This window comes from Neovison vison, chromosome 7 (genome assembly GCF_020171115.1).
Source record: "Neovison vison isolate M4711 chromosome 7, ASM_NN_V1, whole genome shotgun sequence".
Classification (NCBI taxonomy): Eukaryota; Metazoa; Chordata; class Mammalia; order Carnivora; family Mustelidae; genus Neogale; species Neogale vison.
This window is the reverse complement of record NC_058097.1, coordinates 58,966,331-59,038,419: the sequence shown is the minus strand read 5'-3', so window position 1 is coordinate 59,038,419 and position 72,089 is coordinate 58,966,331. Positions and strand designations below refer to the sequence as shown.

The 72,089-nt window shown below is 46.3% G+C and overlaps 1 protein-coding gene and 1 pseudogene across 1 annotated transcript; both read left to right on the top strand.

The window, feature by feature from the left end:
• Positions 1-3,605: 3,605 nt before the first annotated feature.
• Positions 3,606-4,592, top strand: LOC122913400 (olfactory receptor 10A7-like). The gene has a single exon (XM_044260143.1). It carries the CDS (start codon positions 3,606-3,608, stop codon positions 4,590-4,592), a length of 987 nt encoding a protein of 328 aa, XP_044116078.1.
• Positions 4,593-41,100: 36,508 nt separating this feature from the next.
• On the top strand, positions 41,101-65,108 carry LOC122913399 (annotated as a pseudogene).
• The last annotated feature ends 6,981 nt before the right edge of the window (positions 65,109-72,089 follow it).

Genomic DNA, 72,089 nt, shown 5'->3' with positions numbered 1-72,089 from the left:
TGTTCCCCCGTGAGTTGTGGGGGTGCGGGCTGGTACTTCATGGTTACTCGGGGACCTAGTTTGTCACTATTGTGTGGGGTCCATGCACGAGTAATGTGCTTGAAACTTTGCCTGGTACAAAGTCCTGTGGAAGTGGTTGGCGCGCACAAGATCAGTCCCTCTTTCCCTCGCTGGGCATAGCTGCGGACCTAAAGCTTTACCTGTATCCTTCCTGGGCAGACAGAGACAATGACAGGAATTTCACAGGCGGGGAGTGGACATTGCTGAGCGGGGACATGGTGGGTGTTGAGCAGAGAGGGGGATGGGGAAGGGCAGGCTAGCGGGGAGGCCGTCGCAGGTCCAGGAGGTGTAGTGGTTGCATGAGGAAGAGAATTTCCCCCAAACCGTGTAAAAATGAGGCCCTTTGCTTCCCGCAAAAGCTTTCCACAGTCCAGGAAAGGGACACCCAGGCAGGAATCCGGCAAACTGCTGAGTCTTTTATACAAACCCGTCCAGTCTTGAGTGGTCAGAGGTTTTGTGCACCTGCCAGAGTTTTGTTCCTTTTTGCTGTATTCCTTTTTTTTAAGATTAAAAAAATTTAAAAAAAAATTTATTTGATAGACAGAGACCACAAGTAGGCAGAGAGAGAGGGAGGAAGGGAAGCAGGCTCCCTGCTGAGCAGAGAGCCCGATGTGGGGCTCGATCCCAGGACCCTGGGATCATGACCTGAGCCAAAGGCAGAGGCTTTAACCCACTGAGCCACCAGGTGCCCCTTTTTAAAGATTTTTTTTTAAAAAATCTTTTTTTTTAATTTATTTTTATTTATTTGACAGAGAGCACAGGTAGGCAGAGAGGCAGGCAGAGAGAGAGAGGAAGGGACCTTTTTGCCATGTTCTAAAGCAATGTTTCCCAGCCTTGCACATAGCTCAAACAAAAGGAGGTCCTAGTGTGACTTTCTTCTTAAATAAGAATCCATTGGTTTTTAAAGATTTTATTTATTTGACAGAGTGAGACACAGCGAGAGAGGGAACAGAAGCAGGGGGAGTGGGAGAGGGAGAAGCAGGCTCCCCACCCAGCAGGGAGCTCGACGTGGGACTTGATGCCAGCACCCTGGGATCATGACCTGAGCCAAAGGCAGATACTTAACCCACTGAGTCCCCCAGGTGCCCCAATGAGAAGCGTTTTTTATTTTATTTATTTTAAAAGATTTTATTTCTTTATTTGACAGAGATCACAAGTAGGCAGAGAGGTAGGCAGAGAGAGAGGGAGAAGCGGACTCCCCTCCAAGCAGAGAGCCCAATGTGGGGCTCGATCCCAGGACCCTGAGATCATGACCTGAGCCAAAGGCAGTGGCTTAACCCACTGAGCCACCCAGATGCCCATATACCCTAATTTCTTTTTTTTTAAAAATTTTTTATTTATTTTCGGCATAACAGTATTCATTGTTTTTGCACCACACCCAGTGCTCCATGCAATCAGTGCCCTCTCTGATACCCACCACCTGGTTCCCCCAACCTCCCATCCCCCGCCTCTTCAAAACCCTCAGATTGTTTTTCAGAGTCCATAGTCTCATGGTTCACCTCCCCTTCCAATTTCCCTCAACTCCCTTCTCCTCTCCATCTCCCCTTGTCCTCCATGCTATTTGTTATGCTCCACAAATAAGTGAAACCATATGATACTTGACTCTCTCTGCTTGACTTATTTCACTCAGCATAATCTCCTCCAGTCCTGTCCATGTTGCTACAGAAGTTGGGTATTCATCCTTTCTGATGGAGGCGTAATACTCCATAGTGTATATGGACCACATCTTCCTTATTCATTCGTTCGTTGAAGGGCATCTTGGTTCTTTCCACAGTTTGGTGACCATGACCATTGCTGCTGTGAACATTGGGGTACAGATGGCCCTTCTTTTCACTACATCTGTATCTTTGGGGTAAATACCCAGTAGTGCAATTGCAGGGTCATAGGGAAGCTCTATTTTTAATTTCTTGAGGAATCTCCACACTGTTCTCCAAAGTGGCTGCACCAACTTGCATTCCCACCAACAGTATAAGAGGGATCCCCTTTCTCTACATCCTCTCCAAAACATGTTGTTTCCTGTCTTTCTAATTTTGGCCATTCTAACTGGTGTAAGGTGATATCTCAATGTGGTTTTAATCTGACTCTCCCTGATGGCTAGTGATGATGAACATTTTTTCATGTGCCTGATAGCCATTTGTATGTCTTCACTGGAGAAATGTCTGTTCATATCTTCTGCCCATTTTTTTATATGTACCATGTACCCTAATTTCTTATCAATACGTCCCACAGCTCCTATGAGCCTGCAGGTCATGACCTATTAGTGGATCCTTAAATCAATTTATATCAGAGTTTCTCAGCCTTGGTCCTACTGACATTGGAGTTAGACTCCTTCAGTTTTGGTGGCACATGGGGGGGTCTAATTCTGGGCATTGTAGGACATTGAACAGCGTCCTTATCTTTGACCAACTGGACACCAGTAGGACCTCAATTATAACAACTCAAAATGTCACCATTACACAGCCCCCCAGTGGGCGAGGGGGGACTGAATCATTCTCAGTTGAGAACCACTGATTTGGATGGTCAAAACCAACATTTAAAAAAGAGAGAGAGAGAGAGAAAAAAAAAGAGAGAGAAAACAGACTTGAGCCAAACAGAAGAGAAATTATTTTGTGGGGAGAAAGTACCCACTTTTGTCTGTTGACAGAGGAGACTCAAACCTGTAACAGACCCAACTTTCTGGAGTCCTACTATGTGCCACCCACTCCTTCCCATGCTGCAGACACAGCCCCCAAAGCAGGCAGAAATATGCCATGGATGTGGCCCTCTGAGTGCAGCAGTTAGACCATAGACAAGTAAGAAAGTAAACCAGGCTACTTTAGGTGTGCTTTAGGGAAGACAGGATGTCTTAGAGAGTGGCTGGGGCACGTGCGTGTTGTGGAGAAGACACCTGAAACCAGCTCATTGAGGGAGGGCTGTCTGATGGTAAGGGGCATCTGAGTTCACATTTTTTAATTTTTATTTTATTTTATTTTTTAAAAGATTTTATTTATTTTTTTGGAAAGACAGAGATCACAAGTAGGCAGAGAGGCAGGCGGGGGGGCGGTGGTGGAGAAGCAGGCTCTCTGCTGAGAAGAGAGCCTGATGCGGGGCTTGATCCCAGGACCCTGAGACCATGACCTGAGCCGAAGGCAGAGGCTTTAACCCACTGAGCCACCCAGGTGCCCTGAGTTCATATTTTTAGCAAGAGAAGGAAACAGTTGCATAAACATAAAAATTATCTCAAGCAGTGGGAAAACAAGTGCAAAGGCCCTGAGACAGGACCAGGCATTGTGGATGTAGCTCCATGGAGAAGAGGTCAGAAGGTGGGTGGGCCAGGCCAGTCAGGGCCTCGTGGGCCTCCTGAGGCCCTGGGAACTCCTCCCAGGCTCATGGAGGGCATTCAAGGAGGACCCGTGTGTGGCCAGCGCTGATTTGCCTTCGGATAAGATGCCTCCCCTGCTCTGTGCAGCGCACTTTGGGGAGACAGAGCCTGTGTAGGCCCAGTTCTGTCCTTCATGGTCTCTCCTTACCTCTTCCTCCCAGAGCTCCTGTGCCCACCCAGGTCCATGCCAACCGCCGGGGCTCCCCCGGGCGCCCCTGAAGCCCCACCCTGTGCCAACTGGAGCTGCGCACCCCACGACCTGGTCCTGCTGGGCTTCGCGCACGTGCCCGCGCTGCGGCCGCTGCTCGCGGCGCTCTTCCTGGCCATGTTCCTGGTCACGCTGCTGGGCAACGCGCTCATCGTGCTGCTGAGCGCCCTGGACCCGGCCCTGCGTGCACCCATGTACTTCTTCCTGCGCCACTTGGCCCTGCTGGAGATCTGCTTCTCGCTGGACATCGTGCCCCGGCTGCTGGTGACCCTGCTGTGGCCGGGGCGGGGCGTGTCCCCCGCGGGCTGCGCCCTGCAGCTGCTCCTGGTGCTGTCTTGCGTCACGTCCGAGTGCTTCCTCCTGACTGCCATGGCCTGGGACCGCCACGTGGCCATCTGCAGGCCCCTGCGCTATGGCGCCCTGGTGAGCCCCCGGCTCTGCCACCTGTTGGCTGCCACGTGCTGGCTGGCCGGAGTCCCCGTGTCACTGGTCTTCACCGTCTGGCTGTTCAGCTTCCCCTTCTGTGGGCCCCGTGGCATCCGCCACTTCTTCTGTGACATCGCTCCCCTGCTCAGCCTGGTGTGTGCGGACACCAGCGTCTTCGAGGCCAGTGTGTTGGCAGCCACAGTGCTGGTCATGATTGTTCCTTTCTGTCTGATAGCCACGTCCTACGGCAAGATCCTGGCCACTGTGCTCCGCATGCCGTCCGCCACTGGGCGCCGCAAGGCCCTGTCCACGTGCGCCTCCCACCTCATGGTGGTGGTTCTGTTCTACGGCACTACGGGGGTCATCCACCTGCGTCCCAAGGCCAGCTACTCCCCTGAGAGCAAGCAGGTGGTGTCCCTGTCCTACACCCTGGTGACCCCCATGCTCAACCCCCTCATCTACAGCTTGCGGAACAAGGAGGTGAAGGCCGCCCTGGGGCGCGTGTGTGTTCAGAGAAGGGGAACGCGCACCCCATGACCTCTCGGGGATTCCGGCCCCCTTCATTCAGCCCTCTGCTGGACAGCCCTATCAGAGTCGTGATTAGGCACCTCAGGTGCCTGGAACTGAATTTCTCCTGTGTCCCTTCTATGGTTCCCTGTTTGAGCAATGGCACCCATGTCTCTGTGATAGCTGTCTTGTGTCCCACTGCCACTCAGTAACACTGTCTTGAGTGCAGTGGGTTCTGTTCCTCCTAGTGGAGTGTGAACCATATGTTTGTTTATGGTCAAAGTTTGGTTCCCATGGAAGTGGTGTCCCTGCTTTCGCAAATAAGAAATCAGGCCACCCAGTTAAATTTGAATTTCAAATAAACACCAAACAATTTTTGAGTATAAGTATTTTTTGCAATTTTTTTAGTGTAAGTATGTTTTCCTTCTTCATGACTGAATAATACTCTGTGGTACACAATCACATCTTTCTCCATTCAGCTGTTGGTGGGCACTCAGCTTCTTGCCCTATTTTGGCGATTGTGATCAGCTTCAATAAACACAGGCGTGTGCACAACCCTTGGTTATCCTTTTCTCATTGCCATGGGGTGGAAATCAAGCCGTGAAGTTGCTGGGCCATATTTTTAACTTCCTGCAGAACCTCCGCACCGCTTTCCCCAGTGGCTACAGCAGCTCACATCCCGCAAACGGAGCATAAGGGCTCTGTTTCCACCACGTCCTCGCCGATGCTTGCCTCTTGTGTGTTTGACTGTGGCCATTCCAACAGGGGTGAGGCCACTCTTTACTGTGTTTTTTTTCAAAGTTTTTGTTTGAATTCAGGTTTGCTAAGGTACAGGGTTCTGTTAGTTTTGGGTGTGCCGTGGAGCGACTCAGCACTTCCGTGCTCTGACCGTGGTTTCCACTTGCATGACCGGGGATGCCCGCGCCTTTTTGTGCACCCCTTTTCCAGCTGGGTCTGCACTGGGAAAATGTTCAGTTGCACTTTTAACTGTGTGTGGCCGATGACTTGGTTAATGTCTGTGGCTCCCCACTAAAGTATAAGCTGGCCCCATCTGATTGTTCTCTTATTTTTCGCTCAGCACCTGGCACTGTGGGGCACTCACGGCAGTCGCCCCGTGAACGTTCGCTGAAAGAATGAGGAATATCCAGGTGTGCATCTTGGGACTTACCCCGAGAGGCCTGGGGTCTCTCTCCTTCCAGAGATGGCTGGGGTCTGAGGCATCTGTAGTGACATAAGCCCCTTGCCCACTTGCCTCCTGCCACCCAAGAGCCAGTACTGCCCGCTCTGTGCTGGTCAGCTGGCATTGATCTCTCCCTGGAGCCACCACTGTATTTTGTTAAAGACCTTATTAATTTGAGAGGTAGAGAGAAAGAAAGAGACAGAATGAGCAGGGGGGAGGGGCAGAGGAAGAGGAGAAACAGATTCCCCGCTCAGTGGGGAGCCCAATGCGGAACTCAATCCCAGGACTCTGAGATCATGACTTGAGCCAAAGGCAGACGCCGAACCGACTGAGCCCCCCAGGCATCCCACCACTACTGTATTTTATCTCTGAGAGCAACTTCCGTTCCTTGGATTAGCGTAGGACTCACATCCGCTCACTCAGAGTCCGTGTCCTTTGAGCTCGTCCCATGGGGGCGAGACCAGCTGTCTCTCCGCTGTCCTTGAACCTGGTGGGAGGTGGACCGGGAGCTGCCCAGAGGCCCTGGATGGAGCGTTTTCAGAGTCAGGCCAGAAGCATTCCCGTTAGGAACAAATTAAATGCTGATGTCACTGTCACAGTGTCTGGACTTCTCTGTGCCATACTTAAGCTCACGAGTCAGTAAATTCTAATTTTTTCTCTTAATGTTGAATCTGATTTATTTTTTTGCTTACAACCAAAAGAGGCCCTCCCAGAGGTCAGAGAAGCCATCCCAGGCCCACATTCAGCAGGTGCCTCGCTCCTCATTCAGCGGCTCCTGCCGCTCATGTCAGCCCCGGCTCCTGGCCCTCTCTCGGTCTGGAGGTCACGTTCACCCTTCAAGTCTGTCTCCTGCTGCCGATGGCCATGCTCAGCCGACCCCGCATTTCCCTCCACGTAGCGTCCTCCTTCCTTCTTCCCTTTCTGCAAGGACGTGTGTCGTGGTCTCAGGGCTGCATGTTAGGGATGAACGATGGTGAGACCGTATCCTGTCTTTGAGAGTCTCATGGGCAAGCACTAGCTACTGTATCTGGGTTCTCTAGTAGATATTTTTGCGCTGTTATGTTCAGTTAGCCGCTCGTAGCACGTCATTAGCGTTTGATGTCGGGTTCCATGATTCATCAGTTCCATGTACCACCTGGTGCTCATCACCACACGTGCTCCGCCCCCCCCCCGCCACGTTCCCATCACCCGGTTACCCTCTCCCCCTACTCCCTCCCTTCGAAACCCTCAGTTTGTTTCCTGGAGTCCAGAGTCTCTCATGGTTTGTCTCGGTCTCTGATTTCTGCCCCCTTCAGTTTTCCCTTCCTTCCCCTGTGGTCCTCCATGCTCTTCCTTATGTCCCACACATGATCGTTGACTCTGCCTGACTGACTTCACTCAGCATAATCCCCTCCAGTCCCGCCCATGTCGATGCAGATAGTGGGTATCCATCCTTCCCGATGGCTGAGGAATATTCCACAGTATATACGGACCATATCTTCTTTATCCATTCATCTGTTGAAGGGCATCTCAGCTCTTTCCACAGTTTGTCTGTTGTGGACATCGCTGCTATGAACATTGGGGTGCAGGTGCCCCCCCTTTTTTTTTTTACCACATCTATATTTTGGGAATAAATCCCTAGTAGAGCAATTGCAGGGTCATAGGGAAGCTCTATTTTTAATTTCTTAAGGGATCTCCACACTGTTCTCTGAAGTGGCTGCACCAACTTGCCTTCCCACCAACAGTGTAAGAAGCTTCCCCTTTCTCCGCATCCTCGCCAACACATGTTGTTTCCTGTCTTGTTGATCTTTGCCATTCTGATCGGTGTGAGGTGGGATTCGGTGTGGTTTTGATTTATATTTCCCTGATGGCTAGTAGACTCTTTTCCTAACAGACTCATGAAGAAATGCTCAACGCACAGATGTCTTACATTGTCTTTTAAAATGTAATAGTTTTGCTTTTCACACAGAAGTATTCATCCATTTGTAATGGCTTTTCTCCAGGATAGGGAGAAGGGATCTATTTTTTTTTATTTTGCGTTAAAAAACTACTAGCTCCATTTAATAAATAGTTTGCCTACCTCACCAGTGTTATGAAGCAGAGTTTTATACTGACCGCCTGTGCCTCTGGGCTCTTCTGTTCCTTCGATTCATTTGTCCATCCTTGTGCCCAGAAGTCTTAACCACTGTAGCTTTTATTTTTTATTATTTACTTAAATTCAGTTTAGTTGGGGTGCCTGGGTGGCTCAGTGGGTTAAAGCATCTGTCTTTGGCTCGGGTCATGATTTCAGGGTCCTGGGATCAAGCCCCACATTGGGTTCTGCTCGGAGGGGAGTCTGCTTCTCCCTCTCTCTCTGCCTACCTCTTTGCCTACTTGTGATCTCCATCTGTCAAATAAATACATAAAATCTTTAAAAAATTTCAATTTAGTTAACATACACTGTATTATTAGTTTCAAGGGTAGAATTCAGTGATTCATCATTCGCATAGAACACCCAGTGCTCATTCCATCCAGTGCTCTCCTTAATGCCCGTCCCCCAGGTTCCCCATCCCCCTGCCCCCTCCAGCCACTCTCAGTTCATTTCCTAGAGTTCAGCATCTCTTAGGTTTTGCCTCCCACAGATGAATGGATAAAGAAGATGTGGTGTATGTAGACAGCAAACATTTCTCCGCCAACAGAAAGAAGGAGATCTTGTCATTTGCAATGATGTGGTGGATGTGGAGGGTAATGTGCTAAGCGAAGTAGTCAGCCAGAGAAGACACATACATAGGATTTCACTCATGTGGAATTTAAGAAACAAAACAGATGAACAGAGAGGAAGGGAAGGAAAGATACTGTAGCTTTTAAATCAGATCTTTGTGAGGTAGGTCCGATTCAGTCACCGTCCCTTTCCCACACTGTGTTGTGCTCTGGGCGTGGCTTGGTTTACACTAACCCCCCCTCTGTTTTCCACATGCACTTTAGAATTATATTTTGAAATAGAAATTTTTGTTGGGATTTTGTTAGCGATGTACTGAATATAGAGATCTGTATGGAGAGTATGAATGTCTTCATAATAAGGATCATTCCCATACAAAAACTTAACATAATTCTTCATTTCTTACATTTTTATATGTCTATCAATAAAAATTAATACTTTGTCTGGTAAGGCTTATAATCTTTTATTAGATTTGTTTCTAGTTACTTTGTAGTTTTCTTGCCATTTTGCATAGGACGTCCTTCCTTAAGGTTCAGTTGTTATTTTCTAAATCCAAGTATAATTAGCACACAGGGTTACATTGTTTTCAGGTACACAAAATAGTGATTCGACAATTCTGTACATTTCCCAGTGCTCACAGTGGTCAGTGTGTTCCTCATTCCATTCCCTCCACTGACCTCCCCTCTGGCAACCCTTAGTTCTCCATGGTTAAGAGTCTGTTTTTTTGGTTTGTCTCTTTTTTCCCTTTGTTTATTTGTTTTGTTTCTTCAATTCCACATACGAGTGAAATCATATGGCGTTTGTCTTTCTCTGACTGACTTGACTTAGCACCAAACCCTGCATTTCCATCTATGTTGTTGCAAATAGCGAGAGCTCGTCCTTTATGGCCAAGTAATATTTGTGTGTGTGTGTGTGTGTGTGCATGTGCATGTGTGCACGCTCGTGTGCATGTCTGTGTGTGTGCGTGTGCACCACATCTTCTCTACCATGTCATCTATCAGTGGACACTCGTGTTGCTTCCATATATTGGCTACTACAACAACAACAGCAGCAGCAATAATAATAATAATAATAATAATAATAATTCAATAAACAGGGCTGCACATATATTTTCAAATTGGCGTTTTTGTTTTCTTTGGGTAAATGCTCAAAGCGTGCTATTACTGGACCATGTGGTGACTCTAGTTCTAATTTCTGCGGCACTGCTGTGCAGTCATGCACAGTGGCTGCACCATCTTGCATTCCCACCAACAGTGCACAAAGACTTCTTTTTCTCCACATGCTTGCCACACTTGTCACTTCTGGCCTTTTTGATTCTGGCTGTTCTGACAGGTGTGAGGCGGTCTCTCATTGTGGTTTGATTGGCGTATCCTGATGCTGAATGACGATGAGCCCCTTCTCCTGGGTCTGTGGACCGTCTGCACATCCTCTTTGGAGAAATGTTTATTCTTGTCTTCTGCCTGTTTTAATCAGATTTTTTTTGGTGTTTCATTGTTTATGTTCTTTATCTATTTTGGATGGTAATCTCTTATTAGATATGTCATTTGCACATATCTTCTTCCATTCAGTACGTTTTTTGCTTTGTTGATGGTGTCCTGTGCTGTGCAGAACCGTTTTATCTTGATGTAGTCCCAGTCCCATGGTTTCTTGATGGAGTCCCAATGGTTTCATTTTGGTTTTATTCCCCTTGCCTCAGGAGACGGGTCTAGAAAAATGCTTCTGTGGCTGATGTGAGAGAAAATTACTGCCTATGTTTTCTTCTAGGAATTTTACGGTTTTAGCTCTCACATGTAGGTCTTTAGTCCATATTTCAATTTGTTTTTGTGGGTATGGTGTGAGAAAGTGGTCCAGTTTCATTCTTTTGCATGTAGCTGTCCAAGTTTCCCAGCATGATTTATTGAAGAAACTCTTTTTCACATTGCATATTTTTAAAAAATTTATTTATATTTTCATGTGTCTGATAGCCATTTGTATGTCTTCATTGGAGAAGTGTCTGTTCATATCTTCTGCCCATTTTTTGATATGATTATCTGTTTTGTGTGTGTTGAGTTTGTGGAGTTCTTTATAGATCCTGGATATCAACCTTTTGTCTGTACTGTCCTTTGCAAATATCTTCTCCCATTCCGTGGGTTGCCTCTTTGTTTTCTTGACTGTTTCCTTTGCTGTGCAGAAGCTTTTGATTTTGATGAAATCCCAAAAGTTCATTTTCGCTTTTGTTTCCTTTGCCTTTGGAGACATATCTTGAAAGAAATTGCTGTAGCTGATATCGAAGAGATTACTGCCTATGTTCTCCTCTAGGATTCTGATGGATTCCTGTCTCACGTTGAGGTCTTTTATCCACTTTGAGTTTATCTTTGTGTACAGTGTAAGAGAATGGTCAAGTTTCATTCTTCTACATATAGCTGCCCAGTTTTCCCAGCACCATTTATTGAAGAGACTGTCTTTTTTCCACCGTATATTTTTTCCTGCTTTGTCGAAGATTATTTGCCCATAGAGTCGAGGGTCCATATCTGGGCTCTCTACTCTGTTCCACTGGTCTAGGTGTCTGTTTTTATGCCAGTACCATGCTGTCTTGGTGATCACAGCTTTGTAGTAAAGCTTGAAATCAGGTAGCGTGATGCCCCCAGTTTTATTTTTGTTTCTCAACATTTCCTTAGCGATTCGGGGTCTCTTCTGGCTCCATACAAATTTTTGGATTATTTGCTCCAGCTCTTTGAAGAATGCCGGTGGAATTTTGATCGGAAGGGCATTAAAAGTATAGATTGCTCTAGGCAATATAGACATTTTAACAATGTTTATTCTTCTGATCCAAGAGCATGGAATGGTCTTCCATCTTTTTGTGTCTTCTTCAATTTCTTTCATGAGTGTTCTGTAGTTCCTCGAATATAGATCCTTTACTTCTTTGGTTAGGTTTATTCCCAGGTATCTTATGGTTCTTGGTGCTATAGTAAATGGAATAGATTTTCTAATTTCCCTTTCTGTATTTTCATTATTAGTGTATAAGAAAGCCACTGATTTCTGTACATTGACTTTGTATCCTGCCACGTTGCTGAATTGCTGTATGAGTTCTAGTAGTTTGGGGGTGGAGTCTTTTGAGTTTTTCTTATAAAGAATCATGTCATCTGCGAAGAGAGAGAGAGTTTGACTTCTTCATTGCCAATTTGGATACATTTTGTTTCTCTTTGTTGTCTGATTGCTGTTGCTAGGACTTCTAATACTATGTTGAACAAGAGTGGTGAGAGTGGGCATCCTTGTCCTGTTCCTGATCTCAATGGGAAGGCTGCAAGCTTTTTCTCATTGAGGGTGATATTTGCTGTGGGTCTTTCATAGATAGATTTTATGAAGTTCAGGAATGTTCCCTCTATGCCTATACTTTGAAGCGTTTTAATCAGGAACGGATGCTGGATTTTGCCAAATGCTATTTCTGCATCGATTGAGAGGACCATGTGGTTCTTCTCTCTTCTCATATTAATTTGTTGTATCACATTGATTGATTTGCGAATGTTGAACCATCTTTGTAGCCCAGGGATGAATCCCACCTGGTCATGGTGGATAATCTTTTTATTTTTATTTTGTTTTTTATTTTTTTAAAGATTTTATTTATTTATTTGACAGAGAGAGATCACAAACAGGCAGAGAGGCAGGCAGAGAGAGAGGAGGAAGCAGGCTCCCTGCTGTGCAGAAAGCCCGATGCGGGGCTCGATCCCAGGACTCTGTGATCATGACCTGAGCCGAAGGCAGCAGCTTAACCCACTGAGCCACCCAGGTTCCCCATGGATAATCTTTTTAATGTGCTGTTGGATCCTGTTTGCTAGGATCTAGTTGAGAATCTTAGCATCCATATTCATCAGTGATATTGGTCTGAAATTCTCCTTTTTGGTAGGGTCTTTGCCTGGTTTGGAGTTCAGGGTAATGCTGTCTTCATAGAAAGAGTCTGGAAGTTTTCCTTCTGCTTCAATTTTTGGAAACAGCTTCAGGAGAATAGGTGTTATTTCTTCTTTGAAAGTTTGGTAGAATTCCCCAGGGAGTCCGTCAGGTCCTGGGCTCTTGTTTTTTGGGAGGTTTTTGATCACTGCTTCAATCTCGTTACTAGATATCGGTCTATTCAGGTTTTCAATTTCTTCCTGGTTCAATTTTGGGAGTTTATAGTTTTCCAGGAATGCATCCATTTCATCTAGGCATCCATTTCATCTTGGCATATAACTGTTGATAATAACTTCTGATGATTGTTTCTACTTCCTTGGTGTTCATTGTGATCTCTCCCTTTTCATTCATAATTTTATATATTTGAGCTTTCTCTCTTTTCTTTTGGATTAGTGTCGCCAATGGTTTATTGATCTTATTGATTCTTTCAAAAAACCAGCTTCTAGTTTCATTGATACGTTCTACTGTATCTCTGGTTTCTACCTCATTGATATCAGCTCTAATCTTGATTATTTCCCTTCTTATGTGTGGAGTTGGTTTGATTTGTTGTTGATTCTCCAGTTCTTTAAGGTGTAGAGACATCTGCTGTGTTCTGGATTTTTCAGTTTTTTTGAGGGAGGCTTGGATGGCTATGTATTTCCCCATTAGGACTGCCTTTGCTGTATCCCATAGGTTTTGGACTGAAGTGTCTTCATTCTCGTTGGTTTCCAGGACTTGTTTAAGTTCTTCTTTGATCTCCTGGTTGATCCAAGCATTCTTAAGCAAGGTGGTCTTTAGCTTCCAGATGTTTGAGTTCCTTCTGAACTTTTCCTTGTGATTGAGCTCCAGTTTCAAAGCATTGTGATCTGAGAATATGCAGGGAATAATCTCAGTTTTTTGGTATCGGTTGAGTCCTGATTTGTGACCCTGTATGTGGTCTATTCTTGAGAAGGTTCCATGTGCACTTGAGAAGAATGAGTATTCTGTTGTTTTAGGGTGGAATGTTCTATATATATCTATGAGGTCCATCTGGTCCAATGTGTCATGCAATGCTCTTGTTTCTTTATTGATTTTCTGCTTCGATGATCTGTCTATTTCTGAGAGAGGCATATTAAGATCTTCTACCATTAATGTATTCATATCAATATGATTCTTTATCTTGATTAACAATTTTCTTATGTAGTTGGCTGCTCCCATATTGGGGGCATAGATAATTACAATTGTTAGATCATCTTGGTGGATAGTCCCTTTAAGGATTATTTAGTGTCCTTCTGTATCTCTGACTACAGTCTTTAGTTTAAAATCTAATTTATCTATATGAGAATCGCTACCCCAGCCTTCTTTTGAGGCCCATTGGCATGAAAGATGCTTCTCCATCCCTTCACTTTCAGTCTGGGTGTATCTTTAGGTTCAAAATGGGTCTCTTGTAAACAACATATGGATGGGTCCTGTCGTTTTATCCAATTTTCAACCCTGTGCCGTTTTATGTGCACATTTAGGCCATTCACATTGAGAGTGATTATTGATAGATATGTTTTTATTGACATCGTGTTACCTTTGAAGTCTTTTTTTTCTGTAGATTGTCTCTATATTTCTGTTCAATGCTATTCTTAGGATTTTTCCTCTTTTATAGAACCCCCCTTAATATTTCCTGCAGTGTCAGCTTGATGGTTGCATAGTCTTTTAAGCCTTGCCGGTCTTGGAAGCTCTTTATCTCTCCATCCATTTTGAATGTCAGTCTTGCTGGATAAAGTATTCTTGGCTGCATGTTCTTCTCATTTAATGCCCTGAATATATCTTGCCAGCCCTTTCTGGCTTGCCAGGTCTCTGTGGACAGGTCTGATGTTATTCTGATGGGCTTTCCTCTTTAAGTAAGGAGCCTCTTTGTCCTAGCGGCTTTCAAGAGATTATACCTACAATTATGATTCCTCAATTTGACTATCAGGTGCCTTGATTTTTTTTTGGAATGTATAATCTTGGGTGGAGACCGTTCGGCCTCTAGTACATGAACGCTGGTTCCATTCGCGAGATTGGGAAAATTTTCATGAAGAACTTGTTCCACTATATCTTCTAGACTTCTTTCTTTCTCCTACCCTTCAGGGATTCCAATAATGCTGACGTTGGAACGTTTCATGGCATCATTTATTTCCCTGATTCTGTTTTCGTGGTTTCTAAGCTGTTTGCTCCAGGCTTCCTCCTGATCCTTTCTATCTGTTTGTCCTCCAGATCACTAATTCTATCTTCTGTCTCAGTTACCCTAGCTTTGAGAGAATTTAGATTAGATTGGAACTTATTGAGAGCATTGTGAACCTCAGCCCTGGTAGCTTTTAGCTCCGCCCTAACATTGTGAACTTCATCTCTGGTCGCTTTCAGCTTGGCCCTAATCAATTCCGTTTGGTCTTCCATGGCTTTCTCAACCTAGCTATTGCCTGGATAATTATTAGCCTGAATTCTCTTTCCAACATATTGTCTATGTTGATAGCCATTAGCTCTGTTGCTGAAGGTCCATCCTCTGTATTTTTTTTCTGTTGGGCATTCCTCCTCCTAGTCATTTTGGTGAGAGATGTAGTGACCGTGGTGCAGTCAAGATGTACCCTGGAACACTTCTGAGCAATCAGGATTCCCCACCCATACGAGAGACAAAAGAAAAGAAAAATAAAGAAAAAGAGAGAGAGAGAGGGAAAGAGAGAGGAAAGAAAGGGAAGATGAAAGAGAAGGTTCAGCCTAAATGGGCCCCAAGGTAAGATTTATGAAGTAGACAAACAAAAACAGACAAACAAAAAGATTGATAAAAGTATATGACAAGAGAAAAAAAATATATATGTATATGCAAATAAAGGAAGAACCTCATCAAAAAGAACCCCAAGTGTAAGATTTATATACTATCAGGACAAACACAAAAACACAGAAACAGTGGTGGAAGAAAAAGATGGGAGAGTGGTTATAAATTCTCAGTGTGGGCGAGGAATGTTGTTTTGATTCTTCCTGGATGTATCTTGATATCTTTGTTAAAGGACTCAACTTTCCTAGGATAAAGGGGGGATTAAAAATTGGTTTACTATAGGGGTAGTATTAACTGGGGAAAGGCGATTACTTTGAAGTTTAACTCTATATGAATATTAGAAAATAAAAATAAAAAGGAATAAACTAGACTAAACTAAACTAAAATTTAAAAAAAATTCAAAAAATAGAAATGCAAAAGAAAAACATAGGTGTATGTATCAAAAAGTTCAGGTTAGAAGGATATTATGGAATTTGATGTACTGGACAGCTCACTGTGATGGTAAATAGGTTAAAAAATTATCTATATAAAAAAAATGAACCAGAATAGTGGGAACGAGTTAAAAATAAAAGTTGTCCTATGAAGTAGTGGTGGTTGTTCTCTTGTAGTCTTTTTTTTTTTTTTCCCTTTCCTGGTTGGTTTTCTGGGGGAGGGGCCTGCCACGTGGGTTTTCAGTCAATGATGTTCCCTGAGTTAAGTCCTCCTGCCCCCCTCAAGGGGGTGGGCTCTGAGGAAACTGGTTTTTTTCAGGCTTTTGTTCTCTGGCAGTTTTTATGTTTGTTCACTTTTTTTTTTCTCTCACCTTGACCGCTTTTGATGATTTTTGTAGTTTTAGAGGAAAACAAACTGCACCCTGACCTCCCTCTCAGAGAGAAGCCTCAGTCTGGCTGCAGAGCCCAAATAAGTTCCCCCTTGAGGGCTGGCAGAGCAGGTTCCAAGTCGCGGTCCCTGGGGACACAGGTCTTTTGCTTGTACCCAAAACCACAGCAGCGGCGGCTGTCTGCACAGCTCCAGACCGCCAGAGAGGTTCCAAGCAGCGATCGCACACTGAGATTTTTCCCGCCTGGGCTGGGAGTGCCTGGTCCTCTGGGTCTAAGAGCTCCCAGCTTGCGCACACGTCTTTCAGGGGAGACTGTGGGTTGCGCACGCGTCTCAGGCTCTGAGAACAGGGCGCAGGTCCAAAAGCACCAGGCTGGGCCTTTGCGCACCTCTCTCAGGGGAGTGTTTGGAGCATGCATCTTAGGCTCTGAAACAATGGTGTGGGTCAAAGAGTGCCGGCTGGGCCTTTGTGTATCTCTCTCAGGGGAGGATGTGGGGCCCGCGCATTTTAGGCTGTATAGCAGGGCTTGCGCTATACAGGGCTTGCCCCTCACAGGAGCCGGACCCCACGCGCGTTTTTGGGCGCGCTGGCGGCTTAGGGACCAAGACCTGGTTTCTTCGCCACACTCTCTCTGGCTCAGCGCCAGGGGAGGCTGTCCTGGGACCGGGGACTTAAGCCCCTGTCCCTAGCCACCCCGATTCCCACAGTTTCCCCCCCCCCCCATGATCTTTGCTCTTTTGGAGTGCTTTCAACCAGTCTCCAAGTTAATGCTGGTCCCCAGACGCAGGGCACTCTTGCTCGTATTAGGGGTATTACTTTCCAACCGGTCACCTCTGGTGGCTCCCTCCCCCTTTCGTTTATCTTCTGATATCAGTCCGCTGTTCCCACTCCGCTTTACCTGCCCACTGGCGTCTTCTGCCCCTGTAGAGATCCAAACGGATATAATTCTGATCTCAGGCTGATTTCATGGGTGATTGGAGTTCTTTTGTAGGTAATCAGCTCACTTTAGGGTACAGGTTTAAAAGGCCCCTCCTCCTACTTCCCCGCCATCTTGTCCCCCCCACACAGATTTTTATATTCAAGTTACTCTTTAAAAACTTGGGGACATTTTTTCCCAGCTTTATTGAGATACAATCGACATGGGCACTGGGTCCGTTTAAAAGCACGGGGTGTTGATGATACATTAATATTTTGCAGAACTACTGTCATCACAGGATTAGCTCACCCCTCCATTACGTCCATACATTCCTTCTGTGAGTGCGCACGTGCGCGTGTATGTGTGTGTGTGTGTGTGTGCGTGTGTGAACACGGAAGAGCTACTCTCTTAGCAACTTTCAAGTACACTCTATGGTATTAATCCTAACGGTTTTCTCCATAGATTTGTGGGGAGGGAGTTTGCACAGATATATCAAATTATTGCATATAATTTCAAATTTGCGTCTTCAAATCCTTTCTCTCGTTCCACCGATTTGGCTTCTGTTTTAGCCCTGCACTGAGGTAAGATTGGCGACAGAGGGCGTGTTTGTCCTGTATCCTAAAAGGTCTTCGGTCAGCATCTTTCCATTAGGAGGTTTTGACTGCCTTTCCAGAATGCTTTTTCCGAATGGGCTGAGAAAATTCCTTTTTTTCCTAATTTACAAAGACACATCTAAGAGCATGAATAGACATGGAGTCTTCCAGATTTACCCTTTTTGCATCTATGAAGACGGTCCTATTTTTTTTCTTCTGTAATCTGTGAACTATGAAGAGTTACCTTTACGGATCCTCCCCAGAGCTCTCTCGCTGTTGATGAGAGCAAGGTGCCAGCAGCTGGGAGCAGGTCCACGAATCAGTGTGAGAGAAGTCAGGTGATTCCAGTGGTGCCCAAACCTTGGGACCCCCAGGAACAGAATCTAGGCAGTGCCTCCACATATCCTGTCACCTGCCAGAAGTACCTATGGTCGCGTCATTTCACAGTCACTTATGTTGGAAAGGCATCTTGCTAGACCCTGGTGTAGATCGCACGGAGTGTTTACCTTACATGGTTCATGGTACATGTAGGTATCTGAAGTCAAGATTATCAGTGGAAAACTGCTTTTCCTCTGGCACTGCCCCCCATCAATTATCTTGGGGGTCCTTAACCAGATACCCCAAGACCTGCAACATCCCAAGCTGGGTCTGGACCACCCTGTAACTGGCAGACCCGAGAAGAAAGGTCTACATGGAGAAAAACAGTTGAGGCACAAAAGCCCAGGTGAAGCTGTGTTTCCTCTGATTGTGGACGGGGTCCCCTAGAGCCTACCTTAGTCAGTAACAAGGCAGGAATAAACGCCCCAGGTGGGCGTAGACTTTCCCTCCCCACTTCTGGGTTTGCTTGCTCTAGCAGCTGGTCCAGGAGACTTGGAGACTTGGTGTCCAGGTTGGTGAGTTATGATCCTTGGCAACTTGTTTTTGATTTTAAAATCCTGTTGTTTATGTTGTTACTGAAATTCTCTAGTTTTCTTAATTTTTTTTCATGCTGTCTTTCTTTTTTTTAATGATTTTATTTTATTTTTTTAAGATTTTTTAGTGTATTTATTTGACAGAGAGAAATCACAAGTAGATGGGAGAGGTATGCTGTCTTTCTTAATCAGAAACTCGTCCCTGTGGCCTTGCCACAGACGCTATCCTATGTGGTGTGTGCAATGTTACAGAAGACATTTTAAGCGTGAGTTATGGCTTTCTACTTCTAGGGACACCCAACAGTGTTAGAAGGCACGGGCTGTCGATTTTGGCTGCATGTTGATGTCATTTGGGGGAATTGTAAGAAAACATGGATTCCTCGGTCCAACTTGCAAAGTTTCTTGTTTAACAAGTAATGGATATTTCTGCACACTGAGACTGTGAAAACAAAGCCACCCAGAAGTAGCAAAACTAAAACTGCCGGATCAGTAAAATAGTATTCAGTAAGAGCTTAGTGTTCGTTTAAGAATGGTTTGTGAGCTAATCCAGAGCTCCAGGGCAGGACACTACAGGACGGCTCAGACACTGAAAACAAGGATTTGTTTATCCTAGTACAGAGAGGGTGTGCGACAGCAGGGGTGGATTCAAACCGATCAGATCACACATTTTTAGGAAGATGGCTGACGTTTCTTAACTTGGATTTTTTATTGACCTGTAGTTAGTTTACGATGTTGTATTAGTTTCTGGTGTGCAACGCTGTTTCAACAATGCTGTGTGTTACTCCGTAGTTGCCATTGGTGTTTCTTTTCTGCCTGTCAGAGGTATTTGTAAGAAATAACTTAAGTTTCACTTACCTACATGAATTAAGGTACATTTCATTTCGCTAATGTGGTTTAAATGGCGTCTTCTGTTCAGGGAATTTCTTTCTTTCTTTCTTTTAAAGATTTTATTTATTTATTTATTTTACAGACAGCGATCACAAGTAGGCAGAGAGGCAGACAGAGAGGGGGGGGAAGCAGGCTCCCCGCTGAGCAAGTCCCCGATGCGGGACTTGATCCAGGAACCCTAAGACCATGACCTGAGCCGAAGGCAGAGGCTTTAACCCACTGAGCCCCCAGGCGCCCTCCTTTGTTCTGTTCCTTAAGTCCCACGGGGAAGCGAGGTCACGCGGTATCCGTCTTCCTCTGGCTGATTGCACGTCGCGCCCTGCTCTCTTGCTCCTCCGCATCCTAGGAGATGCGGGATTCCGTCCTTTTGCGGCCAGAGCCCCCGCTGAATCTCTCTGCACGTGCCCGTCTTTGCTGTCCCCTCATCTGTCCGCCGACCTTTGGGCTCTGGCCGCAGTGGGGCCATGGGAGGTAACGTGGCTGTAAACGTTGGGACACGCGGACCTCTTGGAACCCGTAGTTTTCTGTCCTTTGGGTGAGCGCGCGGTGGCGCAGCTGCTGGGTCTGGTCGTAGGGACTGGAGGCCCCTCGGCCGCTCTCCAGAGAGGCCGCCGGTTGCGCAGGTGCCCCCTTCCCTCCGCATGCACCCCGCACCTGCTGCTCGCGCCGCTGGATTTGCTTGGGGGTTTTCAGGTGTAGTCTCTGGTCTGTGCGGAGCTTGGACAGGGGTTTTAAGAACTCAAGTGCCAAACTGTGGAAAGAACCAAGATGCCCTTCAATGGACGAATGGATAAGGAAGATGTGGTCCATAAACACTATGGAGTATTATGCCTCCATCAGAAAGGATGAATACCCAGCTTTTGTAGCAACATGGACGGGACTGGAGGAGATTATGCTGAGTGAAATATGTCAAGCAGAGAGTCAATTATCATGGTTTCACTTATTTGTGGAGCATAACAACATGGAGGACAAGGGGAGATGGAGAGGAGAAGGGAGTTGAGGGAAATGGGAAGGGGAGGTGAACCATGAGAGACTATGGACTCTGAAAAACAATCTGAGGGTTTTGAGGGGGCGGGGGGGTGGGAGGTTGGGGGAATCAGGTGGTGGGTATTGGAGAGGGCACTGATTGCATGGAGCACTGGGTGTAGTGCAAAAACAATGAATACTGTTACACTGAAAAGAAAAAAAAAAAAGAACTCAAGTGACTCCTCTGGGCAGCAGTGCGTGAGAGGGTCTTGTTCAAGCGGCTCCAAATGTCTGGCGTCTGCCCTGGTTGTGCAGCCTTGTGACTCAGGGCGCTTTTTTGCATCAGTTTTCCTCGTTGAAACCGTGTGTGGGTCTGGGACCCCATTTCAACTCTTGAAATTAATCTGGGTCCCAAGGAGTCCACTCCAACAGGATGCTGCAAAACAGACGTCTGAGGAAGGAAGTAGCTTGGGATGTAGGGGAAGGGATAGACCTCTCCGGGTTTAGTTTTCACCCCTGCATGATACACTTCTATTCACTGGAAAACACCTGGAAACCAAGGTTTCTAGGGGGAAGCACTTATCTTGGCTTTACGAACAGCCAGTGTTGAAGACATTTACTTCTTTTTAGTGATATAAAAAAATGCTAAGAAAGTGGAGAGACTGTATAAACCCTAGTCTCTTATCTACTTCAGTTTTCCTGAAATATGTGGTAGGAGCGATTGTTATGTGTTTTTTGGGAACCTAAACTTAAGTAGGTTTCTAGGACACAGCCTTGATACACTAGATCTATTTAATCACGCTCTGCTATCAGCCTTTGGATTCTGATTTTATACTACTCCATAGGACAGCTTAATCCTGCATCACACAAGATCTACACCTGGTGGTTCTTTTATTTTATTTTGTATTACGTTCATTAGCTGCTGTGTAATCATCACTAATTTTTTTAAAAGATTTATTTATTTGACAGAGATCACAAGTAGGCAGAGAGATAGGCAGAGAGAAAGAGGAGGAAGCAGGCTCCCTGCTTGAGCAGAGAGCCCGATGCGGGGCTCGATCCCAGGACCCTGAGATCATGACATGAGCTGAAGGCAGAGGCTTTAACCAACTGAGCCACCCAGGCGCCCCAGTCATCACTAATTTTTGACACCGCATTCAGTGATTCATTAGTTCCGTATAACACCCAGTGCTCACCCCAACGCGTGCCCTGCTGGATACCCATCATAGGCTCTTAAAAGAGGAAATGGAATTCAAGTATTTAAATGTATTAAAAGCTTGGACAACTACCTACTTTCCCAAAGGGCTGTCACTGTTTTACACCAACAATCTACATGCCCATCTGACCAGACTCTAGTGCTTCCTTATAGATTACTTGAAAAATTGTCCTTTTCTGAACCATGAGATACACTGCTCTGAATATTTTAACCAATATTTTGAGTATTTTAACCATTCCAACTTTCTTGTCTCTATCTCGAATCTCTGCATTCAATTGGATGGGTTTCCCCAGTGATTCGAGCATCTCCTGCATGAACGCTGATTTGTCTTTGCTTCTCTGGTATTCCGTCCCAGCTTGTTGCTTCTTTCTGTGCCCCCCAAATACATATAACATGCAACAGGGCAGGTAGGAAAAATTACAGTGGAGACAGGATCTCGACCTGTGACTCTCCCACTCCCTTTACCTTCCTCAGGTGGACCGGTCTCTCGGGCAATAGCAGACTCAAGGGTGTTCGAGGCTGCTCTTCACAGCCACAATCACATTTCTGAGCCTGAATCAGGTGCCCATTTCCCTAAAGAGGTTTGCGCTTCTGCATGTGGTGTTGGGCAACCCAGTACACAGCATCCGGGCTGAGTTAGGACCAGCTGATGGTTGGTTGTATTGGACGGTTGTATTGGCCTGGGTCTCGGTGGGCAGACGTGTTCTCCATAACAGTAGCAACTTCTCCAAGATGGTATGCGCTCCCTGGGAATATAAGCGTACATCCTTTCTCTTCAGCATCTTCTCTGTCATTTTGAATGACTTCAATTCCCATTTGGATGATCTCTTCTAGAACTTGGCTTCTTCTTCTTTTTTTTTTTTTCAAAGATTTTATTCATTTATCTGACTCAGAGAAAGAGATCACAAGTAGGGGGAGAGGAAGGCAGCGGGGAGGGGGAAGCAGGCTCCCCGCCGAGCAGAAAGCCCGATGCGGGGCTCCATCCTGGGACCCTGAGACCATGACCTGAGCCGAAGGCAGAGGCTTAACTCACTGAGCCACCCAGGTGCCCCTGTGACCAATATTTCTCTAATCATTTTGTCCCTGTGCCCCTGCTTGGGCATAAACCATCCGATCAAAACTTAGAGCCTGCCTAGTAGAGCTACGAGGTAATTTTAAATCTTTGAGAAGCCACATTAAGAAGGTTAAAAAACAGGAAAATTGATTTCATAATCTATGGGAACCTATCAAATTACATCAGTACATAATAGGTATCAAACAAAAAGCAGAAACAGACCCATAATTGCAGAGAATAAACTGGTGTGGTTGCCAGACAGGGGAAGTGGGTGGGGGGTGCGCGAAAAGGGGTGACAGTGAGCGGAAACACGGGCTCCCTGGCATGGAATGAATCCGCCACGGGGATGGAGGAGGAGCTGCCCACGGCGTCGCGTGGTAACAGACCGTAGCTCTCCTTGTAGGAAGCACAGGGCAGAACAGACTTGCTGAGTCGCTGTGTTCTGTGCCGGAAACAGCACTATGTGTCAGCAATGCTCAGTAAGAAATAGGGCAAAAGCTTCGTGACGATATTTTACTTCCTTTTGGGGGTACGAAGCCTTCAAAATCCAGGATATACATTTATAGAACATCTCTCCTCTGGGGGCGCCTGGGTGGCTCCGTGGGTTAAGCCTCTGCCTTAGGCTCGGGTCATGATCCCGGGGTCCTGGGGTCAAGCCCCCTGTTGGGCTCTCTGCTCTGCAGGGGGCCTGCTTCTCCCCCTGCTTGTGCGCGCTCTCTCTCCCTCTCCCTCCTTCTCTCCAGTAAATCTTTCAAAACACGGATGCCCATGCGTCATTAGGAGTTTCCAAGTCCTCCTGAGCTTACTTCGTGTCCACTCATTGTGTACGTTCTCACCCGTGTCCGTGGCATTGAGTAGCCCGACGTGCTGAAGGCTCCCGGATGTGGGTTTACAAGCGTGTATTTCTCCCAGTTGGAGACTCCCACCAAACAGACGTTTCGGTGTCTCTGAGATAGGGGCCATTGAAGTGTGCATGGGTTTAGGCAAATTATGTAGGGCTGTGGCCGTGCTGGATCCTTCTTCCTGCTCCCTTGCTGCTGTGTGCAGGAGGCCAAGTCCTCGTCACTGCTCCTCCCAACTCTTCGACTGCCTCGTAAATGCTCTCCTTGCCTTTGCCTGCGATGCGGGATCGAGTAAAAGGGCAACTTCAGTTTTCAGTTGGATCCCCTCTTGCCACTCCTCTGCTCTCTGACCGCCAACCTTCAGCAGCTGCCAGTCTTGCTCAAGATAAGACTCATCATTGCTCCAGAGTGGCCCTGGTGAACCTGTCCCGCTTTCCTCTCCTCTCCTCTTTACTTACTGTGCTTGTCGCAGGTCTTGCAACCACCAAGCCGGCTCCTGCCTCCGAACCCTCAGTTAGTTCCTCCACCACGAATTCCCTTCCCCGGAGGCTGAGTGCACGGTCTCTCCTACTGCTGCTGCCATTTTCTTGATGCTTGCCCCACTGGCCACTCCATGCAGAGCCAGATCTCCTTCCCTTTCTCTACAGTTCACCCTGGTTTACTTTTCAAAAAATAATGATTTTTTAACATCTTAATTTTGTTTTTTCAGTGTTCCAAGTTTTATTGTTTATGCACCACACCCAGTGCTCCATGCTATCCGTGCCCTCCTGAATACCCACCACCAGGCTTACCCATCCCCCACCTCCCATCCCTCCAAAACTCTCAGTTTCTCAGAGTCCACAGCCTCTCATGGTTCGTCTCCCCCTCTGATTTCCCCCAACTCCCTTCTCCTCTCCATCTCCCCATGTCCTCCATGTTATTCCTTATGCTCCACAACAAGTAAGTGAAACCATATGATAATTGACTCTCTCTCTGCTTGACTTATTTCACTCAGCATAATCTCTTCCAGTCCCGTCCATGTTGATACAAAAGTTGGGTATTCATCCTTTCTGATGCCTGCATAACATAAATATTTGTTTTTATGGTCAATTGATTTTTTTTTAGTGTTTGTATAGAACTGACCATCTACTAGAAACACCAAACATTTGGTCATTTCTTTCTCTTTTTTAAATTAAATTTTTTTATCTTTTATTTAAAAAAAATTTTTAATATGTCCCATTAGCCAGCATATAGTACATCATTAATTTTTGATTTAGTGTTCAGCAATTGATTAGTTGTATATAACACCCAGTGCACATCATAATTTGTGCCCTCCTTAATGCCCATCCCCCAGTTACCCCATCCCCAACCCCACTCTCCTCCAGCAACCCTCAGTTTGTTTCCTAGAGTTAAGAGTCTCTCATCATTTGTCTCCCTCTCTGATTTCTTCCCATTCAGTTTCCCTTCCCTTCCCCTATGATCCTCTGCAATGTTTCTTGTATGCCACACGTGAGTGAAACCATATAATTCTTTCTTTTGTTGACTTATTTCACTCAGCATAATCTTCTCCAGTCCCATCCATGTTGATACAAAAGTTGGGTATTCATCCTTGCTGATGGAGGAATAACACTCCATAGTGTATGTGGACCACATCTTCCTTATCCATTCATCTGTTGAAGGGCATCTCGGCTCTTCCACAGTTTGGCTGTTGTGGACATTGTTGCTATGAACACTGGGGTGTGGATGCCCCTTTGCCTCACTACATCTGTATCTTTAGGGTAAATACCCAGTAGTGCGATTGCTGGGTTGTAGAGTAGCTCTATTTTCAACTTTTTGAGGGACCTCCATGCTGTTTTCCAGAGTGATTGCACCAGTTTGCATTCCCACCAACAGTGTAGGAGGCTCCCCTTTCTCTGCATCTTCCACCAACACTTGTCATTTCCTGACTTGTTAAATTTAGCCATGCTGACTGGTGTGAGGTGGTATCTTGCTGTGGTTGTGATTTGTATTTCCTTGATGTCGAGTGATGTGGAGCACTTTCTCATATGTCTGTTGGCCATTTGTAGCTTGCCTTTGGAGAAATGTCTGTTCATGTCTCCTGCCTATTTTTTGACTAGATTATTTTTGGGGAGAGGTTGTTGAGTTTGAGTTCTTTACAGATCTTGGGTACTAGGGATTTAACTGTTGTGTCATTTGCAAGTATCTCTTCCTGTTCTGTCAGTTGCTTTGAGTTTTGTTGACTGTTTTCTTTGCTATGCAAAAACTTTTATCTTGACAAAGTCCAAATAGTTCAGTTTTGCTTTTGTTTTCCTTGCCTATAGAGACGTGTCTTGCAAGAAGTTGCTGTGTCTGAGGTAGAAGCGGTTGTTGCCTGTGTCCTCTAGGATTCTGATGGATTCCTGTATGAAAGACTGAGTCTTTCATACAATTAGAGTTTGTCGTTGTGTGTGGTATATGAAAATGGAACAGTTTCATTCTTCTGCATGTGGCTGTCCAGTTTTCCCAGCACCATTTGTTGAAGAGACTGTCTTCTTTCCATTGGACATTCTTTCCTGCTTTGTTTAAAATTAATTGACCATAGAGTTGAAGTCCCATTTCTGGCCTCTCTTTTCTGTTCCATTGATCCATGTGTCTGTTTTTGTGCCTGAACCATACTGTCTAGATTATTACAGCTTTGTAAGAGAGATGTCTGGAATTGTGATGCCCTCAGCTTTGGTTTTCTTTTCTGACATTCCTCTGGCTACTTGAGGTATTTTCTGGATCCATATACGTTTTACATTGTTTATTCCAGCTCTGTGAAAAATGTGGTATTTTGATAAGGATTGCATTGAATGTGTAGATTGCTCTAGGTACCATAGACATTTTAATAATGTTTATTCTTCCAATCCATGAACATGGGATGTTTTTCCATTTCTTGGTGTGTCTTCCTCCATTTCCTTTGTGAGTGTTCTGTAGTTTTTAGAGTACAGGTCCTTTACCTCTTTGGTTAACTTTATTCCTAGGTGTCTTATCGTTTTGGGTGTAATCATAAATGAAATGGCCTCTTTAATTTCTCTTTCTTCTTTCTCATCGTTAGTGTATAGAAATGCAGCTGATTTCTGAGCATTGATTTTTGTATCTTGTCATGTTACTGAATTGCCATTTTGGGGTGAGTTTGGGTTTTCCCCATAAAGTATCATGTTATCTGCAAAGAGTGAGAGTTTGACTTCCTTGCTGATATGGATACCTTTTATGTGTTTTTCTTTGTCTGAGGCTAGGCCATCTAATCCTGTGTTGAACAACACTGGTGACAGTGGACATCCCTGCCATGTTCTTTGGTCATTTATTCCTACCCATTAGAATTCCATCCTGTTTCTGGTTTTCTGCTGCGCCCTCGGAACCTAGCACTATGCCTGACATGCAGTAGACAGTACTTGTGAGGTGACGTGCAGCGGCGAGCAAAGTCTTCCTTAAAGAAGCGAGCTGGAGGGAAGCCTGGGTGGCTCAGTTGGTTAAGTGGCTGCCTTTGGCTCAGGTCATGATCCCAGCGACCTGGGATCGAGTCCCACATCGGGCTCCTTGCTTGGCAGGGAGCCTGCTTCTCCCTCTGCCTCTGCCTGCCACTCTGTCTGCCTATGCTTGCTCTCGCTTCTCTCTCTATGACAAATAAATAAATAAAATCTTAAAAAAAAAAAAAAAGAAGCGAGCTGGAGAGAAGCCTGAATGAAGCAGAGCAAACCGTGCGCACTTCGGGAAAGCTGGGTAAGCAGAGCGGGGGTGAGGGCAGAGGTGCTGAAACAGGAGCGCTTGCGGGACTTGAGCGGGAATGACGGGGTTAGGGAGGATGCTGCAGGGTGAGCCAGGAACAGCCGGTGTGACAAGGTCAGGTCAAGAGCCAGACCACAGGGCCATGGTAGGCTGTAGGAAGAGAAGTTGGGAGTCCCTGTACATGTGACGGCGGCAGCTCTGTGGCCTGATCGGGCGGGCAGCCGGATGCCGGACTCAGATCTTGGGCGCGCAGAGGGGAGAGCGGTGCGCAGGTGGGTCCGCTATTCCCGAACCTTCTAGCGTGCCCAGACGTGAACTTTCAGAGCTGACGCCAGGCGAGATTAGAAGCAGGAGATCCATTTGTTGCCGGTTTTAAGCAAACGCCGCAGACTCGGCTGGGTCTAGTTCTACGGAAGAGAGGGACGGCGTGAGAAAGCGGGCGTCCTCGGTTTGCATGAACTCCTCCTGCAGGTGGACGCACCGGAAGCCGCGGGCGCGTGGAGCCAGGGCCGTACCTCCGCGCCCCGAGACACGGAGGCGCGCGCGGGGCAGCGGCCGGATGGAGGCGCGCGCGACGCCCCGCTACGTCCGGAGTGTTCTCGGGAGGCGCGGGGCCGTCCGTGCGGATGAGCGCGTCCTGTGGACGTTCTGACTTGAGTCTGGGGTCAGAGCCCACCCGAAGGGGCAGGTGCGCGTGACAGCGGCGGGCGGGGTCCGCGTCGCACACATCTGGGCGCTGTTCTGGGCGGACGACCGCGCGCCGTGACGGGCCCGACTCTCTTCGCGCGCCAGCAGCGTCTCGCGGTCTGCAGAGGAGGTCGTGGCGCGCCCACCTGACAGCTGAGTTAGATACGGAGGTTCCCGGCCCACCTGGGGCAAAGCACCCGACGGGGAGAGCAGAACCTCCCGGTGCTTCAGCGCCAGCGGCTCTGTCCGGGGTCACTGCCAGTGGCAGGTTCTGAGCACACAAGGAAGGAGGCTCGGAACAGGTTTGCTGCTCGCGTTTTCCAGTTTCTGCTGCTCTCACGGTGGCAGACGATGAGTTCTTCTTGGGTCTCTCTCATTTGTTCCGATGGTATTAGATCCTTTTCTCCATTCCGAGAAGTTGCTAGAAAAACAGTATTTCAGATGGTTGCGATATGGCAAAAGATGGAGACACATATCAGAAGTAAGGCGTAAAGCTACAGAAAGGTGGTGCCTGGCCGGAACAGTCAGAAAACAATAAATAGACCACTATAGAATTGAAAACTGTCGTTTTTATTTTTTGATCTCGCTAGATTTCAGCACATGACAAGTAGAACTAAAACCGCTCTTTATAGTCTTGAGTCATCTATTTTTCTGTGGAAATATTCATGTAATGCCCATGTTAGTGTGAGAAAATAGTCTCCTATAGAACTGTCTGAAATCCCAAGTTGTTCCGGAATATATCTGGCCCCAGAGGGATCCAGTGAGTGATTGCCAGCATGAGCTAAGTTGATATTCTAGAAGAAGGTATCATGGAAAAAGGGGTAGGGAGGAACCTCCACATTGTTTTCCACAGTGGCTGCACGAACTTCATGTCCACCAACAGCGTAGGAGGCTCCCCTTCTCCGCATCCTTGCCAGCCCCTGTTGGTCCCTGTGGAGTTGATTCTGGCCACTCTGACAGGTGGGAGGTGACAGCTCATTGTAGTTTTGATTTATATGGTTTCCCTGATAAGCAGTGATGTTGAGCATCTTGTCTTGTGTCTGGAACCATCTGTATGTCTTCTTTGGAAAATGTCAACTCATGTCTCCTGCCCGTTTGTTAACTGGATTAGTTGCTTTGGGGATGTTGGGTGTTAGAAGTTCTTTATATATTTTGGATATTAACCTGCTGTCAGATAGTCATTTGCAAACATTGTCTCCCATTCTTTATGTTGACTCTTAGTTCTGTTGGTTCTTTCCTTCACTGTGCAGAAGCTTTTAATTTACGTATATGTGATGGAATATTATTTACCCACAAAAAGAATGAAATCTTGTCATTTGCAATGACATGGAGAGAGCTAGAAAGTATTTTGCTAAGCGAGATAAGTGGGAGAAAGAGAAATACCATATGATTTCACTCCTATGTGGAGTTAAGAAAACATGACAATGGAGGGAGAAAGAAGAGGCAAACCATGAAACAGATTCTTTTTTTTTTTTAAAGATTTTATTTATTTATTTGACAGAGAGAGATCACAAGTAAGCAGAGAGGCAGGTAGAGAGAGAAAGAGGAAGCAGGCTCCCCGCCGAGCAGAGAGCCCGATGCAGGACTCGATCCCAGGACCCTGAGATCACGACCCGAGCCGAAGGCAGCGGCTCAACCCACTGAGCCACCCAGGTGCCCCAAAACAGACTCTTAACTATAGAGAGTAAACGGAGAGTTGCTGGAGGGGAGGTGGTTGGGGACAGGGTTAGAAGGTGTGGGGGAGGGAGCAGTGCACTTTTGAGGGCCATTGGGTGTTGTGTGTAAGTGATGAATCACTAAGGTCCACTCCCAAAGCTAACTGCATCTTAGCTACCTGGAATTGAAATGAAAATCTGGAGAAAGAAGAGAAAAATCCTTATAATTCTTGGCTTGGGGGTGGGGTCGGGTCTAAGAAAAGAAAAGAAAGAAAGAGGAGCACGTGGGTGGCTCAGGAGGTGAAGCATCTGCCTTGGGCTCTGGTAGTGATCCCAGGGTCCTGGGACTGAGTCCCACATCAGGCTCCTCGGTCAACGGGGAGCCTGCTTCTCCCTCTGCTCCTCCCCCTGCTTGTGCGCATACTCGCTCTCTCTCTCTCAGATAAATGAAGTCATAAAAATAATGGTGCTCCAAGTAGGTATAATTTTATCTCAAGGCTACATCTTTTTGTTTCCTGTTGGATATTTTGGATAGATTTGAGAAATAGTGTATCATAAAATATATCCATTTCAAGAGTGCATTCAGTGGTTTTTAGCACTCTTAGAGTTTCACAACTGCCACCACCATCTAATTTGAGAATGTTTTCATCACCCTAGAAGGTTGTTGGCATGCCATTGATAGTTCTCATTTATATTTAATAATCGGGGGGTTTTCCTATTTTTTTAAAAGATTTGTTTAAAAGTGTTTTTCTTTTTAATGATTTATTTATTTATTTGACAGATAAAAATAACAAGTAGGCAGAGAGGCAGGCAGTGGGGGGGGGGAAGCAGGCTCCCTGCTGAGCAGAGAGCCCAATTTGGGGCTTGATTCCAGGACCCTGAGGCCATGACCTGAGCCGAAGGCAGAGGTGTAACCCACTGAGCCACCCAGGCACCCCGTAGGGTTTTTTTTAATGTGAAAAAGGAATTCTTAAATCTAGGAGCACTGCAATAAGTAACATTGGCATAAAGAAAATGTCTGTAAAAGATCAAGTTTACGGTCTTGACCAAGTCTGATATCTGGGAAATAATAATATTATTGGATTATTGGTAGTAATTTCTTAACAGTCTTTACAAAGACAACAGAAAATTTTTTCATCTTTTGCTTTTATAGATAATTAGTAAATGCAAATTGCAATGCGAGTGAGAACACAGTCCATGTCAAAACCAAATTAATATACCAACATGATACCATTTTGAGAAATCTAATCAGGAAATGTAAGGAAATTGATGATCAATATTTAGAATCCAGTGAACATAGGTGAAAGCCAACATTTGATATCTCCCACAAATTCAATTTACCACAAACTTACAAGATCCAACCTGTATTAACGACCATTTAGGTGTGATGAAATTATTACATTTAAAATATACCTTTTCATTTAGAAAAATTCAGAAATATTGAAAAATGAAAAAACGGTATGTCCTATATCTATTTAAAAACAGAGCTGGGGAGGGCTTGAGGTACAGAAAAACAAATCCACGAGTTTGTAATTAAGGCTCGATGATGGGTCTGTGGTACTTGTCACAGTGTCACCTGATTTTGCATGTTTGAAGTATTCCGTCCTGTTCACAATGATCTAAAACTCTTGCCCAGAGAGTCCGTCATTGGGGGAATTTCCTGATGGAATAAACAAGCGGGAGAACTCGAGACTGAGGGGTTGCAGCTGCAGGAAGGTGAACAACAGGGAGACACTGCCAAGCCCCGGCCATCGGGTTCGTGCTCAGAGCAGCCGAGTGTCCGCGGTGTCCCGGGACGTCACAAACCGCACAGCTGGGTTTGTAGCAGCTGAGAGACACATGGATCCCGATCTTCCCGTCAGATGGAATCCATGAGAAGAAAAGTGAAAAAATGCGTAAAAACAGCGACAGCAACGAGCTCAGCAGCAGCTTGGATTCCCCTAAAGTCACAGGAAGGGACAGGCGGACCTTTGGGTGACAGGCGGGGGAAGGGCGCATGCGGGACATGCGGACGAGGACTGGGGCAGACGGTGGTTCATGCCCACAGGACAGCCTGGGGTTTGGCGAAGTGTCCCCATGTCGGGCGGTGCGTGCTTTGGGCTTTGTGGCCGGTCCGTGTGGTCCCACAGAACCGGCCACTCTGCCACAGTGGGAGCAGGGTCTCTGCGTCCGGCAGGGCCGTGCCCGAGGCGACAACACAGCCTGGGAGGCGCGGGCAGGTACGTGTGTGCAGCACGAAGCGGCGGGACAGCTTGAATGTCGTCGGACTCCCGGTGTCACGGAACTTTACTTCTCTTCAGAGTTTGTTCCGACCATTGTAGAGCATCAGGCCACTTTCGTCACAGCTGGAGTGAACAGGGCAACGGCTGGATTTGGGAAAATAACATTTTTTCCTTGACCTTTATTTTGTGCTCCGTGGTTTGAGATCAATGAACTCAGTGCTGTAGACCAGGGTCCAGTAAATTGATTTCGTACTGGCTTAGAGAGAAAACATTTGCAGCTTGGTTGGATGCTTGGTCTCTGCTGTAACTACTCACCCCAGCATTTGTCCTTCAAGGGCAGCCGTGAGTGAAGCATAAATAAAGGTGTGTGACTCTGTTCCAGTAAAACTTTATTTATGAGACAAGGAAGTTGGCTGGATTTGGCTGACATGTTATAGTTGGATGTTCTCTGCTGAAGATTTTTTAAATTTACTTTTATTTTTTCAGTGTTCCAAATTCATTGTTTATGCACCACACCCAGTGCTCCATGCAATATGTGCCCTTCTTAATACCCACCACCAGGCTCACCCAGCCCCCCACCCCCTCCCCTCCAAAACCCTCAGATTGTTTCTCAGAGTCCACAGTCTCTCATGGTTTGTCTCCCCGCTCCGATTTCCCCCAACTCCTTTCTCCTCTCCATCTCCTAATGTCCTCCATGTTATTCCTTATGCTCGACAAGTAAGTGAAACCATATGATAACTGAATCTCTCTACTTGACTTATTTCAGTCAGCATCATCTCCTCCAGTCCCATCCATGTTGATACCAAAGTTGGGTATTCATCCCTTCTGATGGAGGTGTAATACTCCATAGTGTATATGGACCATATCTTCCTTATCTATTCGTCCGTTGAAGGGCATCTTGGCTCTTTTCACAGTTTGGTGACTGTGGCCATTGCTGCTATGAACACTGGGGTACAGATGGCCCTTCTTTTCACTACATCGGTATCTTTGGGGCAAATACCCAAGAGTGCAATCGCAGTCATAGGGAAGCTCTATTTCAAATTTCTCAAGGCATCTCTACACTGTTTTCCAAAGTGGCTGTACCAACTTGCATTCCCACCAACAGTGTAAGAGGGTTTCCCTTTCTCCACATCCTCTCCAACACACATTTCCTGTCTTGTTAATTTTGGCCATTCTAACTGGTGTAAGGTGGTATCTCAATGTGGTTTTGATTAGAATCTCCCTGATGGCTAGTGATGATGAACATTTTTTCATGTGTCTGTTAGCCATTTGTATGTCTTCTTTGAAGAAATGTCTGTTCATGTCTTCTGCCCATTTTTGACATGGTTATCTGTTTTGTGTGTACTGAGTTTGAAGAGTTCTTTACAGATCTTGGATATCAGCCCTTTGTCTGTACTGTCATTTGCAAATATCTTCTCCAATTCCATCGGTTGCCTCTTTGTTTTGTTGATTGTTTCCTTTGCTGTGCAGAAGCTTTCGATCTTGATGAAGTCCCAAGAGTTCATTTTTGCTTTTGTTTCCTTTGCCTTTGGAAACATGTTTTGAAAGAAGTTGCTGTGGCCAATGTCAAAGAGGTTACTGTCACTGTTCTCCTCTAGGATTCTGATGGGTTCCTCCCTCACATTGAGGTCTTTTATCCATTTCAAGTTTATCTTTGTGTGATGTCAGAGAATGGTCGAGTTTCATTCTTCTGCATGTGGCTGTCCAATTTTCCCAGCACCATTATTGAAGAGACTTTTTTCCACTGTATATTTTAAATTGTTTTTTCTTTGTTTTTTTTTTTTTGTTTGTTTTTAGTTTTTGTTTTTGCTACTGAATTCTGGAGTTCTGTATATCTATTTGGGTTATTAACCCTTTATCAAATGCATGGTTTGCAAATATCATCTTCCATTCTGTAGGTTGCCTTTTCACTCTGTTTATCGTTTCCTTTGCTATGCAAAAGCTTTTTAGCTTGATGTACTCCTAGTGTCTATTTTCCCTTTTGTAGCCTGTGCTTTTGGTGTCATAAACAAGAAATCATTTCCAAGACCAGTGTCAGGGAGGTTTTATTCCCTGTGGTTTTTTCCCCTAGTAGTTCTACAGTGTCAGGTCTTACATTTAAGTCTTTTAACCATTTTGAGTTGATTTTTATAGGTGGTATAAGCTAAGAGTCCAATTTCATTTTTCCATTTTCCCATCACCATTTAGTGAGGAGATAACCCTTTCTCTGCTGTGTGTTCTTGGCACTCTCATGGAAATCAGTTGACCCTAAAGTGTGTGGCTTCATTTTCTGGGCTTTGTATCTGTCCATTCGTCTTAGGTCTATTTTACTGTCTGTATCATACTGTTGTAACTGTGGTAGCTTTGAAATATGTTTTGAAATGAAGGGCGATGCCTCCAGCTTTGCTTTTTATTGATAGCTTGGGCTATTCTGGGTCTTTTGTAGTTCAACACATATTTAGGATTGTTTTTCTGTTTCTGTATAGAATGCCACTGAGTGTGTTTTGTTGCTTTGTTTTTACAGTTCACAGGGAATCTTTGATCACATTGGGTAGTATGGAAAATTACGATGTTCTTCCAATCAATGAACATAAAATATCTTTCCATTTACCTTCATCAGTGTTTTGTGATTCTCAGTGTACCAAACATTCATTTCCCGGCTAGGTTTATTCCTAAGTAGTGTATTATTTTTTCTCACTAGGATGTATGCAGTTCTTGAGCTAATTTCCTTTTGGGAGAGTTCATTGTGTATAGAATTGAAACTGGCTTTTGTATGTTGGTTTTGTATCATGCAATTTTGAATTTGCTTATCAGTCTTAACAGGTTTTGAGTCTTTAGTTTTCCATATGTTGATCTTGTCATCTGCAAACAGAGATAATTTTACCTCTTCCTTTCCACTTTGGATGCCTTTTCTTTTTCTTGTCCAATTGCTCTGTCAAGGACTTCCAGGACTTCCAGGACTGTGTTGAATAGAAGAAGTAAGGGTGTGCATCTTTGCCTGTACTAGAACTAGAGGAAAATATTTTGGTAACCACTGGTCTTGATGTTAGCTGTGGGCTTTTAATATATGCCTTTGATTGAATTTTTTAGTGTTTTTATCATTAATGGATGCTGAATTGTTGTGAAATGCTTTTTCTGCATCTATTGAGATGACCATGTGCTTTTTAAATGTTTCATTTTGTTACTGTGGTGCACTGCAGTGACTGTTCTTGTTGAACCATCCTTGAACCCCAGGGTTAAATCCCACTTGGTTATGGTGTGTAATCATTTTAATATGCTTTTAGATTTGGTTTTTGAGTATTGAGGATTTTTGCATTTGTAGTTGCTGCCTCCTGATGGGGCACAGGAGACAAATGAGGCACAAACAAGTCAGCTGCAAGAGAAAGGGAGCAGAGGACGACAGCAGAAAAGACCGTCTCCCCAGACAACTCTCTAGTCTCATATTTATTGGAAAGTTGGTAACAACCAACAAAGAAGCTGGAGTAGGTTACACACTGACCATGAGTCTTGCAGATAAATAAGAAGAGAGGCAAAATATGTCTGGTCCTGTAGCCCGTGACCTAGAGTGAGCAAGCCCAAACAGAAGGATCATCTGATGAGCCGCCGGTGCTCTCCAGGGAAGCGGAGGTAATGGGAGAATGAAGCAGGCGGCGTTCCGGCCCGAGCGGGCCAGGCATCCCGAGCTGCTCGGCTTCAAGGATGTCTATTGTCTTCTCCCCCAGAGGCCTGTTGCCAGTGCGTGTGTTTCTTAAGGCTGTATCTAAGCAAGCTTAGTGACTAGTATAATTTCTTATGGGGATATATATATATATATATATATATATATATATATATATATATAATAAATTAGCAGTTTATCCCTTTTTATTGCCAAATATACTCTATTGTATGGATATATCACATTTTTTTAATTATTTTTATTAACATATAATGAATTATTTGCCCCAGGGGTACAGGTCTGTGAATCATCAGGCTTACACATTTTACAGCACTCACCATAGTACATACCCGCCCTAATGTCCATCGCCCAACCACCCTCTCCCTACCCCCCGACCTGCAGCAACCCTCAATTTGTTTCCTGAGATTAAGAGTATCTAGGGTTTTTCTTCCTCCCCAGTCCCATCTTGTTTCATTTTTTCCTTCCCTACCCCCCCACGATGCCCCTGCCCTGCCTCTCCCCGTCCTCATATCAGAGAGATCATATGATAATTGTCTTTGTCTGATTGACTTATTTCGCTCAGCATAATACCCTCTAGTTCATCCACGTAGTTGCAAATGGCAAGATTCCATTTCTTTTGATGGCCGCATAGTATTCCATTGTAGGTACCCATCACATCTGCATACGTTATACTTTAAGCAGTACGTTGTTCCGAGGGACGGTCACATTTCCCCCTTTTCATTTGTGTAGAGGTAGGAAAGTCGATTGTGCAACTTCTCAATCCATTAGTTGTCGGAAGGACTTTTGCATGCATCTGAGGACTAAGAATACAAAGATTGTAGCAATACAAAGAATTATCATTCCACCAATAATGCCAGGACCAGTTTGTCTGATCCAAGTAAAGAGGTTTAGATTACTCAGAACATCGTGAATCCTCTGTGCAGAACTCATCTGTGCTCTTTGTATGTATTTTAAAATTACTTTTATTAGCCTCCAACGTGTCATTTGCCCCAGTGGCACAGGTCTGTGAGTGCTCGGGCTGACACACTTGCTCCCTAGATGGGCCGCACCCTGTGAGGAGGCTGCAGTTCTCCAGCGGGAAGAAGGCGTGGCCGTGTGAAACCTGCACTGGGGCTTCCTGTCCCGTTTCATCTCTCATCCCTGCTCTGGCATCACGTGCCACCTCCAGATGGCTCGGGAGAAGGATGAGGTACAAACAAGTCAGCTGCAAGAGAGAGGGAGCAGGGAACGATAGCAGAAAAGACTGTTGCCCTGAACAACTCCTCAGTCTCATCATTTTTTTTTTAAGATTTTATAATTTTTTTAAATTTTATTTTTTTGCATTCCAAAATTCATTGTTTATGCACCACACCCAGCACTCCATGCAATCTGTACCCTCCTGAATACCCACCACCAAGTTCAGCCAACCTCCCATCCCCCCACCCCTCCAAAACCCTCAGATTGTTTCTCAGAGTCCACAGTCTCTCATGATTTGTCTCCCCGCTCCGATTTCCCCCAACTCACTTCTCCTCTCCTTCTCCCAATGTCCTCCATGTTACTCCTTATGCTCCACAAGTAAGTGAAGCCATATGATAATTGTCTCTCTCTGCTTGACTTATTTCAGTCAGCATCATCTCCTCCAGTCCCGTCCATGTTGATACAAAACTTGGATATTCATCCTTGCTGATGGAGGCATAATACTCCATTGTATATGTGGACCACATCTTCCTTATCCATTCGTCCGCTGAAGGGCATCTTGGCTCTTTCCACAGTTTGGTGACTGTGGCCATTGCTGCTATGAACATTGGGGTACAGATGGCCCTTCTTTTCACTATATCTGTATCTTTGGGGTAAATACCCAGGAGTGCAAAGGCAGGGTCATAGGGAAGCTCTACTTTTAATTTCTCGAGGAATCTCCACACTGTTTTCCAAAGTGGCTGCACCAACTTGCATTCCCACCAACAGTGTAAGAAGTTCCCCTTTTTCCACATCCTCTCCAACACACGTTTCCTGTCTTGTTAATTTTGGCCTCAGGCTCATAGTTATTGGAAAGTTGGTAACAACGAACAAAGAAGCCGGAGTAGGTTATACACCGACCATGAGTCTTGCAGATAAGTAAGGAGAAAGGCAAAATACGTCTGGTCCCGTAGCCCATGACCTAGAGTGAGCAAACCCAAACGGGATCGTCTGATGAGCCACGGGTGCTCTCCGGGGAAGGGGAGGTAATGGGAGAATGAAGCCGGCGGCGTTCTGGCCTGAGTGGGCTGGGCGTTCCCAGCTGCTCCGTGTCAAGGACGTCTGTCGTCCTCTCCCCCAGAGCCCTGTTGCCAGTGCGTGTGTTTCTTAAGGCTGCATCTAAGCACACTTGGTAACTAGTATAATTTCTCATGGGGTATATTTTAAGCAATATGTTGTTCTGAGGGATGGTTACAGTAGTCATGAGTGATACTGGCTTGAAGCTTTCTTTGCTTGTAATGTTTCTGTTTGGCTCTGGTATTGGGGTGATGCTGGCATCATGAAATGAGTACCAAAATATTTCCTCTTTTATGTTTTGGGTGTGCAGGAAGGACTGCATGGATCCTTCTTTGAATGTTCGGTAGAATTCATCCATGAAGCCACTTGGTTCTGGGGTTCTCTTTGTTGGGAAGTTTCAGTTACTGATTCAATCTCTTCACTGGTGGTTTAGCTCTGCAAACGTTCTCTTTCTTTCTTGAGTCAGTCTTGGTAGGTTATGTTTTAGGAATTTATCCATTTCTGCTAGGTTACCCAGTTTGTTGGCATTTAATCACCAGAGTTGCCTAGGATCCTTTCTATATCTGAGGCATCTGTTGCAATGTCTCCTTTTCATTTCTTTATTTTATTTTATTTGGGAGAGCACAAGCAGGGAGAGCTGCAGAGGAAGAGGTAAAAGCAGACTCTGCTGAGCAGGGAGCCCAACATGGGGCTCGATCCCTGGACTCTGGGATCATGGCCTGATCATGATCGACAGAGCCACCCAGGCGCCCCTTTTCTTTTTCATTTCTGATTTTGAGTCTTCTCTCATTTTCATAGTCAAAGGATATTCTATTTTATCTTTTCAAAAAGAACAAGTCTCAGTTTTGTGGGTTTTTTTCTATTTTTTCCTCTTCTCTATTTGATTTCTGCTGATTTTAATTTCTTTCTACTAACTTTGAGCTTAGTTTGTTCTATTCTTTCTAGTTTTTTTAAAGTGTAAAGTTAATTTTATAATTATCTTTTAATGTAGGCATTTATCACTACAAACTTCTTAATGCTTTTCTAATTATGTTCCACTTGCCACTACACAGTACCTCATTAATTTTTGATGTAGCGTTCAATGATCCATTAGTTGCGTATAACACCCAGTGCTCCATGTAACACGTGCTCTCCTTAATACCCTCCTGAATGCTCCCTCCCCTCTCAAACCCTCTGGATTGTTTCCCGGGGTCCAGAGTCTCTCATGGTTCGTCTCCCTCTCTGATTTCTCCCTCTTTGGATTTCCCTCCCTTCCCCTACAACACTCCATGCTATTACTTGGTTTCACTTATGACACTATATAATCATTGTCTTTCTCCGCTTGACTTATTTCACTCAGCATAATCCCTCCAGTCCCATCCATGTTGATATAAATGGTGGGTGTCTATCCCTCCTGATGGCTGAGGAATACTCCATTGTACATATGGACCACATCTCCTTTATCCATTCATCTGTTGAAGGGGATCTTGGCTCCTTCCACAGTTTGACAATTGTTGCCATTGCTGCTGTGAACATTGGGGTGCACGTGCCCCTTCTTTTCACTACATCTGTATCTTTTTAAAAAGATTTTAGTTTTTAAATAGTTTTTTTAAAATTTTATTTATTTTTTTTCCAATTTATTTATTTTCAGAAAAACATTATTCATTATTTTTTTTACCACACCCAGTGCTCCATGCAAGCTGTGCCCTCTATAATACCCACCACCTGGTACCCCAACCTCCCACCCCCCCGCCACTTCAAACCCCTCAGACTGTTTTTCAGAGTCCATAGTCTCTCATGGTTCACCTCCCCTTCCAATTTACCCAAATTCCCTACTCCTCTCTAATGCCCCTTGTCCTCCATGCTATTTGTTATGCTCCACAAATAAGTGAAACCATATGATAATTGACTCTCTCTGCTTGACTTATTTCACTCAGCATAATCTCTTCCAGTCCCGTCCATATTGCTACAAAAGTTGTATTCATCCTTTCTGATGGAGGCATAATACTCCATAGTGTATATGGACCACATCTTCCTTATCCATTCATCCATTGAAGGGCATCTTGGTTCTTTCCATAGTTTGGCGACTGTGGCCATTGCTGCTATAAACATTGGGGTACAGATGGCCCTTCTTTTCATGACATCTGTGTCTTTGGGGTAAATACCCAGGAGTGCAATTGCAGGGTCATAGGGAAGCTCTATTTTTAATTTCTTGAGGAATCTCCACACTGTTCTCCAAAGAGGCTGCACCAACTTGCATTCCCACCAACAGTGGAAGAGGGTTCCCCTTTCTCCACATCCTCTCCAACACATGTTGTTTCCTGTTTTGTTAATTTTGGCCATTCTAACTGGTATAAGGTGATATCTCAATGTGGTTTTAATTTGAATCTCCCTGAGGGCTAATGATGATGAGCATTTTTTTCATGTGTCTGATAGCCATTTGTATTTCTTGATTGGAGAAGTGTCTGTTCATATCTTCTGCCCACTTTTTGATGTGTTTGTCTGTTTCGTGTGGGTTGAGTTTGAGGAGTTCATTATAGATCCTGGATATCAACCTTTTGTCTGTACTGTCATTTGCAAATATCTTCTCCCATTCCGTGGGTTGCCTCTTTGTTTTTTTGACTGTTTCCTTTGCTGTGCAGAAGCTTTTGATTTTGATGAAGTCCCAGAAGTTTATTTTCGCTTTTGTTTCCTTTGCCTTTGGAGACGTATCTTGAAAGAAGTTGCTGTGGCTGATATCAAAGAGATTACTGCCTATGTTCTCCTCTAGGATTCTGATGGATTCCTGTCTCACGTTGAGGTCTTTTATCCATTTTGAGTTGATCTTTGTTTATGGTGTAAGAGAATGGTCGAGTTTCATTCTTCTACATATAGCTGTCCAGTTTTCCCAGCACCATTTATTGAAGAGACTGTCTTTTTTCCACTGTATATTTTTTCCTGTTTTGTCAAAGATTAATTGACCATAGAGTTGAGGGTCCATATCTGGGCTCTCTACTCTGTTCCACTGGTCTATGTGTCTGTTTTTATGCCAGTACCATGCTGTCTTGGTGATCACAGCTTTGTAATAAAGCTTGAAATCAGGTAAGGTGATGCCACCAGCTTTATTTTTGTTTTTCAACATTTCCTTAGTGATTCGGGGTCTCTTCTGATTCCATACAAATTTTAGGATTATTTGCTCCAGCTCTTTGAAGAATGCCGGTGGAATTTTGATCGGAATGGCATTAAAAGTATAGATTGCTCTAGGCAGTATAGACATTTTAACAATGTTTATTCTTCCGATCCAAGAGCATGGAATGGTCTTCAATGCTCTCAATGAGTTCCAATCTAATCTAAACTCTCTCAAAGCTAGGGTAATTACTTTATTTTTTAAGATTTTGTTTATTTATTTGACAGAGAGAGAGCACAAGTAAGCAGAGTGGCAAGCAGAGGGAGAAAGAGAAGCAGGCTCTCTGCTGAGCATGGAGCCCAATGCGGGGCTCGATCCCAGGACCCTGAGATCATGACCTGAGCTGAAGGCAGGGCTTGAACCACTGAGCCACCCAGGCACCCCATCAATAATTACTTTAAACCTAAATGGATTATATTCCCCAAAAGACAGCACAGCTGAACAGATTTCTAAAAATAAAATCCAACCATGAACATGGCGGAGCTGCAGGTCCTGGCCCCCTCCACGCACTGGCTGGAGTTTCTGTCTTTCCTGCAGTCCCCACTAGAGCTGGCGGACTCTGAGCCCTTGGCAGTCTACGGGACAGATTATCTGCAGCAAGTGTCAGAGCTCATCAGCCACATAGAGCCAAGCATCCTGAACTCTCACCTGGTGCAGAAGACGACCCGGAGTGTGAACTGCTGCTTTGAGTCTACACAGAGAAGCTGCTGGAGACCCTCCCTGGCACCAAGAAGTCCTGCGGGCCAGGGCAGCAGACCTGTGTCTCCAACATGGATGTCACACTTGGCTTCACCCTGGGCTGCCTCTCTGCAGCAGCCACATTTGACTGGCAAAGCAAGGAAATTGCTGAGGGAATGATCAGCAAGATCACCTTGAGGATGTCCCGGGGCAGCTGCTTGGACGGGTAAGTCCCATCAGCGGTAAGTCTCCGCCAAGGAGAAAGCAGACACTGTCTATGAGAGCACTGGCTCCCTGGACTTTGTCCTGGAGCCCAAAGAGCTGGATGATGTTTACGATGGGCAGGAAGTCTCCGAGACTCCCTCCTCCAGAATGTGTTACATTTGCACAACGTCTCTGCTAAGGTAATGGCTGACTGGCCCACAAGCCTCCCATCCAGGACCAGTGGAGCATGACCCCCCAACAGTGAAAGCCGACCACCATCCAACCAAGAATGAAACCGTCTTCCCTGCCAGCATCCTGCAGACCCCCTTCTGCACCCATAACCACCCCAAGGTCCTGAACTTTGGTGGCATCGGCATTGCGATGGGCCATGAGCTGACTCCTTTGGGGATGCAGGGACTGAATAGGACAAGGAAGGGAACCTGTGGCGAAATGACTCACTGGCAACCTTCCAGAATCACGGGACCTGCATGGAGAGGCAGTAAGCACAGCCAGTACCAGGTCAGCTGGGGGAGGCTCACTGGCCACCAGCTGCTGGGGTGAGCACCACTGGCCACAGGGAGCCTGAGTCAGCCTCAAACACTTCCAGAGCTCGGCTGGGAAAGTGCGGGGAGCAGTGGCTGCCCACGGTGGGGCTCACCCACCGTCAGCTCTTCTCTGTGGGATTTGCCCAGGTGCGGAGCTCGGTCTGCACCCTGGAGTGCTCTCATGAGGAGCTGGTGCCCGACCCCTCATGCTAGGCACTCTCCAAATCCCGTCACTTCCTGCAGCGTTTCAGCTCGCCTTTGGCTCCTCCATGAGCCCTGGACAGCTGTGTGAGATGCAGGTGACCTGGGACTGGGGAGAAATGGCGGGCTGTCGCCAGGACCTGGGGCAGCTTGCCCAGCAAGGTTGGTTGTTCCAGGTTTACAGAAGGCAGATGCCAGCTGGATGGGTCCAACACCTCCACACCACAGGTGATACACGTCCCGGTCCTCCCTCAACACCACATTGTGCCTCTGCTTTGGGTGTACCCCTACCTGCAGCAGAGCCCCCACCATTCACTGTCACATCCTTCCAGGTCGCCCTGCCTTCAGGAGGCTTGGGAGGGGGGCAGCTCCCGCAGGAAGGAGTCTGTCTCTTCTAGTCCTAAGATCACTTGACTTGGTGGCTTTGGGGGTTCCTGTGTGTGCCTCACTCTGATCACACAGGGCCTGGGTGGTTGCCTCCCCCACTTCTCCCTGAGGCCCACTCAATGGACTCCACTCCTTTCAGCCACACCCAAGGAGCTGCCCCCCACATGCTCCTCGTGCTGCTGCTCCCAAAACTGCTGCCCACCATCACCGGCCAGCCGTGCTCCGCTCTTAGTGGAAGGCTGAGGGCTTTCACAAGCCCTCCTGCTGCTTCCTGGTCTCCCTCGGCTCAGAGGCAAACTGTGTATGGTGTGTATGTACAGGGGATGCTGGTTCTTTGTGTCTTGGGGCACAAGTCTTAGGGGCCAACTGATCCTCCCAGGCCCCAGCAGAAAAGCAGACAGAGCAGGGAGAGGGAAGGAGAGTTTATTTTTACAGGGAAGAGGGTAGAGACAGAGTGGTCTTGGTTCTGTAGGCCCACGCATCATTCAAAAATAAAAAATAAAATAAAATCCAACTGTTCAAGAGACTCACTATAGATTTAAAGACACACACAGGCTGTGAGTGAAGGGATGGAAAAAGATATTCCATGCAATTGGGAACAGACAGAAAAGGTGGCTGTATTTTTATCAGATAATCAATTCAGTAACTGTCATAGTAGACAAAGAAATTGATTGCATGGTAATAGGGTCAATCTACCAGGAAGATATTACAATTATAAACATATATGAACCCAACATTTTTTTTGCTTAAACATATAAAGCAAACATTGACAGATCTGAATTGAGAAACGCACAGCAACAGAGTGTTTGTGACTTCAGTGTCCCACTTTCAGTTACAGGGTAGAACACCCAGACAAAGCATCTGTACGGAAACACCAAACCTAAACAACACGACAGACCAAGTGCAGCCAACACAGAATACTTTGCCCAATGGCAACCGATACACTTCCCCATTGTACACAGAATATTCTCCAGGACGGATCCCACAGTATATCACAGAACATGTATTTAGGAGGATTGAAATCCTACCAAGTACCTTTTCTGACAACAGTGGAATAAAACCAGGAATCAGCAATGAAAGGAAAGCTGAAAACTTACAAATATGAGGAAATTAAACAACAGACTTGAACAAGAAAGTCAAACTGAAGATCAGAGAATTTTTAAAAATATGAGACAAATGAAAATGAAAACACTGGGGATGGGCTAGATGGGTGACAGGGATTAAGGGGGGCACTTGTGATGAGCCCTGGGTGTTGTGTGTAAGTTAATGAATCACTGAATTCTACCCCTGAAACCAATACTGTACTCTATTTTAACTCACTAGAATTTAAGTAAAAATCAAAGAAAATGAAAACACAACATATCAAAATTTATGGGATGCAGCAGGGATCCCTGGTTGGGTCAGCTGGTTAAGCATCTGCCTGCAGCTCAGGTCATGATCCCAGGGTCCTGGGATCAAGTCCCACATTGTGCTACCTGCTCAGTGGGGAGCCTGCTTCTCCCTCTCTCTCTGCCCCTGCTCCACCTGCTTGTCTGTGCTCTCTCTCTCTCTCTCTCAAATAAATAATTTAAAAAAAACTTATGAGACTATGGACTCTGAAAAACAATCTGAGGGGTTTGAAGTGGCGGGGGGGGTGGGAGGTTGGGGTACCAGGTGGTGGGTATTATAGAGGGCACGGCTTGCATGGAGCACTGGGTGTGGTGAAAAAATAATGAATAATGTTTTTCTGAAAATAAATAAATTGGAAAAAAAAGTATCTGGCAAAAAAAAAAAACCAAACAAAAAAACTTATGGGTAGCAGCAAAAGCAGTACTAAGAGGAAAGTTTACAGTGATGAGGACTCTGAAAAACAATCTGAGGGTTTTGAAGGGGTGGGGGGTGGGAGGTTGGGGGAACCAGGTGTTGGGTATTGGAGAGGGCACAGATTGCATGGAGCACTGGGTGTGTTGCAAAAACAATGAATACTGTTACGCTGAAAATAAATTTTTAAAAAATAGTTCTTTAAAAAAATCAGTAAATAACTTTACACCTCAATGAGCTATAAAAATTACAACAAACTAAATTCAAATTTAGCAGGGGGAAGAAAATAATAAAGATGAGAGCAAATATAAACAAAACAGTAGAAGAGGAAGAGAAAAGCCAACAATAATGACAGTAGGTTTTTTTGAAATGGTAAATAAAATCAGAAGTTAATGAGGACATTACAACTGATGTCACAGAAAGAAAAAGGATCACAAGAAAATAGAAGAACCAACTGTTGTTCAAAAGAACTGGATAACCCAGGATAAATTAATCATTTCCTAGACACCTACAAACTACCAAGACTGTCTCCAAAAGAAAGTCTAAACATATCTGTAACTAGCAAGAGGATTCAATCAGTAATCAAAGATCTAAAAATGAAAATCCCAGAATAAGATGGCACAACTGCTGAATTCTTCCAATCATTTAAAAAATGAATACCAGCCCTTTTCAAACTCTTCCAGAAAACTGAAGCAGAGGAAACACATCCAAACCCATTTTATGAGGCGAGATTTACTCTGATACCAAAGCCAAGATATGGATGTAACCCGTGTCCACTGATGGGAAAATGGATAAACAAATAGGCAACCCATGGAATGGGGGTTTCACAAATGAAACACTGAAAAAATTAAATTAAATTTAAAAAACAGATGTGGTACATATATACAATGGAATATTATTTGGCCACAAAAAAGCAACTTTGCAGGGTGCCTGGGTGGCTCAGTCATTAAGTGTCTGCCTTCGGTCATGTCATGATCCCAGGGTCCTGGGATTGAGCCCCACATCGGGCTCCCTGCTCAGCGGAAAGCCTGCTTCTCTCTCTCCCACTCCCCCTGCTTGTGTTCCCTCTCTCTGTGTCAAATAAATAAATAAAATATTTTTGGAAAAGCAATTTCTCCATAAGCAACAACATGGATGAATCTTGAGAGTACTGTACTGAGTGAAATAAGTCAAAGACAAAGAAATTATATGAACTCATTTATATGTAGAATTTTAAAACAAAAATGAACTTATACAGAGAACAGATTTAACATATTGGTAGTTGGTAGGTGGGGAGGAGATCAAAGGGTACAAACTTCTAGTTATAATTACATAATGTGACAGAGGTGTTGGCTAATGCTACCTTGGCAATCATAAATATATCCAATTAACATGTTGTACACCTTAGACTTGCATAATGTTATAGGTTAATTATATCTCAAATAAATATATAAAGAAGACCATTGTGTATTTCATGTTAAAAAAAATGGTATTCAGAGGAGGAGGGGGAAGATGGCAGAGAAGTAGGAGACCCCATTTCAACCAGTCCCTTAAGTGAGTGAAATATCTACCAGAACACTCTGAACACCCATGAAATCAGCCTGAGGTATAAGATTATACACTTCTGGATCTCTACGGGGGCAGAAGACACAAGTGGAGAGTAAAGCAGAGTGGGAACACTCGGACTGAGATCAGAGGATAAGCAGAAGGGAGAGGGAACCACCAGAAGAGACATGTTGGAAAGTAATACCCCAACACAAAAGTGCCCTGTGCTTGGGGACCAGCATTAACTTGGAGTTAATTAACTTGGAGTCTGGTTGACGGCACCCAAAAACAGCAAAAGATCTTTAGGGGCAACTGGTGGAATTGGGCACTCAAGGGCATGGGCCAAAGCCAGTGACCACCCACACCAGAGAAAGTGCAGCAGAGTCTCCAGGTCCCTGAGCTCACGTTTCGGCTGACTGCACCCCTGCTCAGCTGGGTGCCCTCCCGCCTGCACCTGGGAGAGTCTGGTGTGGGCACTGGCTGGCACTCTCTAGGACTGCAGCCTCCTGCCACCAGCCAAGGGGCTGAACACTCCCAGCCCACGCCTGGGAGAACCCAGCGCAACTTCTGGTGGGGATCTCTCTGCGGCAGCCTTCTGCGACCTGTGCGACAGCAGGGTATGAGTGCACCCTGCATGGTCCTGGTCCCCAGACATCAGACCCAGCAAAGGCAGCTAGCAGAAGCAGGCTCCCCAGACCAGTATCACTCGCGGTTTCAGTGGCATGGGGGTGCAGAGACAAGCGAGCCCCTAGGGTAACACCTGAGACAGTGGCTTGGGGAGCACACTGCCCATAGTGGGTTGTGTGTTCAGCAGAGTTTGCAGAGGGGGAGTCTGTGTATTCTGGACCACCCAGAGGGGAGCAGGCTGAGGCTTCTCTCTGAGGCGGAGGTCTGGGTATGGACTCTTTGCTCTGACCCTCCAAAAAGCTGCAAAAAGCTGCCAAAAAACAAAAACCTACAGAGAACAAAAGTCTGAAAAACCGGTTTCCACAGAGCCCAGCCCCTTGATAACCTGCAAGGTGACTCAGCCCAAGATTGACAGAACAACAATGTGGCAGGCCCCGCCCCAAGAAGACAAGCCAAAAGAACAAGAGGACAACCACCACGGGGTCCCCTTAAAACTGTAAAACCCCAACATCAGAAGAAAACAATATATTAAGCTCCCTGTCTTGCCCTAAAACCTGTATATATCATAGATACAATTTTTTTAATTCGTTCTCATGATTCTTGTTCTTTTAATTTTTTAAACCTACTTACCATTACAACTAGAGGTTTAATACAACATACTCCATAATAACCTTAAAAAAAAAGATTTCAGACAGAGAGACACACAGACAGAGAGGTAACATAGGCAAGGGGAAAGGGAGAGGGAGAAGCAGGCTTCCTGCCGAACAGGGAGTCCAATGTGGGACTCGATCCCAGGACCCTGGGATCACAATCTGAGCCAAAGGCACCTGCTTAACAACTAAGCCACCCAGTCACCCCCATAATAACATTTTAACACCAACTTTTCCCATACATATAACTGTATTTTCCTTTTTTCCCCCTTCTTTTTATTAATATACACATATATATAAGCTGCAAGGTAATCCTTTTTCCCTAATCAATTCTATCCCTATATATAAACCAGTTTTAATTTCCCTTTATCTCTGGAAGTTTGAATCCTTTAACAAAGGTATCAAGATACAACAAGGAAGAACCAAAATAACCTTCCTCACCCACATCGAGGATTTATAACCACCATCCCATCTTTTTCTTCTGTCACTGTTTCTGTATAGTTGTTTTTGTCCTGGTATTATTTTTTTCCAATTTATTTATTTTCAGAAAAACAGTATTCATTATTTTTTCACCACACCCAGTGCTCCATGCAAGCTGTGCCCTCTATAATACCCACCACCTGGTACCCCAACCTCCCACCCCCCCCGCCACTTCAAACCCCTCAGATTGTTTTTCAGAGTCCATAGTCTCTCATGGTTCACCTCCCCTTCCAATTTACCCAAAAGCACATACCCTCCCCAATGTCCATAACCCTACCCCCCTTCTCCTAACCCCCTCCCCACAGCAACCCACAGTTTGTTTCGTGAGATTAAGAGTCACTTATGGTTTGTCTCCCTCCCTATCCCATCTTGTTTCATGGATTCTTCTCCTACCCACTTAAGCCCCCATGTTGCATCACCACTCCCTCATATCAGGGAGATCATATGATAGTTGTCTTTCTCCGCTTGACTTATTTCGCTAAGCATGAGACGCTCTAGTTCCATCCATGTTGTCGCAAATGGCAAGATTTCGTTTCTTTTGATGGCTGCATAGTATTCCATTGTGTATATATACCACATCTTCTTGATCCATTCATCTGTTGATGGACATCTAGGTTCTTTCCATAGTTTGGCTATTGTGGACATTGCTGCTATAAACATTCGGGTGCACGTGCCCCTTTGGATCACTACGTTTGTATCTTTAGGGTAAATTCCCAGTAGTGCAATTGCTGGGTCATATAAGTCTTATAATTGGGGTTCATTTTGGCTGGGTTCTTTCTTGTCATTTACTTTTACCAGTCTTTTTGTCTGTTTTTGTTCGTATATCTTAAAAATCTTACTTTGAGGGCTCATTCTGGCTGAGTTTTTTCTTTTCTCTCTCCCTCTCCCTCTCTCTTTCTGTTTCTTGCTTTTCCTTTTTTCTCTCTTTTTGGTGGTGACTTCTGATTGCTCCCAAATGTTCCAGGGTGCACCTTGCCTGGATCTTAGTTGATATATTCAGCTATACATTTCCTCAACCACCTCTCACCAACATGACTAGGAGGAGGAACACTCAACAGAGGAAAAATCCAGAGACTGTGCCCTCTCCATCAGAACTATTGGATATGGACACATATGGACACAACACATATGTTGGAAAGGGAATTCAGGGTAACAACTATTCAGGCAACGGCCAGGTTATAGAAAACCATTAGTGACAGCATGGAATCAATTAGGGCAGAAGTGAGAGCTAACCTGCAGAAGTTAAAAATGCTGTCAATGAGATCCAGTCTAATCTAAATATTCTATCCAAAATCTATAAAGAACTTAACAAACTCAACACCCAAAGAACAAATAATCCAATCAAGAAATGGGCAGAGGACATGAACAGACGTTTCTGCAAAGAAGACATCCAGATGGCCAACAGACACATGAAAAAGTGCTCCATATCACTCGGCATCAGGGAAATACAAATCAAAACCACAATGAGATATCACCTCACACCAGTCAGAATGGCTAAAATCAACAAGTCAGGAAATGACAGATGCTGGCGAGGATGCGGAGAAAGGGGAACCCTCCTACACTGTTGGTGGGAATGCAAGCTGGTGCAACCACTCTGGAAAACAGCATGGAGGTTCCTCAAAATGTTGAAAATAGAACTGCCCTATGACCCAGCAATTGCACTACTGGGTATTTACCCTAAAGATACAAACGTAGTGATCCAAAGGGGCACGTGCACCCGAATGTTTATAGCAGCAATGTCCACAATAGCCAAACTATGGAAAGAACCTAGATGTCCATCAACAGATGAATGGATCAAGAAGATGTGGTATATATACACAATGGAATACTATGCAGCCATCAAAAGAAACGAAATCTTGCCATTTGCGACAACATGGATGGAACTAGAGCGTCTCATGCTTAGCGAAATAAGTCAAGCGGAGAAAGACAACTATCATATGATCTCCCTGATATGAGGGAGTGGTGATGCAACATGGGGGCTTAAGTGGGTAGGAGAAGAATCCATGAAACAAGATGGGATAGGGAGGGAGACAAACCATAAGTGACTCTTAATCTCACGAAACAAACTGTGGGTTGCTGGGGGGAGGGGGGTTGGGAGAAGGGGGGTAAGGTTATGGACATTGGGGAGGGTATGTGCTTTTGGGTAAATTGGAAGGGGAGATGAACCATGAGAGACTATGGACTCTGAAAAACAATCTGAGGGGTTTGAAGTGGCGGGGGGGTGGGAGGTTGGGGTACCAGGTGGTGGGTATTATAGAGGGCACAGCTTGCATGGAGCACTGGGTGTGGTGAAAAAATAATGAATACTGTTTTTCTGAAAATAAATAAATTGGAAAAAAAATAAATAAATATTCTAACAGCAAGGGTAACTGAGGCAGAAGACAGAATTAGTGATCTAGAGGACAAAATGATAGAGAAAAAGGATCTGGAGGAGGCCTGGAACAAACAGCTTAGAAGCATTGAAAACAGAATTAGGAAAATGAATTATGCCATGAAACATTCCAATGTCAGAATTGTTAGGATCCCTGAGGGGGTGGAGGGAGAGAGAAGATTAGAAGATATAGTGGAACAAATTCTGGATGAAAATTTTCCTAATCTGGGGAATGGAACAAGTGTTCGAGTCCTAGAGGCAGAAAGAACACCCACCAAAATCAACAAATCTAGAAAGACCTCAAGACACTTAATTGCAAAACTCACAAATCATAATTTTAGACAAGAGCTTCTGAGGGCAGCTAGGGGAAGTTTCCTTACATACAGAGGAAGGTCCATCAGAATAATGTCAAACCTGTCCACAGAGACCTGGCAAGCCAGAAAGGGATGGCAAGACATATTCAGGTGCTAAATGAACAGAACATGGAGCCAAGAATACTTTATCCAGCAAGGATGACATTTAAAATGGATAGAGAGATAAAGAGCTTCCAAGACCGGTGAGGTTTAAAAGAGTATGTGACCATCAAGCTGGCACTACAGGAAATATTAAGGAAGGGGGTCTATAAAAGAAGAAAGAACCCAAGAGTGACATAGGACAGAAATTCACAGAGACAAACTATAGAAACAAGGACTTCACAGGCAACATGATGACAATAAAAACTATCTTTCAATAACCACTCCCAACATGAATGGCCTAAATGCTCCCATAAAATGGCACAGGGTTGCAGATCAGATAAAATGACAGGGCCTAAACAAACAAACAAACAAATAAAAACAAAAAACGACAGGGCCTGTCCATATGTTATCTACAAGAGACCCATTTGGAATGTAAAGATACGTCCAGACTAAAAGTGAAGGGATGGAGAAGCATCTTCCATGCCAATGGGCCTCAAAAGAAGGCTGGGGTAGCAATTCTCTTATTAGACAAATTAGATTTTAAACTAAAGACTGTAGTCAGAGATACAGAAGGACACTACATCATCCTTAAAGGGACTATCCACCAAGAAGATCTAACAATTATAAATATTTATGCCCTGAATATGGGAGCAGCCAACTACATAAGCCAACTGTTAAGCAAAATAAAAAGTCATATTGATATGAATACATTAATAGCAGGATATCTTAACATGCCACTCTCAGTAATAGATAATCCAAGCAGAAAATCAAAGGAACAAGAGCTTTGAATGACACATTGGACCAGATGGACCTCCTAGATATATATAGAACATTCCACCCTAAAACAACAGAATACTCATTCTTCTCGAGCGCACATAGAACTTTCTCCAGAATAGACCACATACTGGGTCTCAAACGAGGGCTTAACTGACATCAAAAGATTGAGATTATTCCCTGCATATTCTCAGACCACAATGTTATGAAACTGGAGCTCAATCACAAGAAAAAGTTTGGAAGGAATTCAAACACCTGGAAACTAAAGACCACTCTGCTTAAGAATGTTTAATCAACCAGGAAATCAAAAAAGAACTTAAACAATTCATGGAAACCAATGAGAATGAAGAGACATTGGTCCAAAACCTACGGGATATGGCAAAGGCTGTCCTAAGGGGGAAATACATAGCCATCCATGCCTCACTCAAAAAAATTTGAAAAATCCAGGGGCACCTGGGTGGCTCAGGGGGTTAAAACCTCTGCTATTGGCTCAGGTCATGATCCCAGGGAAATCAACAACAAATTAAGCCAAGCCCATGCACAAGAAGGGAAATAATCAAGATTAGAGCAGAGATCAATGAGATAGAAACTAGGGATACAGTATGACACATCAATGAAACTAGAAGCTGGTTCTTTGAAAGAATCAATAAGATCGATAAACCACTGGCCAAACTAACCCAAAAGAAAAGAGAGAGGACCCAAATTAACAAAATTGTGAATGAAAGGGGAGAGATCAAGACTAACACCAAGGAAATGTAAACAATCATCAGAAATTATTATCAACAGTTATACGCCAATAAGTTAAGCAACCTAGCAGAAATGGATACATTCCTGGGAACCTAAAAATTGCCAAAATTGAATCAGGAATAAATTGACAATCTGAATAGACCAATATCTAGTAAGGAGATTGAAGCAGTGATCAAAAACATCCCAAAAAACAATTTGAGAGGCACAGTGAGGGGTTTGGGGATAAAAAGGAAAAAATGAAACAAGATGGGATGGGGAGGGAGACAAACCATAAGAGGCTCTTAATCTCACAAAACAAACTGAGGGTTGCTGGGGGTAGGGGGGTAGGGAGAGGGTGGTTGGGTTATGGACATTGGGGAGGGTATGTGCTGTGGTGAGTGCTGTGAAGTGTGTAAACCTGATGATCCACAGACCTGTACCCCTGGGGCTAATAATACATTATATGTTAATTTAAAAATTTATAAAAAAAGAAAACAAGACATATATAATTAAATAATTATAATTACACTATTAAATGAAAATAAACTTAAAAAAAAAAAAACAAGAGCCCAGGACCTGATGGATTCCTGGGGAATTCTACCAAACAGTCAAAGAAGAAATAATACCTACTCTCCTGAAGCTGTTTCAAAAAACAGAAACAGAAGGAAAATTTCCAGACTCATTCTATGAAGCCAGCATTACCCTGATCCCCAAACCAGGCAAAGACCCCATCAAAAAGGAGAATTTCAGATCAATATCCCTGCTGAATATGGATGCCAAGATTCTCAACAAGATCCTAGCTAATAGAATCCAACAGCACATTAAGAAGATTATACACCATGACAAGATGGGATTCATCCCTGGGTGCAAGGGTGGTTCAACATTTGCAATTCAATCAGTGTGATAGAACAAATCAATAAGAGAAGAGAGGAGAACCATATGGTCCTCTCAATTGATGCAGAAAAAAGCACTGACAAAATACAGCATTCATTCCTGATTAAAACCCTTCAAAGTAAAGGGATAGAGGGAACATTCCTCAACTTCATAAAATCTACCTATGAAAAACCCACAGGGAATATCATCCTCGGTAGGAAAAAACTGAGTGTCTTCCCTTTGAGATCAGGAACACGACAAGGATGCCCACTCTCGCCACTGTTGTTCAGCATAGTGTTAGAAGTCTTAGCAAGAGCAATCAAACAACAAAGAGAAATAAAAAGTATTCAAATTGGCAATGAAGAAGTCAAACTCCCCCTCTTCATGATGACATAATACTTTATATGGAAAACCCAAAAGACTCCACCCCCAAACTACTAGAACTCATACAACAATTCAGTAATGTGGCAGGACACAAAATCAGTGCACAGAAATCAGTTGCTTTCTTATACACTAACAATGAAAATACAGAAAGGGAAATTAGAGAATTGATTCCATTTACTGTGGCACATAAGATACCTGGGAATAAACCTAACTAAAGAGGTAAAGGATCTGTACTCAAGGAACTACAGAACACTCATGAAAGAAACTGAAGCAGACACAAAAAGATGGAAGACCATTCCTTGCTCATGGATTAGAAGAATAAATATTGTTAAAATGTCTATACTGCCTAGAGCCATCTATACTTTCAGTGCCATTCTGATCAAAATTCCACCAGCATTTTTCAAAGAGCTGGAACAAGCCAGCCTAAAATTTATATGGAACCAGAAGAGACCCCGAATTGCTAAGGAAATGTTGAAAAAGAAAAACAAAACTGGGGGCATCACATTGCCTGATTTCAAGCTTTACTACAAAGCTGTGCTCACCAAGACAGCATGGTACTGGCACAAAACCAGACATATAGACCAGTGGAACAGAGTAGAGAGTGCAGATATGGACCCACAATGCCATGATCAACTAATCTTCAACAAAGCAGGAAAAAATATACAGTGGAAAAAAGACAGTCTCTTCAATAAATGGTGCTGGGAAAATTGGACAGCTAAATGTAGCAGAATGAAACTTGACTATTCTCTTACACTATACAGAAAGATAAACTTGAAATGGATAAAAGATCTCATTGTGAGTCAGGAATCTATCAAAATCCTAGAGGAGAACACAGGCAGTAACCTCTTCGACACTGGCCACAGCAACTTCTTTCAAGACACATTTCCAAAGGCAAAGGAAGCAAAAGAGAAAATGAACTTTCGGAACTTCATCAAGATCAAAAGCTTCTGCACAGCAAAGGAAACAGTCAACAAAACAAAGAGGCAACCCATGGAATGGGAGAAGACATTCCCAAATGACACTACATACAAAGCGCTCATATCTAAGGTCCGTAAAGAACTCCTCAAACTCAAACACACAAAACAGATAATCACATCAAAAAATGGGCAGAAATGGGATGCCTGGGTGGCTCAGTGGGTTGGGCCTCTGCCTTTGGCTCGGGTTATGGTCTCAGGGTCCTGGGATTAAGCCCCGCATCAGCCTCCCGGCTCAGCAGGAAGCTTGCTTCTCCCTCTCATACTCCTGTTGCTTGTGTTCCCTCTCTTGCTATCTCTCTGTCAAATAAATAAATTAAATCTTTTTAAAAAAATGGGCAGAAGACATGAACAGACACTTCTCCAAAGAAGACATACAAATGGCTAACAGACATATGAAAAAATGTTCATCATCATTAGCCATTAGGGAGATTCAAATCAAAACCACATTGGGGGGGCGCCTGGGTGGCTTGGTGGGTTAGGCCGCTGCCTTTGGCTCAGGTCATGATCTCAGGGTCCTGGGATCGAGTCCCGCGTCAGGCTCTCCCTATCTCTCTCTCTCTGCCTGCCTCTCCATCTACTTGTAATTTCTATCTGTCAAATTAATAAATAAAATCTTAAAAAAAAAACCACATTGTGATACCGCCTTACAGCAGTTAGAATGGCCAAAATTAACAAGACGGGAAGCAGTGTGTTGGAGAGGATATGGAGAAAGGGGAACCCTCTTACACTGTTGGTGGGAATGCAAGTTGGTGCAGCCACTCTGGAAAACAGTGTGGAGATTCCTCAAGAAATTAAAAATAGAGCTTCCCTATGACCCTGAAATTGCACTACTGGGTATTTACCCCAAAGATACAGATGTAGTGAAAACAAGGACCATCTGTGCCCCATGTTCACAGCAGCAATGGCCACGGTCACCAAACTGTGGAAAGAGCCAAGATGCCCTTCAACAGCCCAATGGATAAGGAAGATGTGGTCCATATACACTATGGAGTATGATGCCTCCATCAGAAAGGATGAATCCCCAACTTTTGTATCAACATGGACGGGACTGGAGGAGATTATGCTGAGGGAAGAGAGTCAAGCAGAGAGAGTCAATTATCTTACAGTTTCACTTACTTGTGGAGCATAAGGAATAACACGGAGGACACTGGGTGAAGGAGAGAAGGGAGTTGGGGGAAATCAGAGGGGGAGATGAACCATTAGAGACTGTTCAGACTGCTCAGAGGAGAAGCGCCCGAGGTCACTGGTCCTTCCTGATCATCTACTGGATCTCCAGGGTCTTCATTAATATCCATGTTCCTGAGAAAGCTACTGATCTCCAGGACACATACAGCCACACCCAAGGCAAATGGGTTTGATCATCCGTAGGTCCTAATACAGGTCTTGTCTTCTTGGTCCATCTCTGAGGTCATGTTTTCTGAGAAACAAACTGAGGGTTCTGGAGGGGACAGGGGTGGGGGGGTGAGCCTGGTGGTGGGTATCAAGGAGGGCATGGAGCATGGAGCACTGGGTGTGGTGCATAAACAATGAATCTTGGAACACTGAAAAAATAAAATTTATATATTGGTATTTGGTGAATGATTACTGAACAGTATAATCTTGGCTATTGTTGAAACTGACTTCTATAAATTTAGGTTCTTCATGGTCATTTTCAACATTCAAAAGCAGAAATTAGGAGCTGGAGAATCCCTGAGGATCAGCAGTAAGGGACAAATAATAGAAAAACACAAAACCAGAACACGAGAATTATGCGTCACTCACAGAGAAGAGCCTATTAGAGTGAGGACAGGAAAAGCGAGAATGGAATTCCGCACATAGAAGACAACACATGTGGTCACCAGCATCGGGATGGGGGGGCGGCTCTGGTCTCCAGGGGACCCTGCGGTAGTAACCACTGGGGGCATGAATACACCACACTGTCTGGGGGTGCTGGTGCAGGAACAGCACCAGGGAGCTGCTGGGCCAGACCACGAGGCCAATAAACATGGCCTCAGAGATGGACCAAGAAGACAAGACCTGTATTAGGACCGACAGATGAGCAAACCCATTTGCCTTTGGTGTGGCTGTCCGTGTCCTGGAGACCAGTAGCTTTCTCAGGAACATGGATACTAATGAAGACCCTGGAAATCCAGCAGATGGACAGGAAGGACCAGTGACCTTGGGGGCTCCTCCTCTGAGCATCCTCCCCGCTGTCCTGGGAAGAAGAAGGACCCACGGAAAGGTGCTCAGGACACTGACGGAGCACAAGGCTGCAAGCCATTCAGTGGCTGTGAGGGACAAGTGTACACCCAAGAGGGGACAGGGGTTTCCAAAGACCAGAGCCGCCATTGCGAGTGGAATCTCAGCGGAAAGAAGAACCTAAAGACTGGTGACAGCCATGGGGGCGAGAATCGTGTTGAAGATTCCTACTCATGTCCATGCAGGATTGGAGGGACGTTCTGGGAGAGGAAGACACTGGCAAAAGACCCAACCCCAATTGTTAACAAAAGACATGGAGGACAAGGGGAGTTAGAGAGGAGAAGGCAGTTGGGGGAAATTGGAAGGGGAGGTGAATCATGAGAGACTATGGACTCTGGAAAACAATCTGAGGGGTTTGAAGTGGTGGGGCAGGTGGGAAGTTGGGGTACCAGGTGGTGGGTATTATAGAGGGCACGGCTTGCATGGAGCACTGGATGTGGTGAAAAAATAATGAATACTGTTTTTCTGAAAATAAATAAACTGAAAAAAAAAAGACGGTTTTCAGATCCTCTTGCCTGTGGTTCTCAGGGCTTTGTTCTGATAAGACACTGCGAGTGGTCAGAGCGGACTGGAGGGAAGGGGAGGCTGTCTGTGCCTCAGGAGGACTCGTGTTCATTCTAGGACCTCATAAAGGGATTCTGGGCCTTTTCTTCTGAAAGGGAGACACAGTCCTATTCCACAGGAGACTCGACCTGGAGAACAGGTCACGGACACTGATCTCATATTATTACTTTGTATTTCTATTTACTTTCATGTTCTGACTTCCCATCGGAATACAGAGTCCGTGAACTCAGAAGCATGCCTTTCTTGGTCTAAAGTGTGGCTGACACATAATGAGTACGAGATAAACATGTGCTTCATGAGTGAGTATGTGGGAGGAGACAATGAGAATACAGTGTACCAGCTTTACAATTCATGGCTGTCCTGTCTGCCATTATGATGCATTAATAAGGTTAAATGGAAATGCAAAAATATATAAAATTTAAGACTATCTAACTAAAGATTATCTAACTAAAATTCCAAGAGGATTCATATCCAACTTATGAGGACTCTGTATTATATATTTAGAGTGACAGTACGCAAAATGCTTTTCAAAAAGTCAGTAGCCATTTGGATACACAACTTGTCCCTAAAATGTCTTCAGATATTCTATTCAGTATAGAAAATATCCCTACTGGCTGAAGAATTCTAGTTATTAATAATTCCACAGATTGAAACATGGTGAGAAGTTCCTAGAGAGCTTTAATCAAAGTGGTCTCCCACTCAACTCAGTCCACATGGAAAAGTAATCACTACTCAAAGCAGCCAATCCAGACAGGTATTAAAGAGGGCCCTTCTGGTGATGAGCCCTGGGTGTCATAGGTAAGTGATCACTGAATTCTACTCCCGAAACCAATGTCACACTGTATGTTAACCAAAATTTAAAAAAAAAACAAGTTGTACACCTTCACTATACACAGTTTCATTTGTAAATTACACCTCAATAACACACGTTAAACTCTCCTATCATTAAACCATTGCAGATTGCTTTACATCTCTTTGAGATTCTGAGTTCCTACATTTTGTCTCTTTGGTTCTCATTTATAAACTCCAGAACCAACTAAGCTGGGTACCTGAGTTCAAAAATGACCGCAGCCCATTTGGGGGATGCATTAGAGTAAAGGCTGGTTTGAGCCCTTATGAGTGAAAACAAAGGTTCTGTGACATCCAAGAGAAAGACAGACTTGTTCTGATAAGAGACACAAAGTCTTCCAAAGGCAATAATCCTAATTGTTACTGTAGGATTGAAAAGCCACCATCAGAAAGGAAAAGTATATGATACCGAGAAAAACATCTCTGAGTTACTAAACTTTCTTGCTCTTTGGGAAAATTGGGTCCATGTTAGGGGACTGTTGTGTGGACAAGACAGGAAACACGTAGTGAGTAGCTTGTCACCATCAGCTGGATTCACCCAGTAGGGGTTTCGTTTCTTATTCCCTGGTCCTCAGTGATAACTAATGGTGCTGGGACATTAGCACACACCCTGGAGCTCTGAGAACCCGTTCCCTTATCTGTGAATATGGGAAGGACAGTGGAACCTTGGGTCAGAGGCTTCATCCTTGAGCAGACAAGGATTCCACATCTGAAAGCTCCTACTGTGTTACAGTCACCCACTTAGGAGCTTGGTCCCACCTGGGGAGTGTCAGCACTGTGCACCTGTTTGCTCATTGAAAGGAAGGTTTTCATTAATATGGAACACCACTGGTAAGCCTCCCGTGGACCTGCAAGGTGGATTTCAGGTCAGTTACTGATCACAAGTTCCCATTAAGCGGTGGGAGGAGTTATTTTTATGGCAGGCGCTGTTTCCTTCTGTGGGTTACCTGCCATACCAGGGATACAAGGGTAGAACACGCACACTAAAATGGGAACAACAGCCTCTCTACAGCCCAGCACTCACACCGATTTGTGTGACTTGAAATGAACCAGGGTTCATCTTACTAACATTTTCTCTCTCCACTTGCTGCATCAAGTTAAACAAAGATAGAAGGGCCCTTTTCTACTTATTTAAAGTAGGAGCCACAGCCCCACTTTCAACACCGGACAATCAGGAGACAGAGAATCAGTAAGGAAGCATTGCACGGCCGAGCGCCTCGCCCTACCGACGCGGGAACACCTGCCCAGCAGCGGCGGGGTCCACAGGCTTCCCCGCACACACAGTACTCACCAGGAAGCATCACAGGTTGGGTCCCCAAACGCGTCTTAACAGATTTACAAGGACTGACCTCATACCGAGTAGCTTTTCTGACCACCATGTCGTGAAACGTGTAACAGCAGGAAAATTCGCAAAGGCCGGCAGACTCAACAACACAGTCGTGAACACCCCCGGGGCAGAAAAGAAATCAAAGGGAATCCAAGAAATAGTCTGAGACCAGCATAAACGGAAACGCAACACGGTGAATGTATGGGATTCAGTGAAAACAGTTCCAAGAGGAATGTGCACAGCCACAAACGCCTACCTTGAGAAAAAGGAAAGATGTCGCGGCTGGTGGCTCAGTCGGCGGGGCATACAGCGCTTGGTCTTGGGTTTTAAGTTCGAGCCCCACGTTGGGTGTAAAACCACCTCACTCTGTACCTCGAGGAAATTTAAAAAAAAAAAAAGTGAACTAAGCCCAACGTACTTAGAGGGAGGGAAATCACAAATGTCAAAGCAGAAATAGTAAACCGGAAACCGAAAAAACGATAAAAAGCGTTGACGCGACCCAGAGCTGGCTTTTGGGATAGAGGCTCTGGCTGCTCGACGCGGGCAGGAACTGAGGGGGACATTCGGGTCCGGCAGCCGCGGGCACTTCGCACTGCTCTCCCGGCCTCGCTGGGTCTCCTCCGGCGGCGGCTGAAGTCACTTCCCCGGAAGGAAGCCGAGGCCTGTTTTCACTCCCGCACCCGACGCAGCTTCGCCCTCCCCCTCCCGGAACCCCTTCTCCCATCGCCGCCGCGTCTCGAACCTGCTCAGGCTCTCGCCCGCCCGCCCGCCCGCACCTGCTCACACACCTGCCCGCCATCCTCGTCCCCACACCCCTGCTTGTTCTCTGCCCCGGGTCCGCTCTTCCCCTCCATGGAGCTGGGCGAGGGGTCGCCTCCTGACCCTCTGGTGGACTCCCCCGCCACAGGGTTGACGCCGGGAGCGAACCCCGCGTCCTGCGGCCCCGCGTCACCTCCAGCAGCCGCAGGAAGGGACCCAGGCTGGCGCTCGTCCGTCCGGATTAGAGGGACCCGCAAATGCCCTGCCCTCCAGGCCGCTGGGTTTTACTGGGCCGCAGTACTGGAGCCTTCCTTACCCCCAGCATCTGCCTGAGCCTCCCGCCCCGCACCGCCTCCTGTGGCCCCTGCGGCAGCTCCCTCGCTGCGGCCTCACGCACGCGTCTGCCCAGCCGCTGGCCTCCGAGGGAGGCGGGGGCGCGCTTCCTGCCCCGTCCGCGCACGTGCACGAGCGCACGCCCGTTCCTGCCCACGGGTTCGCCCCAAGCAGGAGGAAGCCCCCGCCCCTGCGGAGCTGCGTGCGGGGAAGCGCCGGTCCGACGAGCCGCAGTTGCAGGGACAGGGCTCCCCGCCAGACCTCCCCGCGGAGGCGCCCTGCCCCGCCCGCCGGGGTCACGCTGACCCTCCGCGGGGAGCGCGGGGGCCCCTCGGGGAGGAGCCAGTTTGGTCCCGGGAGCAAATCGCCATCATCGTCCGCAGGTGCGGCGGGTCAGCCGCGGGCGGTTCCCGCTGAGACGCAGAGGGGTGCGACGGGAGAGCCGGCCGCGCTCCCCAGCCCCGGGGACCAGCTCGGAATCGCGGCTGGGGTCCGGCGTCGAGGGGACACGGAAGGTGCACAGGGAGTCGCGGGGAGCGCGATGGCCACGTGCCCCCGGGCCGCTACCGCGCCTGCGGCCTCTCGTGGACGAAATCTCCCGGGGAGGGGGGCGGCTCGGTGGGTCGCGGGCCCGGGGTCCGGGATGGAGCCCCCACGGGCGCCCTGCCGAGGGAGGAGTCGGCTTCTCTCTCCCTCCACCACCCCACCCCTGCTCTCGCTCAAACAAATTAATAAAACCTTTAAAAAGAGCCGAAGACGTGACCCCGGGGGCGCCGGGGCGGCTCGGTCAGCTCAGGTCCTGACCTCCTTCCCGCCGCGGGGTCGGACCTCTCGCCCCTCCCCCACGGCGGGCTCAGCGCTCAGCACGGAGCCCGCGTCACCTTCCCTCCCTCCACCTCCCGGCACCCTCGCTCAGCCTCCGGAGCTTTCCGTAGAGCTGTGACCGCCGCGTTCCCCGCGGCCGCACCCGGTGCCCGGAGGCCCCCTCCTCTCTGCCGACCTTGGGACGCGCGTAGGCTCGCCCTTCCCCCTCCCGGGGCCGCCACGAGCGCACGGCAATGGGACAGTGACCGATGCTGCGCGGTCCCGGGCCCGGGTGGCAGCTCGTCCGACACTAGAAGGTCCGGAGGGCAGAGGCGGGGTCCGCGCACCTGGCGGCGGCCGGAGACCTGCCTCCGACCGAAGCTGCCTTCTTGGTTCAAGTTCCCACCGACCCGCCCGGGGTGGCCGCCTCCTCCGGGGTCCCTTCCCGCCTCTGTGCGTGGGGCCAGCCTCCAGCCCCCACAGAAAGCGCCCCGGAGCACTCCCGGTGCGGGATTTCCAGGGCGGCCTGCTCCTCGGTGTTTTCTCACCTTTTCCAAATAGCGACGATCCCCCAGGGCAGGACGCTGGTCTTCCTAGACTTTAAATTCCATGCTTCTTGCCATTTATGGCCAGAGCTCTTTTTAGTCGGAAAATACCCCATTTCGAAAGCATCTTTACCAACTCAAAATGCGGGTATCCCCAATCCCCACATGACCCCAAACAAGACGATAATTTCCCTTGCAAGTCCCCATTCGCCAGCGTCCTGCACCTCTTGGGGTGTGACCAGACTCCCCTCTTAATTCGGGGTCACTTGCATGGGTGAGGCATTCCCGGGCCTGCACCCGGGGTTGAGGGCAAAGCCATGCAGGAGACAGAACCTGCTCACAAGGGAACTCAGACTGCTGGCTCCTGCCACACCGGGGTCTCTGAACGCCCACAGTCCCCCCACCCGTGGCATGACCATACACTTCACATGAGTTTCCAACAGTCTTTTCACCAAGAAACTGCTTCTTGCTGTCTTTTGTTTACTGTTGACTATGACCTCACTCCCCCCTACTTTCAGGGCTAATTCTGTAACACTATACTTCACCCACAATATTTTATTTCAGTTTGAACACTTATAACTTCAAAGAACACTGTTTCACATTTGCTCATTAAAATACAAATTTCAGGGGTGCCCGGGTGCCTCAGTTAAATATCTGCCTTTGGTTCAGGTCATGATCGCAGGGTCATGGGATCAAGTCCCACACCGGGCTCCCTGCTCCTTGGGGCTCCCTGCTTCTCCTTCTGCCTCTCTCTGTCTCTCATGAATGAATGAATAAATAAAATCCTAAATAAATTAATAAAATATGAAATAAAAATAAAATAAAATAAAATGCAAATGTTAAGTCCCCCTGGCTGGCTCAGTCAGAGGAATGTGCAACTCTTGGTCTTGGGGTCATGAGTTTGAGCCCCATGTTGGATTTAGAGTTACTTAAATATTTTTTAAAAAATTAAAACATTTAAAAAATAAAATACAATTTTTAATGGACGTTTTCAAGCACACAAAACTAGACAATAATAGCATGACCTCTGCCCTACACACACACAATCAGGAATGCTTTGTCTACTTTAAACCACCATTTGCATGGAGCAGGTCCGGCTGCATCTGCACGTCCCCACAGCTCCCTGCCCTGCAGGACCGTGGCCGTGCTCTCACTAGGCACCGCTGGCTGTTCCCGTTAACAGACCTAGCTATGACGAGGCATTCTAGGGGTGAAAACTTTGGTCAGTGGGTTCAAAGGGAAAAGAGCCGCTGGGGAGAGCTCACGATGGGGGTGGGGGTCTCGAAGAATCGCTGCTCTGCTGCCTTCTGGAACATCTGGGTCGGCTGCTTCAAACCTCCTCACCGAATTGCACAGGCAAACTAATTAAGTGCCATCAACTACAAGCCTTACGAGAGCATGAAGACAATGGATCAGCAGATGGTGAGAGCAGAATGAAGGAGAAACAGGCAAAGATGGCACCATGGCTGCTGTGGTCGCATCTCTGCTCTGAATCATAAAATGCTGAAAGACCCAACGGGTTGTGTGTGTCACTGTTAGGAGCAGAAGATCTCAGCCCAGATGCAAATTCGTGTGCTTCGATAAAAGGGGCACACAGGAGCGCCTGGGTGGCTCAGTGGGTTAAGCCTCTGCCTTCGGCTCAGGTCATGGTCTCAGGGTCTTGGGATGGAGCCCCACATTGGACTCTGCTCAGCAGGGAGCCTGCTTTCCCCTCTCTCTCTGCCTGCCTCTCTGCCTGCCTCTCTGCCTTCTTGTGATTTCTCTGTCAAATAAATAAATAAAATCTTAAAAAAAAAAAAAAGGACACACTGATGGGTAATCTCTGCAGTCACCATAAGGAGAGCAGTTGCCCCCATCATAGATCATTGATCATCTCAGGCCAGTGCCTGTCTGGGTCCGCTGCGGTGCTGCAGGTTCCAAATCCAGCCTTTCGCCTGCGGTAACGTGGGACGTGCTCAGACCTCCGCCTCCCGTAGTTCCCTTCACTTGCTTTCCCAGAGCTACGCTCACCCCATGTTCCTTCCTCAGAGCCGGTCACTTCCGGAGCTCAGACTGGGAGTCAGTTGCACTTGCTCGTGCCCCTGACACGGTCATCTCCGTGTGCACAGCCCCTCGATGGCTCACAGCTGTTTGGACTTGCAGGTTCTCTCAAGGGCCCGAACGAGAAGAATCCAGAGCGAAGGCCTCTGGTTCCAGTAAGATCGTGTGTGGAACCAAGAGGAACCGTCACAGCCACGTGAGTGTGCTGAGCCCAAGACCTATCCTTGGGTGGTTCAAAGCTGCATATCCTGTGGAGTGGAAAGTGCGGGACTCAGGAGTGGGCGAAAGTCAGGGCAGAAACCGTCATGGCCTTGGGGCGGCCAGATGTAAGGACTGAAATCAACTCCGGAGAAAACCAACTTTGGGGCTGAAGTAAAATTGATCCTTCTAGAGCTGGCCACATAAAATATCAAAGAATTTTTTAAAATGATGAAATAATTTTTTTCTATGGTGGTTGCCAATCGATGAGTCTCCTCCCATCCTTCCTTCTACATCTCCCAGTTACTCCCAGAGGCGTCCACCTTCGGTGCTGGCGCCACCTCTCCCGCTGTGCCATCTTGGGAAAATGCAAGGAGAGAAGCCAAGGGTCAGCCTAGGATTTTGCATCCCTAAGAAAGACCTTCAGAAACAAGGGTGACACGTCCTTCTCTCCTTCTCTCTCCTTCCCCTGTTCATCCCTCGCTTTCCACGTCCTTCCCCTCTCGGGCCACCCCGGTGCTATCAGGGGGACCCTCTAGATCGCAGGGCAGTGAGGGCAGAAGCGGGCAGAACCTCTGAGTCGCTGTGTATTTTAGTCACCACACACGCAGGGACGCAGATGATGCGGAGGTACGGGAGGAGGGGGGGGGAGGGACAGCGGCAGCGCGGTTGTGTCGCAGGGGGGTGCCGGAGGGATGGGGGACAGCAGGCAGAGACGCAGGCGAGGCGCGGTTAAGTGGGAACCTCGCGCGGGTGCGCATTCAGCAGACACTGAGCCCGCGGCCATGGCTGGGACGAGGGGTTCTCGCCGGTGGAGGGAATGTTTCCAAGCCGAGAAGAGGGAGAAGCTCGAGTGAGTCCGCGGGGCTGGACCCAAGTGGGAGGAATTCACATGTGAGCGCTTCCTGCTCATCACCGGGGCGGGGCCGTAGCCTGCAGAGGACGAGGAGCTATCCGCCGAGAGGTGCGGGCAGCGGCCGACTGGGGGCGAGGCTCGAAGCACAGAGCGGGTCTTGGTCTCTACAACCGGCCTCCATCGAGGGGTCGGCATGGTCCGGCGGCGCGGCGGACCCCACGGCTGCGTCCGGAGCAGCACCGAGAAGCCGCCGGGGTTCCTTCTGCTAAATCCGCAGCGGCCCCGCGGCCAGCCTGGGGCTGCATGAGCGGGACTAAGAACAGTGACGCCTTCTGCGTCTCCGCAGTTCTGTTAAGTTCTGCTGCCAGGACTCAAAAGTTTACACATTTCTAATCGGGGTTTTTAGCCTCTACTTGTTTCCGTAAGATGGAAAGAACCACCCCGGATCTGTGTTCCCTCGTGGGGAGGGCGGCGGTTGGCAGAAAAGCCGGGGGACACATTCCGCCGTTCCCCTGTTTCCTCCAGCTGTGAGGAACGGTGGCCCGACGGTCGGAACAAACTCTGAGAAGTAACTTTCTGTGACACTGGGAGTCCGACCACGTTCGAGCTGTCTCGCCCGCTTCCTGCCGCACAGTCGCACCTGCCCACGCGTCCCGGACTGTGTTCCTGCCGCGGGCGAGGCCCTGCCGGCCGCCGAGACCGTGTTCCCCCCGTGGCAGAGCAGCCGGTTCTGCAGGACCACAGGGACCGGCCACAAATCCCAAAGCACGCGCCGCCCGACATGGGGACACTTCGCCAAACCCCAGGCTGTCCTGTGGGCACGAACCACCGTCTGCCCCAGTCCTCGCCCGCCCGCGTCCCGCATGCGTCCGTCCCCCCGCCTGTCCCCCGAAGGCCCACCTGTCCCGTCCTATGACTTTATGGGAATCCAAGCTGCTGCTGAGCTCGTTACTGTCGCTATTTTAATGCATTTTTCACTTTTGTTTTCATGGATTCCATCCAACGGGAAGATCGGGATCCGTGTGTCTCTCAGCTGCTACAAACCCAGCCATGCGGTCTGTGACGTCCCGGGACACCGCGGACACTCGGCTGCTCTGAGCACGAACCCGATGGCCGGGGCTTGGCAGTGTCTCCCTGTTGTTCACCTTCCCGCAGCTGCAACCCCTCAGTCTCGAGTTCTCCCGCTTGTTTATTCCATCAGGAAATTCCCCCAATGTCGGACTCTCTGGGCAAGAGTTTTAGATCATTGTGAACAGGATGGAATACTTCAAACATGCAAAATCAGGTACCGAGTACCTGATTTTCAGGTACCAGGTACCGAGTACCACGGACCCATCCTCCAGCCTTAATTACAAACTGGTGGATTTGTTTTTCTGTACCTCAAGTCCTCCCCAGCTCTGTTTTGAAATATATCTAGGACATCCTGTTTTTTTTTTCATTTTTCAATATTTCTGAATTTTTCTAAATGAAAAGGTATATATTTTTTCTTTTTAGTTTTTTATTTTTTTATAAACATATAATATATTTTTATCCCCCGGGGTACAGGTATGTGAATCACCAGGTTTACACACTTCATAGCACATACCCTTCCCAATGTCCATAAACCCACCCCACTTCCCCCAACCCCTCTTCCCCCAGCAACCCTCAGTTTGTTTTGTGAGATTGAGTCACTTATGGTTTGTCTCCCTCCCAATCCCATCTTGTTTCATTTATTCTTCTCCTACCCCCTTAACCCCCCATGTTGCATCTCCACTTCCTCATATCAGGGAGATCATATGATAGTTGTCTTTCTCCGCTTGACTTATTTCGCTAAGCATGATACCCTCTAATTCCATCCACGTCATCGCAAATGGCAAAATTTCATTTCTTTTGATGGCTGCATGGTATTCCATTGTGTATATATACCACATCTTCTTGATCCATTCATCTGTTGATGGACATCTAGGTTCTTTCCATAGTTTGGCTATTGTAGACATTGCTGCTATAAACATTCAGGTGCATGTGCCCCTTCGGATCACTACGTTTGTATCTTTAGGGTAAAAACCCAGTAGTGCTATTGCTGGGTCATAGGGTAGTTCTATTTTCAACATTTTGAGGAACCTCCATGTTGTTTTCTAGAGAGTTTGCACCAGCTTGCATTCCCACCAACAGTGTAGGAGGGTTCCCCTTTCTCCGCATCCTCACCAGCATCTGTCATTTCCTGACTTGTTAATTTTAGCCATTCTGACTGGTGTGAGGTGGCATCTCATTGTGGTTTTGATTTGTATTTCCCTGATGCCGAGTGATATGGAGCACTTTTTCATGGGTCCATTGGCCATCTGGATGTCCTCTTTGCAGAAATGTCTGTTCATGTCTTCTGCCCATTTATTGATTGGATTATTTGTTCTTTGGGTGTTGAGTTTGCTAAGTTTTTTTTATAGATTTTGGACACTAGCCCTTTATCTGATATGTCATTTGCAAATATCTTCTCCCATTCTGTCAGTTGTCTTTTGGTTTTGTTAACTGTTTCCTTTGCTGTGCAAAAGCTTTTAATCTTGATAAAATCCCAATAGTTCATTTTTGCCCTTGCTTCCCTTGCCTTTAGCGATGTTCCTAGGAAGATGTTGCTGCAGCTGAGGTCGAAGAGGTTGCTGCCTGTGTTCTCCTCAACGATTTTTTTTTAAAAGATTTTATTTATTTATTTGAGAGAGATAGACAGTGAGAGAGAGCATGAGCGAGGAGAAGGTCAGAGAGCGAAGCAGACTTCCTATGGAGCTGGGAGCCTGATGTGGGACTCGATCCCGGGACTCCAGGATCACGCCCTGAGCCGGAGGCAGTCGTCCAACCAACTGCGCCACCCAGGCGTCCCTCCTCAACGATTTTGATGGATTCCTTTCTCACATTGAGGTCCTTCATCCATTTTGAGTCTATTTTCGTGTGTGGTGTAAGGAAAAGGTATATTTTTAATGTAATAATTTCATCACACCTAAATGGTTGTTAATACAGGTTGGATCTTGTAAGTCTGTGGAAAATGGAATTTGTGGGAGATATCAAATGTTGGCTTTCACCTATGTTTACTGGATTCTAAATATAGATCATCGATTTCCTTACATTACCTGATTAGATTTCTCAAAATGGTATCATGTTGGTATATTAATTTGGCTTTCTTTGATATTAGTGACATGATATTAGTGAAATTTTCTGTTGTCTTTGTAAAGGCTGTTAAGAAATTACCACCAATAATCCAATAATAATATTACTTACTTCCCAGATATCAGACTTGGTCAAGATTATAAACTTGATCTTTTACAGATATTTTCTTTATGCCCATGTTACTTATTGCAGTGCTCCTAGATTTAAGAATTCCTTTTTCACATTAAAAAAAACCCTGCGGGGCACCTGGGTGGCTCTGCCTTCTGCTCAGGTCATGGCCTCAGGGTCCTGGGATCAAGCCCCACATTGTGCTCTCTGCTCAGCAGGGAGCCTGCTTCCACCTCTCTCTCTGGCTGCCTCTCTGACTACTTGTGATCTCCCTCTCTCTGTCAAATAAATAAATAAATCTTTAAAAAGAAAAACACTTTTTAAAAGATCTTAAAAAAAAAACAGAAAAAATAACCCCCGGATTATTAAATATACATGAGAACTATCAATGGCATGCCAACAACCTTCTAGAGTGATGAAAACATTCTCAAATTAGATGGTGGTAACAGTTGTGAAACTCTGAGTGTGCTAAAAACCACTGAATATATCCTTGAAATGGATGAATTTTATGATATATTATTTCTCAAATCTATCCAAAATATCCAACAGGAAACAAAAAGATGTAAACTTGAGATAAAATTATACCTACTTGGAGCACCATTATTTCAAAGACTTCATTTATTTATCTGAGAGAGAGAGTGTGTGCACACAAGCAGGGCGGGTGGCAGAGGGAGAAGCAGGCTCCCCACTGAGCTGAGCAAGGAACCCAATGTGGGACTCAGTCCCGGGACCCTGGGATCACCACCAGAGCCCAAGGCAGATGCTTCACCTCCTGAACCACCCTGTGCTCCTTCTTCTTTCTTTTCTTTTCTTACTCCCAACCCCACCCTCAGGCCAAGAATTATAAGGATTTTTCTTTTCTTTCTCCAGATTTTCATTTTAATTCCAGGTAGCTAAGATGCAGTTAGCTTTGGGAGTGGACCTTAGTGATTCATCACTTACACACAACACCCAATGGCCCTCAAAAGTGCACTGCTCCCTCCCCCACACCTTCTAACCCTGTCCCCAACCACCTCCCCTCCAGCAACTCTCCCTTTGCTCTCTGTAGTTAAGAGTCTATTTCATGGTTTGCCTCTTCTTTCCCCCTCCATTGTCATGTTTTCTTAACTCCACATAGGAGTGAAATCATATGGTATTTCTCTTTCTCCCACTTATCTCGCTTAGCAAAATACTTTCTAGCTCTCTCCATGTCATTGCAAATGACAAGATTTCATTCTTTTTGTGGGTAAATAATATTCCATCACATATACGTAAATTAAAAGCTTCTGCACAGTGAAAGAAACAATCAACAAAACTAAGAGTCAACATACAGAATGGGAGACGATGTTTGCAAATGACCTATCTGACAGCGGGTTAATATCCAAAATATATAAAGAACTTCTAACACTCAACATCCCCAAAACAACTAATCCAGTTAACAAACGGGCAGGAGACATGAATAGACATTTTCCGAAGAAGAGGTACAGACACAAGACAAGATGCTCAACATCACTGCTTATCAGGGAAACCATATAAATCAAAACTACAATGAGCTGTCACCTCCCACCTGTCAGAGTGGCCAGAATCAACTCCACAGGGACCAACAGGGGCTGGCAAGGATGCGGAGAAGGGGAGCCTCCTACGCTGTTGGTGGACATGAAGTTCGTGCAGCCACTGTGGAAAAACAATGTGGAGGTTCCTCCCTACCCCTTTTTCCATGATACCTTCTTCTAGAATATCAACTTAGCTCATGCTGGCAATCACTCACTGGATCCCTCTGGGGCCAGATATATTCCGGAACAACTTGGGATTTCAGACAGTTCTATAGGAGACTATTTTCTCACACTAACATGGGCATTACATGAATATTTCCACAGAAAAATAGATGACTCAAGACTATAAAGAGCGGTTTTAGTTCTACTTGTCATGTGCTGAAATCTAGCGAGATCAAAAAATAAAAACGACAGTTTTCAATTCTATAGTGGTCTATTTATTGTTTTCTGACTGTTCCGGCCAGGCACCACCTTTCTGTAGCTTTACGCCTTACTTCTGATATGTGTCTCCATCTTTTGCCATATCGCAACCATCTGAAATACTGTTTTTCTAGCAACTTCTCGGAATGGAGAAAAGGATCTAATACCATCGGAACAAATGAGAGAGACCCAAGAAGAACTCATCGTCTGCCACCGTGAGAGCAGCAGAAACTGGAAAACGCGAGCAGCAAACCTGTTCCGAGCCTCCTTCCTTGTGTGCTCAGAACCTGCCACTGGCAGTGACCCCGGACAGAGCCGCTGGCGCTGAAGCACCGGGAGGTTCTGCTCTCCCCGTCGGGTGCTTTGCCCCAGGTGGGCCGGGAACCTCCGTATCTAACTCAGCTGTCAGGTGGGCGCGCCACGACCTCCTCTGCAGACCGCGAGACGCTGCTGGCGCGCGAAGAGAGTCGGGCCCGTCACGGCGCGCGGTCGTCCGCCCAGAACAGCGCCCAGATGTGTGCGACGCGGACCCCGCCCGCCGCTGTCACGCGCACCTGCCCCTTCGGGTGGGCTCTGACCCCAGACTCAAGTCAGAACGTCCACAGGACGCGCTCATCCTCACTGACGGCCCCGCGCCTCCCGAGAATACTCGGGACGTAGCAGGGCGTCGCGCGCGCCTCCATCCGGCCGCTGCCCCGCGCGCGCCTCCGTGTCTCGGGGCGCGGAGGTACGGCCCTGGCTCCACGCGCCCGCGCTCGCGGCTCCCGGCGCGTCCGCCTGCAGGAGGAGTTCATGCAAACCCAGGACGCCCGCTTTCTCACGCCGTCCCTCTCTTCCGTAGAACTAGACCCAGCCGAGTCTGCGGCGGCTGCTTAAAACCGGCAACAAATGGATCCCTTGCTTCTCATCTCGCCTGCCGTCCGCTCTGGAAGTTCACGTCTGGGCATGCTAGAAGATTCAGGAAGGGCCGCGAGCGAGCGGACCCGCCTGCGCACCGCTCTCCCCTCTGCGCGCCCAAGATCTGAGTCCGGCATCCGGCCGCCCGCCCTATCAGGACACGGAGTTGCCATCACAGGAACAGGGACTCCCGACTTCTCTTCCTCCAGCCTACCAGGGCCGCGTGGTCTGGCTCTTGACCTGACCTTGTCACACCGGCTGCCCCTGGCTCACCCTGCAGCATTCTCCCTAACCCCGCCATTCCCGCTCAAGTCCCGCAAGCGCTTTCCTGTTTCAGCACCTCTGCCCTCGCCCCACCTCTGCTTACCCTGCTTTCCCGGAAGTTGGCACGGTTCACTCCCGCTTCATTCAGGCTTCTCTCCAGCTCGCTTCTTTAAGGAGGACTTTGCTTGCCAAGTGGCACGTCAACTCACAAGTACTGTCTACAGGCATCCTGCTAGGTTCCGAGGGCGCAGCAGAAAACCAGAAATAGGATGGAATTCTAGTGGGTAGGAATAAATGACCAAGGAACACGGCAGGGATGTCCACTGTCACCAGTGTTGTTCAACACAGGATTAGAGGGCCTAGCCTCAGCAATCAGACAAAGAAAAACACATAAAAGACATCCATATCGGCAAGGAAGTCAAACTCTCACTCTTTTCAGATAACATGATACTTTATGGGGAAAACCCAAACACTCACCCCAAAATGACTAGGACTCATACAGGAATTCAGCAAGATGACAAGATATGAAATCAATGCACAGAAATCAGTTGCATTTCTATACACAACAGCAGGACAGAAGAAAGAGAAATTAAGGAGTTGATCCCAGTTACAATTGCACCCAAACCATAAGATACCTAAGAATAAACCTAACCAAAGAGATAAAGTATCTGTACTCAGAAAACTGTTAGAACACTTATGAAAGAAATGGAGGAAGACACACCAAGACATGGAAAAACATCCCATGCTCATGGCTTGGAAGCATAAACATTATTAAAATGTCTATGGTACCTAGAACAATCTACACTTTCAATGCAATCCCTATCAAAATACCATTGATATTTTTCACAGAGCTGGAACAAACGATCCTAAAATTTGTATGGAACCAGAAAAGACCCCGAATAGCCAGAGGAATGTCAGAAAAGAAAACCAAAGCT

Bases quoted from the DNA above. Each gene is read 5' to 3' on its own strand.
- LOC122913400 (XM_044260143.1), top strand. From the start codon at position 3,606: ATGCCAACCGCCGGGGCTCCCCCGGGCGCCCCTGAAGCCCCACCCTGT.